This window comes from Coptis chinensis, chromosome 2 (genome assembly GCF_015680905.1).
Source record: "Coptis chinensis isolate HL-2020 chromosome 2, ASM1568090v1, whole genome shotgun sequence".
Lineage (NCBI taxonomy): Eukaryota > Viridiplantae > Streptophyta > Magnoliopsida > Ranunculales > Ranunculaceae > Coptis > Coptis chinensis.
In genome coordinates this window covers 19,640,016-19,712,104 of record NC_141457.1, presented here as the reverse complement: position 1 = coordinate 19,712,104, position 72,089 = coordinate 19,640,016, and the positions used below count along the sequence as shown (strand labels likewise).

At 35.7% G+C, this 72,089-nt stretch overlaps 2 protein-coding genes, 1 long non-coding RNA gene and 1 pseudogene across 3 annotated transcripts; 1 reads left to right on the top strand and 3 right to left on the bottom strand.

Moving 5' to 3' along the window:
- Positions 1-17,487: 17,487 nt before the first annotated feature.
- LOC147515263 (uncharacterized) lies at positions 17,488-21,135 on the top strand. Its single transcript, XR_015210035.1, has 2 exons — positions 17,488-20,140; positions 20,502-21,135. It is a non-coding gene; the product is annotated as an uncharacterized LOC147515263 (long non-coding RNA).
- An 8,873-nt stretch (positions 21,136-30,008) lies between these two features.
- On the bottom strand, positions 30,009-33,391 carry LOC147515261 (uncharacterized). The gene is made up of 4 exons (XM_086586399.1): positions 30,971-33,391; positions 30,768-30,850; positions 30,586-30,660; positions 30,009-30,497 (listed from the first exon to the last, which is right to left on the bottom strand). The coding sequence occupies exons 1-4, from the start codon at positions 31,641-31,643 to the stop codon at positions 30,204-30,206; spliced, it is 1,125 nt and encodes a 374-aa protein (XP_086442525.1). The 5' UTR covers positions 31,644-33,391; the 3' UTR covers positions 30,009-30,203.
- On the bottom strand, positions 31,819-32,664 carry LOC147515262 (protein FAR-RED IMPAIRED RESPONSE 1-like). Its single transcript, XM_086592851.1, has one exon. The coding sequence runs from the start codon at positions 32,662-32,664 to the stop codon at positions 31,819-31,821; it is 846 nt and encodes a 281-aa protein (XP_086448977.1).
- A 492-nt stretch (positions 33,392-33,883) lies between the features above and the next one.
- On the bottom strand, positions 33,884-35,636 carry LOC147515260 (E3 ubiquitin ligase PARAQUAT TOLERANCE 3 pseudogene; annotated as a pseudogene).
- Between the last annotated feature and the right edge of the window lie 36,453 nt (positions 35,637-72,089).

Below are 72,089 nucleotides of genomic sequence, written 5' to 3'. Positions count from 1 at the left end.
TCAATTCTCAACATCCAACTGCAGCAGCACCACCGCCGCCGCCGCTACCGCAAACGGCGGTACAAACGCCTCCGAAAGAAGTCGTCATGAAAGAAAGTATAAGAAAAACCTTCATCCCAGACTGGACCGACCTGACAGGGAAGGCCGACCTCGCAGATTTGAAGAAAATCGCCATCCTAGATAGGTCCAACCAGACAGGGAAAGAAGGCGTCACGGAAGAAAGTATAAGGAAAACATTCATCCTAGACTGGACCGACCTGACAGGGAAGGCCGACCTCGCAGATTTGAGAAAAATTGCCATCCCAGACAGGAAAAGAAGGCGTCACAGAAGAAAGTATAAGGAATAGCAATATCCCAAACGAGACTGACCTGACAGGGAAGGCCAACCTGAGGAAAATCGTCGTCCTAGACAGGTCTGATTCGATAAGGAAGGAAGGTGTCACAGAAGCAACTAGAGGGAAGACCACAATCCCAGACAAACTACCGACCTAGATAGGCTGGTTACACGCAAAGCAAAAGACAATCTCCAGTCGGACCCGAAAGTGTGTACCGCCTAAAATCTATAACTCTTGTAAGAGGTAATGGCAGGAGTCATCTTACACATAGGCTCGACCCGGGGCGTCTATCTATTTAAATCTTCTAGATGAAATGGATTTCACCTCACTTAACACGAAGTCCCTTGGATGTAACTTCCCACTCATCATAAAGTTCATCTGAACCTTAACGAACCTTGTCTGATTCATCCGTATTTGTTGCCACGAATTTCCGAACTGGTGGACGCCATTTCGGGCTTCCAACGCATATCTGTCATGGATGCTTCTTCAGGGTACTACCAGATATTTTTGAATGTGGATGACCAAGAGTTCACCGCCTTCATCACCGACCAAGGCATTTTCTGCTACAGTGTTATGCCTTTTGGTCTGAAAAATGCCGGTGCAACCTACCAAAAGCTTGTCAATACAATTTTTTTCGATCTGCTGGGAAAAATAATGGAGGCTTATATCGATGATATAGTCATTAAATCGAAGCATACTGGTGATCATCTTTCCGATCTTCAACTTATTTTTTATAGGCTTAACAAGTATAACATGAGACTCAATCCCGCCAAATGTTCTTTTGGCCTCTCTTCTGGAAAATTTATGGGATACCTCATGGCTCATAGAGGTATTAAGGCTAATCCTGATCAGATACGCGCCGTTATTGATATGCCATCACCAAAAAATAAGAAGGAAATTCAACGACTTATTGGTCGGCTTGCTGCTCTTCATAGATTTATTTCTAAATATTCCGATCGTTGTCATCCCTGCTTCCAGACTTTAAAGGGGGTGGCAACTTGGAACGTTGATTGTGAGATGGCATTGCAACAACTGAAGAAATACTTGGTCAGTCCTCCTATATTGACAAGTCCTTCAACAGGTCAACCTATTGGCATATACCTGGCAGCTACAACTCAAGCTGTTAGTGCTGTTCTTTTTGTTGATGATGGTAGACCCATCTTTTTTATCAGTAAGACTTTAACTGGAGCTGAGTCTGGTTATTCAAAAATGGAAAAAATTGCACTTGCATTGGTTCATGCCGCTCACCGATTGAAACCATACTTCCAGGGGAGGTTGGTCAGAGTTTATACTGAATATCCCTTACGCAAGATCTTTCGTAATGCACAGGAATCAAGTAGATTAGCCGAATTGGAAAGTTATCTTAGTGCATATAGCATTGTTTTTGAAATTCGTACTGCTGAAAAAGGACATGATCTGGCTTCTTTGATAGCTGATTTTCCGATTGATGATTCTCCTATTGACGATTTCTTGCGCCAGGAAGAATCTATGGAAGATATTCTGCCGCCAATAACTGGGGGCGACGAAGACCAACATGAAAACGCAATTCCTAATCCCATTGACCTATAGATTGTTTACTCAGATGGCTCCCATAATAAATCTGGGTCTGGAATTGGATGCGTTTTTTGTTAAACCCGGCAGAGAAAATATTGAGAAATCTGTGCGACTTGGCTTCGCCGCTTCAAATAACGAAGCCAAATATGAGGCTGTCATTTGTGCCTTGAGAACAGCTTTGACACTGGGGGCGCGAAAGCTCCAGTTATACACGGATTCTCGCCTTGTTGCCAATCAGTTTGGTGGGTCTTTTGAAGAAAGAGATGAGCGTATGGCGGTTATCTTAGTTTGATACATAGCCTTGCTCGACAATTTGATAGCATCTCTATCACTTAAAGCCCCAAAATGGCATACGTCATGCAGATTCATTGGCTTATCTCTCCGCCACCATTAGAAGCGAAGGGTCAAGACACATCACTGTGGAGTTCCAGAAAGAGCCAAGCATTGTCTTTACTGAAAAAGAATTGCATGCCTTGTGTGTACATGAAAGCAATTTCTTGTTTTGCTTATACGCAACAGCAAAATACGACCCACGTATAATCGCACCAGTCATGACTTGGAAGCGGAAAAAGGAGATGGAAAATTCACAACATGACCATACTTTGGATCTTCTATTATAATATATAGATCCATTTGTTCCTCCTGAATTCGCTCCCGAAATAGATAGTGAGTTGGTACATGAAGTAGATGATAGTCCTGAAGTTCTCGATATGATACTATCAGAGCCAGTGATGATCTCCGATGAGCAAGATTGGTGTCTTCCTTATATCCATTACTTGCAAGTTTCTTCACTTCCGCCAGAACCAAAATTTGCTTTTACGCTCGCTTGTTTCGTTACTATCGCTACGACAAAATCTGACGAAGTTATCACGTTTAATTTCGTCAGTCTAAGTTTGAATGCTTTTACGCTTGCTTAGTTCATTACTATCGCTACGACAAAATCTGACGGAGTTACCACGTTTAGCTTCATCAGTCTAAGTTTGAATGCTTTTATGCTCGCTTGTTTCGTTACTATCGCTACGACAAAATCTGACGAAGTTACCACGTTTAATTTCGTCAGTCTAAGTTTGAACGTTTTTACGCTTGCTTCATCCGTTACTATTGCTACGACAAAATCTAACGAAGTTACCACGTTTAGCTTCGTCAGTCTAAGTTTGAACGCTTTTACGCTCGCTTAATCTGTTACTATCACTACGACAATATCTGACTAAGTCACCGCACTTCTTTTCGTCAGTCTAAGTTTGAATGTTTTTACACTCGCTTAGTTTACTTTTGCCAAGTTAAGTTAGCATTGGGGGAGTTTTGCTTTACATGGGGGCGTATCATTCTATTTCATTTCAACTACATAAATCAACAATATTGTCAATTTTCTGCAGGTATGTTATCTGACATCACAACAATATTCAATTACCAACACATACTTTATTTTTATTTTCATCAAAAGAATTTTTGGCTTTATGGTATTACATTCACACAATCACATAATAATTGGTTTGGAAAAATCAAATGGTTCCTTACTAATTTTCCGCTTATACAACTCGTACAAATCTTTGTAATTCATCTTTTCACGTTCTAGTTGATCTCCCGTGTCTGTTAACGTCTCTGTCAATTGTCTTACGGTCGCTCGATTAAATCTTTGTTTTCTTCTTCGAAATATGCATTCGCTTCGCTAGCGCTTTCGGTTACCTATCTTTCGACTTCATTATTTTTTAAACATTGTGCCGATCTTTCTATGAGAAACTTGCTGAGTGAAAAATTTCGACAGCTTTGTTATTCTTTCTAAAGCATTGTGCCGATCTTTTTCCGAGAAATTTTCCTAGCAAAAATTTACGTCAACTTCATTATTTTTTCTAAGGCATTGTACCGATCTTTCAACGATAAATTTTCCTAGCGATAATTTTAGTCACCTTCATCATTTTTTCTAAGGCATTGTGCCGATCTTTCTACAAGAACCTTGTCGAGCGAAAATTTTCGACAGCTTCGTTATTTTTTCTAAGGCATTCTGCTGATCTTTCTACGAGAAATTTTCCGAGTGAAAATTTTCGACAGGTTCGTTATTTTTTCTAAGGCATTCTGCCGATCTTTCTACGAGAAATTTTCCAAGTGAATTTTTTTGATAGTTTCATTATTTTTTTTCTAAGGTATTGCGTTGCTCTTTTTCAACGAAACTTCTGTCAGCTTCTTTAATTCTTCTTCGGCATTAATTGACATCTTTCTGTGCGAAACTTTTCTCCGTCGACTCTTTGTGAATATAATTTGCTCGTAATACCGCCGTTTCTTCGTGCAACGAAAATTCACATTACGTCAACTTTCTTAGCGAAAACTTTCCGACGGCTTTATTATTTTTTCTAAGGCATTAAGCCGATCTTTCTGAGCGAAACTTTCCGAGTTGAAATTTCCGACAGCTTTATTATTTTTTCTAAGGCATTCAACCGATCTTTCTGAGTGAACTTTCCGAGTACGTGAAACTTTCCGTCCGCTTCATTATTTTTTCTAAGACATTGGGCCGATATTTCTGAGAGACACTTTTCGTCGGTTTTTCTGAGCGAATATTTTCTCCGGCTTCTTTATTTCTTCTACGGCATTGTAGTGCGATCACCCTGAACATAACCTTATTTTTTATAAGGCATTGAGATCTTTCTGCTTGAAATTTTTCGTCAATATCTTTTACTCGTAATTCCTCCATTTCAACCTGCGACAATACAAAATATTTTCATCAGTCTTTCTGACTTAACCAAAATTTTAAGATAACTGATAAAAAATACTAACATACCTGTTTCATGCTGTCGAAAATCTTTGACACCGCTTTGTCATATTTTCCGCACTTTTTTCCGTCTTCTTCAGCAACACAAATTCAATTTTGATCGAAACCCTGTCATCTTATGACAGTTTCCTTAGCAATGATACTAGTCGTGGTGACGAGGATGCGATCGAATTTCTTCCAAGTCAAGATGATTTGTAGGTTCATTAAGGAGAAGTATGGTCGGATTCATGAACAAGGCACGTGCCAATGCAATTCTCATTCGCCTTCCACCAGAGAAATCCTGAGTTTTTTTTAGCTTGCATCTTCTTGTTGAACCCAAGTCCAAACAAAATCTCACCCGCCAGCTTCTCGGCCCGGTGCGCCGCACCTTCTTTCTACTGCTAGTATGGTAACTTGAATTCCTTCAGTTCGGGATCTTCCACTTGTAAATTGATGAAGAGGTAACACTGATTTTTGGCAGATCGTCTGTGGACCGTGGTTCAGATGAAGGATAACACATTCTTCTTGTGAATTATTCCAACGCTTGAAATATGCATGCGTAAAGTAAGGATAAGATATCAAGTTGGACCAGAGTTTGCATACGTACTTCAGTTTGATGATGGCCTTTGGGGGAACTCTTTGTAATACGGTTGAGACGATCTCTTCTGGTATGCCTTGCATATCATCTGCCATTAGATTAACTTCCTCCAAGGTTTTAGGATAAACAAACATGGTCGATGGTAAACTTCAAGGATTGTAAAGATTTTAGGAAACTGCTACTAATAAACAAGGTTCCAGTAATTAAGTACTCTAACTGAATTAGGAAACTAATATTTAATTTAAAGAAATAAAGTTGCATGTCGAAACCAACTCAAAAGCCTTGAGCCCTGGACAGCTAGACTATGTATGCAGACGAGTATTGGACTTATTGACCTCATCAACATGTTTGTGAGCCAGCACAACGTTTGGCTTATAGTCTCGTAAGTTCTTGCTACCATGTGCGCTCCAAGTCAATTTGCTTATATAACACTCCTCCTGCATGTGCGCTCCAAGTCAATTTGCTATTAAGTATTTTGTTCCCTTATTTACTTATGAGGACTCTTTACTTATTTATTTGTCACTTCATCCTTCATAATTCATTTGCTTAGTTATTTCTTTTTTATTCTTTTCTCATTATTTTTTTTCGTTGATTTTCTTTTCTTTTCTTTGCCATATGAACTTTGTTCACATGGCATAGTCCCGATAATTCACGAATTTTTCCCGATTGTCCATTTTCCTATCATTTACGGTCACGCGACATTTTGTTATACATTCCGCTTACTCTTTTCTTATTCCATTTTTTCCTTGCTTTTTCTTCTCTTCTTTGCCATGTGAACTTTGTTCGCATGACAAAGAGGGGGCGGTGTTTCGACCCCCACATACGTGGCAAACGTCCATTATTAGGGGTCTCCATTTTATTCGTTTAATCAACAGGGCTAAAGCCCAATTTGCAATATCATTGATCAATGTACAGGCTCATTAACTCATGTGTCTAAGGCTGAACTTTAGCCACATGGCTTGCCACTAATGTACATTAATTTATGTCCAGATTCGTTTCTTATCAAAGGGATAATTATCAGTTGAGAGTTATATTCTATCACAATTACTCAAGCTACAAGATTACTTGAGCTACAAGGACTCTCTACTTTACCTATATAAATACCAAACTATTTTTCATAAGAAACTATGTTGAAACTTGATCCCTAGATAATAGATCTTGGGTACGTAAGCAGCCATTATTTGGTTCAGTTTCATCTCCCCCAACATCAAATTCCTCTGTTTCTTAGTGCGTTCTTTACCATTGCTCTCGTTGTATTGAAGCAGTTTACTGCCGAAACAGCTTGCATGTAGGCATCGAAACGATTCGGTTGTGAAAGTGTAGTGGCCACAGGTGGTGTGACAGAAACTATCTCACATTGATTATTAACGGGTGAGTTGTGATAGTTGTTATTAACCAGGATGATACCTCTATTATTATTATTATTATTATTATTATTATTATTATTATTATTATTATTATTATAATTACCTTGTCCTTGTACTTGTCATGGTGGAGCTGGATTGTAGTTGTTTACTGGCCTAACATTTTGATTATTAAACCCTGGAGGTATAACTGGTTGATTATTACGCCAACTGAAGTTGGGGTTTTGTCTCAAAGGTGTGTTAGGAAGGCTATTTACGGAGCAAACATTGTCTGGCTATGCGGGTGGTTATTCATAGACGAGAGGACAATAGGAATCGGTATGCTCAAGACTAAAACAGAAATTACATGGAAGAGAGTTGATGTTCATGACAGGAGTAGGCTTATGTTGAACAGAAATGGCTTCTACCTTTTTTGTGAGGGATTCGATTAGAGTTCTAAGCTCAGGATCAAGTTTAACCTCAAACATACTGGCATCCTTGGCTGTGGAAAAAGAAGTAGCGGAGTGGGGAATATCGTTACCCCCCCCCCCCAGTTATTATTACGATTGGATTGATCTTCGAAAAACCTATAAGCCTCTGAGGCTCCTTTACTAAGGATACTACCCCCATTCATTATATCAAGAACCTCCTTATGATGATGTGAAAGCCCCTTGAAAAAGGCACGAACAAGCGTGTCTTTCACAAGGTTATGATGTGGACACTCTATAAGAAGATAAGTGTACCAGTTCCAGGCTTTTGAAAAGGATTCATGAGGGTTCTAGCAGAAGAAATAAATCTTTTGAATCATTTCATCTGTCTTCCGAGGTGGGTAAAACTGTTCCATGAACAATTGAACAAGTTTGGCCTATGAGTCCACGGAATTAGGCGTTTGGGCAGTTAACCAAGACGCCGCCTTATTGGCTAGGGTGAAAGGAAACACCCTCAATTTAATTTGTTCAGAACTTACATTAGAATGATGGAATGTAGTGAGAACTTGTTCTATCCTACACATATGCTGATGAGGCTTTTCGTGGTCTAAACCATGAAAAACGGGTAACAAATTAAAAATATTCGGGGGAATTAGAAAATCCCCCACTGGGTCTACAAGAACGATGCAAGACTTAGGGCCATTATTTAGGGCTTTGTAAAAATCAGAAAGAGGAGTCTCTGCTTCTTCAACCATTGATGAAGGTGTAGTGTGTGATATTCTAGATAGGCATGTGCATTGACGTTTACGATAGATAACGTTAGATGGTTTTCTCTTACCATACCTTAATCTGATGCAAGGCTAAGTCCAATATGAAAGAAACACTAACAGCAGTCAAACAACAACCTGATATACTAAAATTTAAACTCCTCTGACAGAAGAAATGAGGAGTGAAAGAAAGAGAACATAAATGCCTCCTTGCTACGCTTATGAATAACGTCTTTAATACGAACCTCAGTATCCTGTGGAAGCTTGGAACACTTAATCAACAATTATATCCAACGAAACGATGTTCTGTAACTAATCTGTGTATATCAGGCTTCCTTCAAAAGGGCGCTGGCTCACTCAAATATAAAGCAACAAGGGCACGTGCGCGCTCTGTGATTTTTTTAGAAACAGACTTTCGCGCGGTTTCTTAATGGGCTGGGCCTGAAAATTAGAAAGAAAACACGAAATTAGCTTACTGGAAGGAAGGGCGCGTGTGCGCTCAAATATAGTGTAAATAAGGGCGAGGGCGCACTCCGAGTACAACTTCGAAAACATTCTAGGAGCAAAATCCTGTTTTCAAGAAATAGAAAACACAGTCAGAACACAACACTTTCGAACAATAGGTTGGGTGGGTGAATTGGGTTATTTGTATAATTGAAAAAACTAAGAGAATTAAATTCTAATGACAACTAAGACAACAGCGACACCATTTGATAAGATGAAAATTCCCTTTTACTCCTACTTAGCTAATTACACTAGGAAGAAGTAAAATATACTTTCATTCTTTTGATCAAAGTTTTACTCTCAATTATCATGCAATAAAACTAGAGTAAGAATTCGTTCCACTCCTAGTTGCTTAGAAAATAACTAATTCACTTAATGATTAACAATTAACAACATGAGAGTAATGATTCTAATATGGTGAAAATTAATATTGAATATATTCTAAATTAAACCATGACAATTAAATAATAAGATGTGAATATGAAGAAGGAATTAGGGAGATTTGAGATCCATCTTGATTAATCCCTAATATGCTAGTATAGAGTTTGTTGCAATCCTAATCTTTATGTTTTCACACAAGATTCAACATAAATGTTAGGTCTTTTTATCCCTAATTATTCATGGTATCTCTAGCCAACTAATAATTTGTATGAGAGGAAGTTAAAACCCATTCTCATGGTGAATGAACTACCCTCTAGACTTGAAGCTCTTAAACACAACTATTCTATATTAACACATCAAGTCTTCATCAAAGCTTCAATCAAACCACTCTAATGGAGGTTTAGCTATGGTTCATTAGACTATCATGGAATAAATAATAAGAAGAAGAAGACATAATTAAAAGAATACTTGTATTGAAAATAACTTGAATTGTATTAATGGTGGCTAGACTAATAAAACATAAACTAGGTTTAGACTAAAGAGAAGAGATAGGAGAGAGTTAGAGTTTTGTCTTAGTCATCTTTATATAGGAGAGGGCTAGGTTTAAAATTTCGTGTATGGGCTTTGGAACTATATTTTGGGCTACTAAATCAAGCCCAAAACCTAATTACTTAAGTCAAAAAAGGGTTTCTTCGCTGAAAATTACTACAACAGCTTTTTCGTCCACTTTTACTCCTCTGATTGGATCAACGCCTGAACCATTATAAAGCTCTTTCCGATCCGGTTGCTTTGACATATAAGAGGCTCAATTCCGAGGTCTAAGTCAAAAGATACGGTCTGCAGAAGTTATGTTGACTTTTATTCTCTATTTCTGCCCGCGTTGACTTTGACTTTTCAGCTTTAAAAATGTTTTTTCTCCTTGAAACTTAGGCTTTAACCATAGAACTTCTTAGCAACCAACCTTTGCTTCTTTCTCTTACAAAAGTGACATATTTATTCACATAGTTGACTCCAAGACCTGAAATACACAAAAATACGTAAACAATACTAACTTTTATTTACTATAAACATAATTGGTCTAAATGTAATATTATCAATGGGGTTAAAACTATAGTTTTGGGCTCTTATCAATACCCCTATTAGCTAGTGCATGAGCAACACAATTAGAATCCATACGAATAAAATGAAAAGTACATACATCCAACAGTAACGTACAAGCATAAATATCATGTGCTATTGAGATAGCTCCCCAAGTTAAACTTTTTCCCCAGTGTTGATACAACTTATTGCTATACTGATACAATTTGATTGCGTATAATTTACTAAGAAATTGTATTAGAAAAAAGATAATTAGCTCGATTAGATGTTGCGGCTTAGGAGTAGGTTTAATTAGGTTGAAAGAGAGAGAGAGAGAGAGAGAGAGAGAGAGAGAGAGAGAGAGAGAGAGAGAGAGAGAGAGAGAGAGAGAGAGAGAGAGAGAGAGAGAGAGAGTTGGTGTGGAATTAGAAGTTTATTCAATTTAGAAGACATTAGGAAGGAAACGTATGCGTTTACAAATTTTGATGTTCGATTCAATTATAAGTAATGTGGGTGTTTGCAATTTCTAATTTCGATATCGATTATGTTAATCTAAAACATAATAATAAAAGTTTGAATATTTAGTGAGGTAGTTCTAAAAGTTTGAGTCTTTAGGGAGGTAATTATAAAATCTTTTGGTTTGTCAATCTAGTATAACTAATGTTGGGAGGTGGTACTAAATAATTCAAATGGGGAGATTAAAAAATAATTCAAATGGGGAGATTAAAAATACATTGATCAAATTAAATTAAGTGGAGGAGGGGATCAGAGAAGGTCAGCAATCTAATAGTGCAGAGATTCAGTTGCCTAGAACCAAAGCAATAAAGACGTCGACTTGGGTTTTGTGATTTGCAATTTTTGGTCCACCATCTCTTTTGTGTGAATTCTTTATGCCACCCATAGAATTTTACACTTTCATATTCCCCCCTCCACTGAAATATATATATATATAGCCCGGCTCCTAAAAGGACCTTAAATAAGTACCAAATCTAAAACACTTACAACTTTACCTACAAAATGATTAAAATCCTAATCTTTTGTGCATATGATCTACTAACCATAAAGAACATCTCTACCAAAATTCAACTCGTTTGATATCCTCTAACTTAGATAAAATTGTTTTCAACTTTTGAATATATATATATAAAGGTCCAGAAATGTCTAGTTTTTGCAATCATCTTTTGCCAGTGTTAAAAATTGTCAAACGAGTTGAATTTTTGTAGAGATGTTCTTTATAGTTAGTAGATCATATGCACAAAATATTAGGGTTTAAATCATTTTGTAGGTGAAGTTGTGGGTGTTTTAGATTTGATACTTATTTAAGGTCCTTTTAAGAGTCGGCTATATATATATATATATATATATATATATATATATATATATATATATATATATATATATATATATAGTAATTCTCTAGAAAGTAGCTACTTAAGTTAATTTAAAATAAGTGCGTACGTAAAACTTCACCTACAAAATGAATTCAAACCTAATTTTTTGTGGTTATGAAGAACTCACCATAATGATTATCTTCCCAAAATTTCAGCTCATTTGGAAACCTCTAACATAGATAAAAATTGTTGTGATCTTTAAAAAGAAATCTAACGGTCCAGAAATATTGAATATTTGTAATTGTTTTTTATCAATGTTAGAGGTTTCCAAATAAGCTAAAATTTTATAGAGATGATCTTAATATTGAGTATATCACATCCACAAAATAATAGATTTAAATTTATTTTGTAGGTGACGTTTTACTTACGTACTTATTTTAAAGTTAACTTAAGTAGCTACTTTTAAGAGAAGGACTGTATGTATGTATATATATATATAGGCCTTGGCTAGAGTGACATCCTTATAATGACATCCTTATTGTACATCCTATCAAAAAGTGCATTTCAACAATGAATTAGTGGCTGATTTTTTGTAGATATATTCTACCCACCATAGATTATATCTCTACAAAAAATTAGCTCAATTCGATATTTCTAGCCTTGTCAAACTTAAAATTATTTCTAGACCATTAGATAAAATTGCACACTTAAAACACTATTTTTGACAAAGTTCCACATATTGGATTGAGCTAATTTTTTGTAGGGATATAATCCATGGTGGGTAGAATATATCTACAAAAAATCAGCCACTAATTCATTGTTGAAATGCACTTTTTAATAGGATATACAATAAGGATGTCATCATAAGGATGTCACTCTAGCCAAGGCGATATATATATGGCTCCAATGGAAACATATACATATAGATAAAATTAGAACCCCTTCCATACTTTTTGGTTTCGAATATATATTTTATATTTCAACATCAAAACAGATACATAATTCGATCACATCAATCTATTTTCAATATGTTGAACTCTAACGCACTTTTATAATATCTTCCCATCTTGTTTGTTTGAAGAATTATATTACTAATACATGCAGAAAACAAAATATGAAGTGAGGGAAGGGTATATATAAGAATTGAAGTTAGAAAATTTACAAGTTTGATTACGAATCCAATTTAGAAGGTTGTTTTGTGTGGGACCAAAACTATAAGCCCGACCGTCACGGGTTGGGTTTTGCGGGCCCAAAATCTCTTTTGTGTGAATTTTAAGCCAGTGGAGAATTCTTCCAGTGGACTCTTATCATTTTTCTTCTTGCCCTACATATATAGGTGCCATAAGGATTTTACACCCCCCTCACTACATTTTGATGTATTCCATAAAAATATATGCTACTTAAAAGTCTCTACGTGAGAAAATTAGGTCAATGTGTATTCTACATCATGGATGTCAATCAAACCCACTTCTAGTGTGAGAAACTTGGGGCAAGAAGACGAATTTGTCGCTTATACACATAATGAAAAAGACATTCGAACCCACTATTTTCTAGCAGCATGTATCAATCCATAACAAAATCCACCACTAATTCGAAGTCAAAATAAGGCCAATCTTGGCTATTTGTTTTTCAAGTGCTCTCCACAATTGCCTCCCTCTTTCCAATTTTCTAAATAATTCTAGCCATATGTGCACGCTCCATGAGCGTGATTCAATTTTATTTATTTATAACATAAAAGAAAATTCCATAATGTTTCCAATTAGTAGATGATTTTTTCTTTTAAGTTCAATTTTATTTTATTTTTATGTATAGGGATTCTTAGGGATTTTTTTTATGTATATATAAAAGATTTTTTTTTAATGAAACACCGTAAAAAGGACATACTACTGAGGTGACCAATAAAACCCTAGAAGTCAAGTGAAAACCATGGATGTTCCTAATTAAGTCTAAAGATTCTTACACGAATTGCCCGAGTAGACCAATTACAATTTGTTATAAAAGGAAAATTTGTGAGGGAGGGGGTATGTATACATATATATGAAATTCCAGTGAAGGTTTTTGTAAGATTTGGAAACGAATTTGGAAGGTTTCTATAAATAATTTTGGAAACGAACTTTGAAGCTTCTGATTTAGTGAAACCCAAGATAAAGCCTGTCATAGTGCGATTAGGGCCCATTATCTATAAAACTTTCTCATTCCTAATGTTTTCCTAGCTTGGACCTTTCTCATCCACAACTAAATTTGTCGGTTCCCTAAATCAAACAATCGAAAAAAAATTTGGATGAGATTCAATTAGCAAGTTGACTGACAATTTTTTATTTTTTTTTATTTTTTTTTTTATTCTGAGTTTTTTGAAAAAGAAAATGTTACTTACCATATATTGCTTCAGTCATAATAAGCAACAAACCTCAATGTGTAGAGAGATTTTATTTTCATTTATTTTGAAGAAAATAACCTGGCAAACAACAACTATGGGAAAAAAGAGAAAAACAAAGAGAACCTTTAAAATATTTATTGCCATAACAGAAAAATGGATGTCTATGGATTAATGGACAGTAATCAATACGTGAGGTAAGATGAAATTATCGATACTAATTTAACGACCAATAACTTATTATATGTTTTAGACCAAGACATTAACTAATTTTAGTAGCCATAAAGCCTAATCAACAAAACATTGGATAATTCTTAGAACTACTTATGTAAGGAAAATGCCTTTGTGACGACATGAAAGTCATTACTCAGTTAGTATTTAGCTAGTGATTTTCTTAAAACAATAAGATGTTTTTTTCCTTTTTAGTGTCATTCCATAAGATATATATGTTGCATTGTCAACAATCATAATATGCATTATAATACATGCCTTCATTCATGATCATTATATATGCCCAAGAACATGAATACTATGACAACATGCGGAAGACTTAACAATATGCCACCTTGACTGCAGTACTCCAAACGCCTTTTCAACATATTTAATTTTCTTACAACTTCTTGACGTTGAGCAAAAACATTTTGCTCATCTGTTGTTGGGCGACGAATTGATTGAACCAACGTGCCCCATTTAGGGTAAATATCATCAACCAGATAATACCCCATACCATAATCATTACCATTCACAATAAAATTAACAGCAGGAGAGACACCACCCTCTAAGGATTCGAAAACATGAGAATGATGAAGAATATGCGAACTTGATAAGCCAAAAAAGCAATGCCATATCCAACAGTCTATGTCTGCAACCACTTCAAGTATAATAGTTGGTTCCTTCTAGCATATACCCTACATGTTGCCCAACCCATCCAGTTGGGCAATTCTTCTACACCCAATGCATATATAGTCAATTGAACGAAACATTCCTAGAAAACCACGTTCAATATTTTCAGCTAATAGCATAGTCGTGTCTTCCTCAGTTGGTCTTCTCAAATACTGATGCAGAACTAAAAGAGATTTAGAAGAAAAAATGCGGAGATCTTCAAAATAGGGAATTGAATAGATTTACCTATTTAAGGAGGAAGAAGATTAAGTAAAAGAATTGTAGAAGTTAAGAGAGAAAAGTATAATAGGTTTTGGAGATTTGATAATTGAATACCTTAACTAAACTACATTAATGGCCTCATTAAGCCATACTTGATAACCAAGAAACCAAAACTTCTAAATCTAACCTACACTTCTAAATCTAATTAAACTCTAAATAGAAAATATCAAATATTCTAAATTCCTAATGAGTAATAATTATAATTTGAAAATAATAATCTAACCTACACAAGCAAAAGAAATTCTGGCAAGAAAGAGGGGCTAGTAATCCTACATCATTCTTCCCTTCTTTTGAAAAACTTGACCTTGAGTTGATGAGATGAAATATATATATATATATATATATATATATATATTCTTATTTTGTCAAATACAATATTTTCACAATCTTTCCAACGCTTCTTTTGACTTTTTGGATGAAATTTTCGTTGTGTTTTGATTGAAATAAACACATGTCCAAAAAAAGCTTCAAACGAACTTTCAACGAATTTCTTTCGACGACACTTCTTATGATATTTCTTGCGCTTCTTCGAATAACATGTAACCATTGGGGAAGAGAACAATGCAAACAAATCTTCATAAGTTGGAAAGATAAAAGTTGGTGTGCACTCCCTTTCAATAAAAGTTGAAAAATCTCACTTTTTTGTCTAAGTTGTAGACTTCAAAAGTTGGGATCTTCATACATAATATGTGGAGCATTTTTGGTAACCTATAATGGAGAATTAACATACAAAACAACATTTTCTTCTCTCACAATTTCAACTTCTTGAGGATTATAGGTGAGTGTTGGTGGAAGTTGGGTTGGACCTGTAATTGTGGTTTTCAAGTTTGAAATTTTGGGAAGTGGTGTAGATGATATAGTGGTTAATATTGGGTTTGGGAGGAAATCTTTTGCCGTAGATTTAGGGTCGACGATAGATCTCATGGCTTGCAGAGATGTTATGGTTTGTCTAAGTTGTGGTGGAGATTACGAAAGTGGCTTTAGTATTTCTGAAAGTGGTGGTGTTAGGGTTTGTGATGGCGCTAGGGTCGGGTTATTTTAATTTGCAAAAGCGTTAGAGTTAGGGAATACTTCTTTGAACATAATCATGAATCTCGTCTCCAAAGCTTCAAACTTTGAATCAAGGTTTAATTCGAACTTGTTGAATTCTTCCTTTATAACAAATTTAGCCATTGAGAGATTGAGAAAAAAATAATTTGGGTGGTTTACGGAAGTGGTGGTGGTGGTAGATCGCTTTATAGACGAGAATCTAAAAAGTGGGGCTCTTGATACCAATTGATGCAGAACTAAAAGAGATTTAGATGAAAAGATTCGAAAATCCTCAAAAGAGGGAATATATTTAAGGAAGAAGAAGATTGAATAGAAGAATTGTATAAGTTGAGAGAGAAAAGTATAATAGGTTTTGGAGATTTGATAATTGATAATTGAATACCTGAACTAAACTACAATGACCTCCTTATATAGATAAGCCATACTTGATAACCAAGAAACCTAAACTTCTAAATCTAACCTACACTTCTAAATCTAATTAAACTCGATCTAAATAGAAAATATCAAATATTCCAAATTCCTAATAAGTAATAATTATAATTTGAAAATAATAATCTTAGCACAAGCAGAAGGAATTCTGGCAAGAAAGAGGGGCTAGCTAGTAATCCTACATCAAGTACTCTTCCTAAAAAAACCTTGATTATTGCAAGACATCACTTCTTCATAGATTCTACTGCTGTAGAATCTTCAAGATGCAAATACTGATCAGTAGAGTCAGATGAACTATCAGTTGCTAATTGTTCAACTGTAGATCATAACTGTAGATGAACTATCTTTTGAAACCCATAAACGCCTCACCGACCAAATCCATCCTTCTTGTCTTGAAAGTAGTTATCAATATTTTGCTACAAAATCCAACATATACAGGAAAAAAACTTTCTACACATTCTATACCTTCACCGAAACTTATGATGAGGCTATCACGAAGGTGTGTTAAAGTAATTAATATCTCATTATTAGTTCTTCACGTTCATCACGATCTCTAAAGGTATATGTTATATCCATAACCGATCTACCTCGCTTGTCCATATCAACATCTTCAATTATTACTTGAGATACTAATGGCACCACCCTAAGTAATAAATTCTTCCTCCTTCGTCTTACTATTGCATTATGTTCTTCTCTTGCTTTTCAAAAATGCGGTTCTTCTATTTCAACACCAGAATGAACTACTAGAAGCATTATTATTCTCAAATAAGCTCTGATTGAATGCAATTTTTATTTGTTCTCTATTATTATTTTTGGAAAGTTTTCTTATTTGTTTATGGCTTGAGAAGATATATAGTTTTATTTGTTAATAAGAAAATATGTGATCATATGTGATATGGCTAGATTTCGGACCAATATCAAAGTGACAACTTAACACATTCGATGGATAAGCTCACATGTGATTGCAAAAGTACCATTAATAATGCTAGATTTCAGACCACTCTACAAGTGAACAACACATTCTTTTAAAAGTACCATGAATAATGCATGATCAATGGGCACATGGAAGGTCACCTCTTATTGGGACAGATCTCGTATTGCTAATTTTTTCGCCAGACGGGATTTTACGTTCCGTTCGGATTTTAAAGTGATATTTGCATTGGACAACCCCTGGTAGCTTTGCCAGTACTATGTAATATAACTTTGAAGGTAACTTGTTCCATGTGGCGCCTATGTGGAGGTAACAAAGTCACCTTTTCTATTAGGTTTGGTGAAAGATTGGGTGACTCGAAATTATCAGATTCCAGAATAATATGAACTACTCCACTGAACTTTTAATAACTCCAAGCCCCAAGCCCAAGCCCCACTCAGAAAAAGAAGATGACTATGGAGAAGTTGCGCCTACAATTGGATAAACCAGTGGTGTAAGCTTTTACCTTAACTCTTTAAATTCTCAATAAATTGAAAAGTTTTGCACAGGGACTCTCTTAGAAACGGTTGTGGCTTGGATACATACTTCATGGGTCATTCTCAGCAAAATAATTATAAATTTACACATGTGATGTTAGTTTAATTACATAAAAAGTTTCTGTACTTTGTAGTGTGATTATATAGATGATATGAATGTTCCCAGAAAGTTTGTCTACCATATAGAGATGCCTTTTCAACTCGGAAGTGTAGTATAGATTGATTTTGATTATCGAAAAATAAAAAAATAAAATTTATTGATTTTGGTCTGCCGGTAGCTAATATAGAAAGATAGAAATGGAAGATGTAGGTGAACATTGCTTGAGTTGCAAATACAATTGGACTCAATGGAAAGAGTGATGTATGTATCAAGATAAGCTGTATGTTTGTTGGGAATAAGGAAATTATCGGTCGTGTTGATAGAAAAAGGGGAATCTTCTTAAAGATATAAGGGTACTTGAATGAAATGAAGAAAAACATTGTTTATCTTCTCTTGAGAGGCTTAGAAGGATTGAATCACTCTCGAAATTTGATGTAGTGGTGAGAAGAGGAGATTTTTCACAAGTTACATTGACACGGATAGGTGTGTCCATATCCGACACGGATACAAAGTGTCTGACACGGCAAAAAATTGAGGTATATTACATACGATATGTGTCCGACACGAACACGTAGGTACGTATCCGACACAGATTATTTTTGATATATGACTTGTCCATGTTACATAGGATTTTTCAGATAGGAAAGCAAGACTAAGTTAGTACTTGAGGGTGATCAAAATACAATTTATTTTTTCCTCCCCCATCAAATGGCCAGAATTGTTTGGGTTGCCTCCGTATTAAGGTATTGAGGGTTAGAGGTGAGGATCGTCTTAGAGAGGAAATTGTGAATTTATACTCGGAGCTTTATTCATAGCCCTACCTTTAGGCTGTATTTGTGTGCAGGATGTAAAAGACCTTGAGAGGGACATTGATGAGCAGCTTAGAAGGATTGAGTTACTCTCGGAATTCAATGTAGTGGTAAAGAGGGAGGAGATTTTTATGGTGATGGTAGAGCAAGACTAAGTTAGTACTTGAGGGTGATCAAAATACAAGTTTTTTTCCATCAAATGGAAAAGTCAGGAATAAGATTAGCTGTTTGGATTGCCTCCATATTAAGGGTGTTGAGGGTTAAAGGTCAGGATTGTGTGTAGGATGTAGAGGCCCTTGAGAGAGACATTTATGAGGAGGAAGTCTGGTCTTCCATTTGTAGTATAGGGTGCGACCGATCTCTTGGCCCTGATGGTTTTCCTAAGAGTCCTGTAAAAGTATTAGGAGATCATTAGAGTGGGTTTTATGAGGATGGAGTAGGATTGTAGTAGGGCTTGCTTTCATGCTCATACTTTTAATAATACTTTATGTGTGAATAGCGCAAGAGAACACTCGGAACAAAATTGAAAACACGAGCAAACCTTCTTTTCTACTTCTTCTTTCTCTCCTCTTTCTCTTTTTATTCTTTCTAGGTTTCAAGTTTTCAAATGGAGAAGTTCGTTTTTGTGACTAGCAAATAAAATAAAAGCGGTCTAATATACTCTTCTTGGGATATAGAGAGTTAAAGATAAGCCCAAGCCCGTCTACAACCACAGGTAGCTATTTTAAAGCCCAAACCCCTAAATACCCAATATAAACCACCAATTGTGCCCAATCATTTTTTCAAAAGATACAAAGATAGTATACAGTAACTATTATCACATAATTAAATTATTTTGTTAAGAAAAGGAGGTGTTTCATTCATATACTCGTGGGTGCGGGGTTTGGAAGGGCATTATGAATGTCCTCACCACCTTCAAGAAAGGGATTAGGGATCACAATTGTTTTCGGGTCGATCCTTGGCTGTGGGATAGACCTTTTAGGGAAGACCTGGAACTTTGTACAACATGTCTTAGCTAAAAGAATGTAAATTTAGTGAGTGCGTGAACTTTTATTGGAATTGACTGGCTTTTGATGATTGGGTCATTGATGGATTAACCTCCCTTATAGCTAGACTCAATATTGTTAACATGAACTGACCAGATCCTGATTGGATGATATGGATCTCTAGTAAGATTTGTAGTTTATCACTCAAATCTCTCTATTTTTCTCTTCATTCTTGGTTTCCGCCCACTAGTGGCATTGCTCCAATCCTTTGTTTTGTAGGATCTATTATCCTGGGTCTAAGGTTCCTCTTATAGTTGCTTTCTCTGTATGGTGTGCTTCTTTGGAGAAGATTCTTTCCGTTAATAATCTTAGAAGAAGAAACTTTAGGGCAAACCTTGGATACTGTCCTTTGTCTTACAGAGTTGAGGAGTCAGCGAATCAGTCCTATTTTTATTAGATATGTGGATCATTTTGGGCTAGTCCTTATGCGGTGGTGGATCTCCTTACTCAGTGGTATATAGGGTCATTCTCTTACAGAGCGCAGCCTATTTGGAATATGGAGCCATTTGCGATCATGTGGCGGATATGGTTGGACTGGAACAGACGACATTTTGAGGGTAAAGCAATGGATTCGCAGAAGGTCATGTTAACCATAGAGGGTACATGTGATGAAGGTCACTTCACATAGTTTGTGATTCATGTAAGGCTTTTATTTCTATCCCTTTTATGTAGTTTGGTTGAAAAATGGCTATATGTATCTTGAGAAGATGTCTCACCTTTGGAATTTCACAATAATGGCTTAAAGCTTCTTGTTATACAGCCTGAAGTTTCACAATAGAAATTATACACATCTAGCTTCACATACACACGTAAGATTTTTATGACTAGCTTCGTAGTTACGGGTTTCAGGAAATTAATATTTTTTTATTCCCTGTAGCCTTCTGAAAGCTTTTCAGCTGAAACACAGGTGTTACAGTTTGTTTATAATGCTTTTCTACGATCTAAACCAATACAGCAATACCTTTTCTAATGTTTCTGCTGTATGCTTTATATGTACACAGATATATGAAGAAGCATTGAAATACGTGCCTTCTGCCAAGATGCTTTCCCAGTTTCCCTATATGCAAAGTTTTGGATGGATGTTATATCTCTTGAAGGAAACAATACCAAGATTTCAGGGTCTGCTCCTTCTAACTTTTCTGTAGAATTCTTATCCGACCTATTGAAGGTGTATGAGAAAGCTGAATCCATGGGATGCATGACTGAAGATCTTGCTTACCAATATATTTCACTTTACGTGCTAGTGGGGAGATTAAAGGAAGCCAGGACCATGGCCGAAAGGCTCTGCGAATGAAAAATTTCCGGAGCAGTGAAGTTATGGATTTTAAGGATTTCAATAGAGATGAAATGGATTACCAGTAAATCTTCTTCATTGGCTAAGGACAAGCTGCCCTCTCTACCTTCGAGGTTTTTCGCAATGCCCTGGAAAAAGTGTCGGTTTCAGAAGCTGACAACTTATGGCATAGGGTACGCAATCAGTTTGTATTCTTTTCACGTAAAACAACATTATTTGGTGCATTTAATTTTTCCAGTAGTTTTTATTGATATTCTAATTAAACAGTTTCCTTTCTAAATTCTGCAAATATCAGGTTGTCTTTCGGGATTATTATTAAAATTAATCATGCTTGAGAGTTATGTTTCATTTCCTTCATAGATGAAACTCTGAACCTTTTAACCTAACGTGTATTTACCATCTTTTAGATTCTGATGGTGCAAGCTTAACGTGTATTTACTATCTTTTAGATTTTAATGATGCATGCTTACCATGAATCTCCTCTAGTTTTTATGTTTGATGTGAAGCTTGCAAATGCAAATTGATGCTGTACTTGTTTCTCAAATTCAATGTTATGATAAAAATATGATCCACTTTCGGAATAGCAAGCATTGCATAAAGGCCAATTGCAGACTTATGTCAATTTTTGAAATGTTCAGAACCTCAGTAGTCAGTACTTCACGGGCAATCTCTAGGTTGCCAAAAAGTATCTATAAGGAACTAACATTAGGTCAGTTAATTCTAGATTTGGATTCCTGAGACATACATTTATCATAATTTATACCAATTAAACAAAAAAATCCTGATGTACAGTATGTGACATCTTGTAACATGGTTCCTTGATCATTGCATTGCTTTAGCAGGGATGCATCTGCCGCATATCAGATAATTCATGCACATGAACACATATTTACTTTCATGAGGAAGCACTCAGAGTTAGGTATGCTAGGACAGACTGCGGGTTCATGCACGGTAGAGAGTAATATTTTGGTTTCATACCAAGTTTGGGTGAAGTGTGAACTAAATATTTAAGAAGTTTTTATCATAATGCTAGGGGGACTATCATGGTCAGTTGCAGATATTACTATTTAGGCTTTAGGAAAAGAACATTATGTTAAAGAATAGATTGTCGTCCCTTAGCAGAGATAATAGTAATTGCCTTTTTCTTTCCATGTTACATCAACACGTGGTTCAAGTATAATCTGTGTCGGATACGTATCCATGTGTCCGTGTTGGACACAACACGGACACATATTGTATGTGATATACCTAAATTTTTTATATTTCGCCGTGTCTCCATGTCGGATACGGACACATGTATCCGTGTCAATGTAACTTTTTTTTTCCTTCTGCTAGTTTGAATTTTATTTACTTGCCCCTTAAATCCTTTTATCCTCGATTAAGGTGGGAATCGAACCCAAGACCTTGGCCCAAACTCCCAGGCTTGAGCAGTAGGCCACTCGAATAGGGACTGCTATAATGCTATAACTTGGTGCACTGATCAACCAGTCTATCCTGATGTAGTGGGCGAGGTTAAATTGTCTGACATTGTCAGGTTATCACAGTTAGTTCTCTCTGGCTGGCAATGAATGTCAGCCTCTCAACTGTTGTATTTATCATTCGTGTATCTAATATGCATTTACATCAATCTCTAGTGTTTAAACCAGTTTTTGTATGGCATTTATGATTTATTTGTTTGTGTGCATTATATTAAAGTATATTATGGTCATTGTCATTGTATTAGCTAACTGGCTTATGTATCCTTCATTGGACTGGACATAAATTCATTGTTTTGGTATTACCTATATCTTTGTCCTATTTCCATGTGTACAACTATCACATAATATGGTGCTTAACAATTTTCAAGACACCTTTACTCTGTGTAACGAACCTTTGTATATTTTGTTCAAGGGCAGCAGACAATCCAGTTCGGACACTCAAAAGGGTTAAATAGTACTGTTTGATGCTTTCAATAGTAGCCGCACTTTTAAGAATCTCTTTCTCTGTACTGTTTTTTGTTAGGAGATCAAGTTTTTCTCAAATCACAGAGCTTATATGGATAAGCTGGTTTAGATTTTTACGGCTCTTATAGCTAAAGACACTGAAGGTGGGATTTTCAGTTTCTTTTGTGAATGTAATTTTCACTCTTCAAAGGGGGATGGTATTCAGCGTGCTAGAGAAATGTATGAGCAGTAAGTGGCATTTCTGTTACTAATAAAGCTTCATTTTTATGAACCTATATAAGCTAGCTCTTCTGGAATTGTAAGCTTATTTTTTAAAAAAAGAAAAAGAAAAAGAAACGTTAAATGGCGCAACAGCGAGGACATGCATACAGTTTAAAAGTTTCAAACCAGCAAAAGGGATTGCCAAATATAATATGATTTGAGCTAGGCAGCTAGCAAATATAGTGATAAAAGATGTAGAGAATTTGGCGTCAATAGTATTTAGACTGGTGTATTATGATGCCAATCAGTCAATCCTGATTAGTTGGAATATTGGCGTTGTTTGTGTTGTTTGTATCACTGCAAATTTGGTGTTGTTTGTATTATGTGTTGATACTGTATTTGTGTTGCAAAATATCTGAAAAGAGAATTCACTTTTGTGCAATTACTTAGTTATGATTTTTTTTTTTTTTTTTTTTTTCCATTTCTTTAAAATCTCATAAGAAGAGCTACAGACTCAAAAACCCAATTTGGAGGAGGTCCAATTCCTATATATCTTGTTGCCCACTTGGCCAGTTCATAGGCATCTCCATTGGTGTTACGGCTTATCCCAAAGAACTCAGAATTGGACTCATTATTTATATTACAAACTTGAAATAAATCTAAGATTTTCTTCACATGTTCCTCTACTTGCCAACCTAAGCTGTCCTCATTCCCTGCAAGCACGTCCATCAACTGACGATTATCTCCCAAGACTATAGAGGGCCCTAGCTTTAGCTTCTGAATTAGAGCAGTTGTGACTTTTGCTCCATAACATTATGCTTGTATAGCTGTTTGACAACTGAATTTCATGTATGCTACCCCAAGTAATTTACCATCTGGACTTTTGCATATTGTGCCCGACGCCCCCTTATTCTCACATCTGTTAAAAGCACCATCAAAGGAGATGAGGTTCCTGTTGCTGTATAACTCCCTATGGCGCACGCTAAAATCTAAAGTTTTGTTTTTGACATGATGTAGATCCTGGCCATTAGGGGATGGATTGTTCTCTGCAGTATAGGCTTCTGTGATTCTCTTGACTGTTTGATTCACAATTGTGTAGAGCTCCTGAAAACTGCTGCTCTTTCTTTCGAACTTGAGTTTGTTTCTTGCTTTCCAGATTTCATGCATCATACATAAACCATAGGTACTGGAAGCCTGTAGATCCTTGTCTCTCTCCCAGCTAATTAAATCATCAAGCCAACATCTGATATCTTTTTCTTCTTTTGCATCTGCCCTCTAACTTATGTTTGATCCATATCATAGTGTTCTACTCCACTCACAACCAAAGAAAATGTGATAATCAGTTTCAACATGCCTTTCACAGAAAACACAACTTACATCACCCTTAAATTTCTTCTACATCAATACTGCTCCAGTGGGTAGACCTCCCATGTAAGCTTTCCATGTAAAGAGTTGAGTGGCTGCATCAGTTTTTATTTTCTAGATCCTCCTTATACTTTTTTTATTCATTCTAGAACTCTCACCCTCCTCATATTCTTTGGCAAGTAACTTGTAAGCAGACCTGACTGTATGAACTCCCTTCTTATCTTTCCACCAAATGATTTTATCAATGACATTTTCAATGTGTATTCTACAACATGGACGTCAGTTGAATGCACTTCTAGTATAAGAAACTTGGGGCAAGAAGACGAATTTGTCACTTAAACACAAAATGAAAAAGACATTCGATCCCACTATTTTCTAGCAACATGTATCAATCCATAACAACATCCACCACTAATTCGAAGTCAAAATAAGGCCAGTCTTGGTTATTTACTTTTCAAGTGCTCTCCACAATTGTTTCCCTCTTTTTCTAAATAATTCTAGCCGTATGTGCACGCTCCATGAGCGTGATTTAATTTTATATATTTATAACATAAAAGAAAATTCCATAATGTTTCTGATTAATAGATGATTTTTTCTTTTAAGTTCATTTTTATGTATAGGGATTCTTAGGAATTTTTTTATGTATATATAGAAGTTTTTTTTTTAAATGAAACACCATAAAATGGACATACTACTCAGGTTACCAATAAAACCCCTAGAAGTCAAGTGAAAACCATGGATGTTCCTAACTCTAAAGATTCTTATACGAAATGCCCGAGTAGGCCAATTACAATTTGTTATCAAAGGAAATTTTGTTAGGGAGGGGGTATATATACATATATATGAAATTCCAATGAGGGTTTTTGTAAGATTTGGAAACGAATTTGGAAGGTTTCTATAAATAAATTTGGAAACGAACTTTGAAACTTCTGATTCGGTGAAACCCAAACTAAAGCCTGTCACGGTGTGAGTAGGGCCCATTATCTATAAAACTTTCTCATCCCTAATGTTTTCCAGGCTTGGACCTTTCTCATCCACAAATAAATTTTTCAGTTCCCTAAATCAAACAATAAAAAAAAAATTGAATGAGATTCAATTAGCAAGTTAACTGACATTATATATTGCTTACTATATATTGCTTCGTTCATAAGCAATAAACCTCAATGTGTAGAGAGATTTTATTTTCATTTTTGAATAAAATAACCTGACGAACAACAACTATGGGAAAAAAAATAAAAACAAAAAGACCCTTCAAAATATTTATTGCCATGACAAATCTTTTAGTATTTATGATGAGATGAACGCACAATTTTATAACCAAACACAGAAACACAAAACCATAATCAACCAAGAGAATATAATGATATTGAACTTTAACTAATACAAACAAATTGTTACAATTTCTCTACTAATTTCTATCTCAATTACACTTTGTTATATCCTCGCACCAGCTTGGACCAACAATCTTCATGTACCTATCTCGTACGGTTGGTGGTAGAATCTTGAAACGAAATAGGCTAAGAGAAACTTCGGAACTGAGTAGAAAGAAAATTGTAAGGGTGGGTTTTAGATTTGTAAGGAAAACGTGTTTTTGTTGTTTCGATTATCACACGAATTTGGAAGGTTTCTAAAAATAGAATTTGGAAGGTTCTGAATCAGTGGCTTGAGTTTCGTTTTTTATTAGGTTCATGGGGGTGACTTCACGGTCCCTCCCCCCTACCCACCACAAAAAAAGAAAAGAAAAAGAAAAGAATTCAAGAAATTAGTTTAGTGTTCAAGGGGAAGTCGGGCACCCTCTGTTTTTGTTTGGATCATGCCTTGGTAAAATCAGTAACTTATAAACGTGCAATTGTTGCAAAATAAAGATATTACTCAACAGTCTTGGATTTTACATCAATACCAAATGTAGAAATGGACGTGGAGTGAACTTAATTATCATGAAAGTACAATAAGAATAATAGTGTCCGTTGTAAGTACTTTCATGAATCCACCCAAGCGGGGAAGGAGATTGTTTATCTTGAACATCAAAAATTTCCTCTTTATTTGTTACCTGACACCAATAAAAAAACAATTGTAGATCAAAAACCATAGTAAAAGGTATACTAAAGAAATCAAAACTTTAAAAGAGGAACCATAACTTAATAGGCAAGGGCGTTTGAAGGTATTCATAGATTTTTTTTTTTGGTATTGGGGTTCTCACAGAGGGTTTCGTTTTTTTTTATGAAGGTCCTTTTTTTTCGGGCATAGAATACAAAAAGGGAGGGCGTGGATTTCCTTTTTTGATGTTGAATGATTCTATCTCAACAACTCTTTCTCTTAAAGCCCATTTTTCGTGGCAGATTTATCTGAGGTGGGACAGTAGTCAGAGTCCGAATTTGTTCACCAGCAATTTTGCTGATGGAATTCACCAGCGCCACAAACTCCCCACGTGTCCAACAAATAGTTACAAATAAAAGAGACTATTTTTTTTTTTTTTTTTTTTTCCATTGATTTTAAACTAAAAAATATATTTTAACAAACTAATATGGAAATAACGATTTTTTCCACGATTTGTCTAGTTGTCTTGCTTCTCTCCAAAACTCTCTTATCTTCTTTCCCAAACTGAAAACTCCCCTCTCTCATCCGTAATTCCTCTCTCTCAATAACTACTGGTGGTGGAGATCAGAAGGGGAAGAAAAAGGGGCCTCCTGCTATGAATCTGATGGCTGAAAGACGCGGCAGGGAGTTGCTTAATGATAGACTTTACATGCTGTGGTCTGTTGTTCCCAAGATCAGAGGTGAGTTTCTCTATGTTTGTACTCTTGTCATCGTGAATTTAATATTTTTTTGTTAATCTTAGCGTTGCTGTTTACGTATTTGGCTTTCAAATTATATTTTAATTATTGTTTCCCATTAGTTTATTCGCTATGTTGATCCTTTGGAGTTGAGGATGCTAGTGGATTGTAGTGGTTCGTAGGTTTTCTGTATTCCATTTCAAACTTGTTTTGGTGTTTATAACAGTTTTCCACCTACTTTACCCTGCCGTGTCATTGTGTCAAGGAGGAACTTTGCTCAAGCTCAGTCCCGAGCCCGAATAATCATCCTGCAAGGGTAAAATTTTGATCATGTAGTGAAATCACTCAGTTGCCTTCTTTTAGTGGAAGTCCCGGTTCTTAATTTAAATAAGTCTGCCAAGCACTTATGCAAGTGGAAATGACAAATGGGTGAATGCCTGCTTTAGTTAGCTTCATTGATCCATCTTATTACATTTTACTTCTGTCTTTAGATGATTAAGATAATTTAGTTGAGTTTGAAACTCATAACTAGGATCCGTGAATATTATTCCTCATAGTACACCATGTGAAGTAAACTTTCTGTTTTATGTGGTTATTTATTTTCTTACTCATATATGAGAATTTCATTGCTATAAAATCATCAATATTACAGCAATAAGTGCAATTTGTTAGGTTCCCCTCTTTCTTTGTTTCGGTTGATTTTCATCCGTTTTTCTTGCCAATAAAATTTTCTTTTTGCATCACTTGCTGAAACCTCACTGATCACTCGTTATTAATCAATTATACGAGAGAAATCTTAGTCGTAAATATTTACTTTCTTTGCACTTTTCAGGTGGAAGTTAGGATGAGAGAAGGGAGGGCTATCAACATCCACATGTTTTACTCCCGGAGGCCAGATCTCCTGATGTCCACCGTGAAAGCTCCCTATGATCTTGGGCTAGACATCCAGCAGTCTATCATCAGGTGTTTCAATGGATTTGCTCTAGTTGTTTTTCATGCTGAAGTAAGATTCCTACCTTCATCTTTTCTTGATTCTGCTAAGCATGCTAAATATGAGACCGCCTAGTTCATTCTTGTCTCTTAAGACCTGGCCAATAGTCCCAAAAGCCATCCTGAAATTTGGTCGTTAACTCCCGTTATTTTTGTCCTTATTTTAGAGGGAACCTAAGTTATCTTAGCCATTACAATCTATTTGCAAATTCATTGGCTGCACTCATGGTGCATAGTACACATTGACGACCCTGCTCACCCTTTTCTAAATGGATCTTTAGCTTAAAAGGCAAAGCACTTGGGATCAAAATGCGGCGCATACATATCCCAAGAGATGGTGGTTCGAATCCACTAAGATCCGTAGACTTCAAAATCGATGCCAAATTAGTATTGGTTTCTTGTGTCTTTTCCTCCAAGTCGTGCTGTAAATTTCTTGGGTGGAAGAAGGATCTAAGACTGAGCCTATGTATTGTTTGCTTCCACTACTCGAGGCTTCCTGTTTGGCTGCTGTACAGTTGTTGAAAAAATAGAGATTTCTTAGATATCAAATTAACTATACTTTACCAATCAAAAAATAAAATAGAGATTTCTTCCTTACTTCTCTCTAGTCCTGCTGTGGATTCCAAGCATCAACTATTACCTCTGAAGTTATTTTTGATTGTTTAGATATGCTGACATTGGTTGGCTTTATCCTAATGTGTGATACCATCATAACGTTTCAGTTTATGTATTTCGTTTGCTAAAGACATTTTTTTTCAACTTTACCGCTATTTCCAACAAAGGTCGCACTCACAATCTTCTCATATGGTGGTAGAGGAGATGAACATCCTAAATACCGTGTTCCCGAGATATGACAACCAAAAGATTTTTTTATTCAACAGGCTCTTGCTACCATGCCAATAAGTAATTTCTACCGAGTCCGGATATGGGTGATACAATTGAATTCTGCATTCATATATCAAGACCCACGTAAAAGATCGCAACAATGAAACAGAAAAAAATAACAGATGTGACGTAATCCCTTCCTTGGTTCTTTCATTTTCTCAAATACACCTGTAGCTTTCTTGAATCCATGAATCTGTATTTGATAATGAGAACTTTATGTCTCTTTTATTCCGTGTTTTCCTTTGCGGGTGTATTGAGAGCAAGAAAGAGCACCGCATGCAGCTCCATTTGTAGTAATCTTGAAAGAAGTTGAGGATATGAACAACCTTAAAATGGGCAAATCACGGGTGACACATACAATGAACCACCAAGACATGGGAGAACGGTGGGTAAGGAGAGCTCACCGACCGAGGAAATGGTCAAAACTTCAAGGAACTTGACATTGAGTTTCGCATGCTTCCCCTTGATGTTAATGTCCCAAACATGGCTCCTTTGTCTTCCACCGGGCTTCCTTCGAACCGATGCTTGTGCTTAAGTGTGCAGAAAGGACACACACACTTGAGGGGTACTTGTGGCTTCAAATGGATCCATGATGTGTAAGATCGAATAGATACAGTCGCATTCAAAGAGAGTGTTGATCCTAATGATGATCGGGAGAGTGATTTTGCTTTGTTCACTCTTCCTTCTGGAGAAATTTTGTCGAGCTTTAATAGTTTCAGTCCTTTATATGCAACATATATGATACCACCATATTGATTTCGGCAGTTAAAGCCCAAATCTCGATTATTCTCATTTTATATCACTTCCATTGGCCTTTCATCCTAAGTTGGTAAATAAGCTTATTAGTTTTCAGAACTCTATACTGGGAACCGGTGATTCTAGTAACCGCGACGACTTCCTATTTTACTGAAAATCATCTGATGCGTTTTGCGCTTGATCTTTCATTGTACTATGCATGTTTCCTATTGGTGACCAAGTAACATTAGTGCGTATAAGAAGTTGGGTGCTCAGTTACTAAAAGGATTTAAGAGCTGCCATTCAAGAGAGTAAGAACTGAGAAAGCATGTGCATATGAAATTAGGCATTGACTTAAAAACCAAAGTAATACATTAAAACATATGAAAGTATTCACTTGCTTAAAACCAGAGTAAACAAAAGTAAACATAACCCCTTCGAAGGAAAAAAAAAATAATGTCTGCGTAAAATTATTCTCTACTTCACATATATGCGTATTCCTGTGACGTCCGATTACTAAGCCCTTGAAGAGTCTTGAAAATCTAATCTACGGACCGGACCTCCTGGATTTGTTGGCATGTAAAACATTGGTACAGGACCTTCGCTTGGAATGTAGGATTGATTCGTATCCCGGTCAGTGGTTAAAAATAATGGTCTATCACTTTCTTGTTGACGATTCACTTGTGAAGCACCATCGGTGCCATACATCATTGGGTACCCCGTCATATAAGCTGGTGGATAAATTCCTTGCTGCATAAGTGACATCTGATTTGAGTTCCATAGTGTTTGGTGAGCAAAACCACTTGAATCCTGTATACAAACATTTGGATTACCACCTACCTAATATGTATCGTGCTGAAAAATCAAGAAAATTCAAGCTATACACACAAGTTTTAACCTGTGAAAATTGATGAACATTTGAAATACCACCGTCGTGGTTTGGTTTCATTGGTGGTTGGTGTGTCAAAGACTCCTGTACAGTTATGAATGTCAACAATATGTAGCCATCCAAGTGTTTACCTAACACAAATAAACACTAACAAGAAAAAAAAAATAGTTATATAATCTTTCATATCATACCTGAGTAGCATTTTGAACATCAAAATTGTTTAGGTTACTTTGCTCGTGTTCTTGTGTCATGGTTGCATTTTCTTCTTCAGTACCTGCAAAACTCACAATGTTAACGTGACTGGTGACTACTACCTATTCTTTTTTCTTTTTCCTGTGAACAATGTATAGGAAAAAAAATATTTAAAAAAAAATGAATTTATACTAATACAAACCTTTTTGCTTAGATTGGACGCTTTTCTTTCGTGTGTTCCTCTCGATAACACCTCTCTTTCTTTTTGACGAGCCTCGGTTCTGCTTCAGTTTTGGTGCTCTCAGCTGCACATCATCATATGAGTCTTGTGGTGGATCATCAATATCTAATGTGTTTTTTTGTGAAGCTCCCTGAGGATGTTTCTTCTCTAAAATATCTAAGGCTTCCAATTCCTTGTGGAGTTCTAGCATCTTTGACTTCCCATACGCACACAAAGAATCTGACTTTGCACCAATAGCAATAACATTCTGTGAAATATGTGACAACTCACTATAACGAGTTGTTGTTGATGGATCCAAGCCACCTTGAATAGCCTCCCCGTATGCATCGTAGATAATTTCATTTATGCAATCTTTTGACCATCTTTTCAAATAATAACAAGAATGCAGACTTGTGAAATCCAATTCATGAAACAACTTTAATGTGTGAGAGCAAAGGATACCTTGGAATTCGAATTTTCTACACGAACATTGCACGGTTTGTTCTGATTGCACATATGTCACTGTACGACAATGACCCTTTCTGTCATTTCCCCTCTCCTTGACATTGTAAATTTTAGTATTTCCATCGTCTGATTCCTGCACTAAACGAAGGTTAAGAAGTTTAGTATACTCTTGCTGGAAAATACTAAACATCTTTCTTGTATATTTTTTCGATGCCTCTCTCTCAACAGACCAAGTAGACAATAAGTTTGGTGCAATCTGTGTAGACTTAGTTTCTACTACTCGTTCGTTCTCACGAAGATGGTCCACAGCTTTTGAATATTGATCAACAAACAATCGAAGAATGAGAGTATTTCCTAAATATTGTTTAAGAAATGCATTGATGCTTTAAACTTCTTTGAGTTGTTGTCATCTTGGCAAAAAAAGCGTGTGCATATACTTGTGCCCACTTTTGGCGTGACTTGTACAAATTCAGCAACCAAAGATTTTCTTCCAACCCATATTCTTTAAGCATGGATGCCCAACTATCTTCAAATTCACTTATTGTCTCTGGTTCATAAATGCATTTTGTGAACTGCTTAATAATTTTCTTGAACTTACCAAGTTTTCCTAAATTCTTTAAAGCATTCATACGTAAGTGCCAAAGACAAAGCTGATGACTAGTTTCAGAGAATATCACCTCAATCGCATTAGAAATGGCCATAGCCTGATCAGTAAAAATAGTTTTTGGATGCTTCCCACCCATTGCTTCCAAGAATGTCTCAAACAACCAAATAAATGATTTTGTGGTTTCGTCACTTAATAATCCGCACCCAAAAATAACTGTCTGCCCATGACTGTTGATACCCACAAATGGCGCACACATCATATGATAATTATTTGTTTTAAAGGTTGTGTCGAAAGCAATTGCATCACCAAACAACCCGTAGTCTCGTCTTGCCTTTGCATCACAAAAGAAAAGTGTTGTTATTTCATTCTCTTCGTTGTAAATCAATAGAATAAAAAAGAATTTGTCTTCTTTCTTTTTCTCTCTGAAGTAGTTAAGAAGACATTGTGCGTCTCCTTTTTTCAGAAACTCTCTTCGCTCTTTCTGTAACAGATTATTCAAATCACTCCGAGTATAATCTAGATATTTAGCCCCTCCAGCTTCTGCAGAAGCATAAGCATGAATTTGACTTGGTTTTAATCCTGCTGAATGCATTTTCTTCACCATTTCTTCTTGAGAGCCGTATGATTTGTGAGACCTCAATAAATTAGAATTCATTGGGGGACACGAGATCGTGACTATGCTCACTAAAAAACTTAGTCAAAACATATTTTTCATTCTTCAGCCTAATCTCGAATTCCGCCAAACATCCAAATCGCCTTTCATCTCTTTTTTTTTCCAGGCGTTTTTATCTTTTTGTATACCCCTTCGCATGAACAACAAAAACAACACTTTATTATTTTTTTAGAATCTGAACGACCACTGTTTGATCTTTTAATCCTTACACTAAACCCAACAACTCTTGCATAACTGTTGTAGTAATCATTAGCCTCTTTTATACTCTCGAATGTCATTCCAAGTACAGGACTCACCTCGTATGATGGTCTATTTGATTGTTCTCTGGTTTCGTTTTCAGGTTCCATATTTAATTACTATTAGAGGAAAAATATAGAAAAGTATAGGAGTGGAGAAGATGAAGAATAAAAGAAGGGCGGGAGAGAGAACGGAAGTTGGAGGGAAGTAGGAGAGAGAGAGTACGCACTGATTTGAGGAGAAAATCGTGGAAAAAATTGTTATTTCTATATTGGTTTATTAGAATATTTTTTTTAGTTTAAAATAAATGGAAAAATATAAAAAGAGTCTTTTTTATTTGTAACTATTTGTTGGACACGTGGGGAATTTGTGGCGCTGGTGAATTCCACCAGCAAAATTGCTGGTGAACAAATTCGGACTCCAGTAGTCATAGGAAATCTTTGGCCCCAAAAGGATTTTGAGTGTAAGGCATTGCAATGGCGTAAAGAACCATATAACCATCCATACCAATTTGCATGCCACCCCAGTATGGGTCATATGGTGAATGAGCAGGAGGCATAATATAATATCCTGTAGCACAATCTTGAGACGCTCTCCAATGCAACTCAGCCGCATTTACGGGAAGAGGAGTTGTCTTCGTTTTCTTTTCATTTACTGCCTCACTAGTAGGTATCTTATGTTGCACTTCCTCTTCTTCACCGTGCAGAGCACTTCTTCGTAACTTTGGCTCCTTCTCGGGCATTAACTCAAAAGTTACTTAAGACATGTCTGCTTCTTCAGCAATGCCACCTCTATCAGTGAATGGAATTTTAGATTAGCCTGCTTCCTCTCAGGATTATCTTTCTTCAGACACGGTGGTGGTCCTCCACCCTTGGAGGCAACATAACGAGACGGTGAAACAACTTTTGGCTAATCACAACGAGGATCTTGAACCTGTATAACACTTCCAACACTTCTGACTGCTATCTGACTCCAAAATGCGGTTGATGGTATCCTTAACTGTCTTATTGGGCAAAAGATCATCTGCAAATACATTCGTCGCCCCACAAACACACGCTGCTTTTGAGATTATGTGGTTCCTGATACATTTATCACAAAAGCTATCAAAACAGCATTTGCTTGCCAGCATAGCATCTTTCATTACGTCTCTACACAATGGACAATGGAGCTCCGATGGAAGTACACACCTTAAGGACTGACTAGAAGAAGATATTTCTTCGACTTCTCTGTCAAAAGCAGTCTCATTCGGCTTAAACACAACAACTGCACCACCTCCCAAGGCATATGAGCCATATGTGGTCTCGATTAACATTGACTTAGGAATGCTAGTTGGCTTTTTCACCACTCTCCTATCATATATAATTAGGATCCCCATTAGTAGGGCAATGCTGAATAAAGTGTCCAGAAGTGTTACATGTGTGACAGACATAACCTTCAGGAGGAGTCTTCCTCTCATACCCACCACATTGCCCAATTGCCCGTCCTCCATTCGTTCGCCCTCCCATACATTGCCCAAATCCTTGCCCCCATTCATTCTCCCTACCATACCCCTTCCAAAGCCGCCTTGAGGCTGCATTTGCCATTCCAAGGTGGATGACTCGATCATTGCCTTAATCTTCCTATCCTCGTCGGCTTTCTCCAAAGCTAGGGTAACCACATAGTTGCATGGAACTGCAACAACTTCAGGGACAGTATACACATCATCCCCAAAGTCATCCCCTTCTACCACCTCAGGTAAACTAGGCTGTTGACACTCAACAATGGTTTTCTCAATAACTTTAGTCACTACGATCTGGTTATTAGCAACAAAGCGCAACCGAGGCTGCGAAGGAATTCTACGAACTAAAACAGAAGTATTATTTGGTATAATCATTTCTTCTTCGAGATACTCTTCATTAGTTTGAGCGTTAGAGAGGACAAAGTCAAAATCAGAACCCCTTCCATACTTCTAACGCACTTTTATATTTATAATAAATTTCCATCTTATCCTTTAGTATTTATGATGAGATGAACGCATAGTTTTATAACCAAACACAGAAACACAAAACCACAATCAACCAAGAGAATATAATGGTATTGAACTTTAACTAATACAAACAAATTGTTACAATTTCTCTACTATTTTCTATCTCAGTTACACTTTGTTATATCTTCGCACCAGCTTGGACCAACAATCTTCACGTACCAATCTCGTAAGGATGGTGATAGAATCTTGAAACGGAAATAGGCTAAAAGAAAACTTTGGAACTGAGTAGAAAGAAAATTGTAAGGGTGGGCAATTGGGCATATATATATATATATATATAGGTTTTAGATTTGTAAGGAAAACATGTTTTTGTTGTTTCGATTATCACACGAATTTGGAAGGTTTCTAAAAAGAGGGTTCGGAAGTTTCTGAATCGGTGGATTGATAGTTTCACTACTTAAGAAAAGGGGTTTTTATGACAATTTTTAGCTGAAATACATATCATGACACCTTCTGATTGAAAAACCGTCATTAAAGTTATGACAGTTCATAGAAAAAAGTCTTAAAAGTTCCTCCTATTATGACATATATTAGCCTTTAAAACGTCATAGTAGGTAAATTTGATTATGATGCCTCATATTAGCCTTTAAAACGTCATAGTAGGTAAATTTGATTATGACGCCTCATATGTAACCGTCATAATTATAGTTATAAAATAGTTTACACTATGACAGTTCTTCTAAAACCGTCATCTAATTTATTTATTTATTTTCAAAAAATATATATTATTATTATATTTTTCCTGCCAAAAATACTACATAACCTGCAATTCAATTCCTAACCTGTAAACTTATTTCACCAATAAAACAACTATAAAATTCTCAAAAATAAAATTAGAACATCCAGAGTAACTTCAACCCCATATATTTTCAAACCATTTGAAAATACTTATTCTTTATATCAATCTATTCAACAAGAAAAAATAGCAAGTTATTATCCTTTCAACGTCAGTGAAAAATACTAGATACATTTATTTGATAGTACATTCAACCAAACTAAAAATCATTCTAATCAATTCCATCATCAACAAATTAAGTATTATCCATCGATCGATTGAACGTTGTCAAACCTAAGAAACAAAGTAAAGAAACATAATTAGTAAATTTGTTACCAAAAGCTCAAGCCACTGACAAAAAACAAGCTATTTTATATATGGCATGAGAGGAACAATGCGATGGGACCTAGTTCTCACAACGGAAGGAAAAATAAATGAAAATACCTACAATGCAAATGGACTGTGGTTCAAGATATACACTACTACAATTATATATAGTACATGGTTGTCGGAGAGCTGAAAATAAAAAAAACACACAAATGCAAGGGTCATAGCACAAATCTTTACTAAAGCCATTCCATACCTCAAAGCAAACAAAAGAAAAACAAAATACCAATTTTGCAACACATACACATGCCTTTGGCTTGGCAAGATCAAAAGTAAATGGTAATCCACATAAATCACCTCCACAGAAATGGAACTAGATGAAATGGGAATTTTTTTTATTCTCCGATTGGTAGTTTGGCAAATGGTAAGAAAGAACCCAAAGACCCACCCTAACCAACCCCTAAGTGTAGAAACCACCTGGCTAGGCTACCCCACTATTCAAGACAAACAATATTGAAACTCACATTGTCTAGAACTATCATGCGGTCATGGTTTCATTACGCAATGCAACTGTATGAGATACCAATCATGCGAAGCAAACACAAAATATAAAGGAAGCAACACGACATCTGTCGTGATGGATGTTACATATTGTTAAATATTAGCAATGAAAAACAAACTGAATGAGATACTTACCTAGCAAAAAAAATGTTGAATGAGAGGCTTTACCTTTTTCAACAAGCGAAAAAGGTTATTGTAGCAACCAAAGATAACATCAAGTCCCTTCTCAATATGGTTTCCACATCTATCAACAAAAGAACCCACTTTCTCACCAATAAAAGGCCAACTTGCAGATTAAGTTAGAAAACAAAATTAATGCTGCCACCATGATTTAAAATACATAGATTATACAAACCATAATTAATCAAACTATGTTGAGATTCATATAATTCAAACATAGCTACGTAGTGATGTGCAACCCGTTCTCTAAAGATAAACCAAGAAACACCTATATTGCATTATAGGGGTGAGATGGAGAAAAGTGAAAACGTCAATTTTATATAAACAACTGACATTGATTAGAATTCCCAACCAGACAAATATATCAGTATGGATGTCACTTACGTCATAAAGGTAGTCTCCAAGCTTCAGTATAGTCATGCCACACACTCTTGTAAACTAGCAGTTTACCCATTAAGCCAGGTGGCAATTCTTCCAAAGTGTAGCCTTTCTCTGAATGCCATGCAACCTTGGATGGCTTTGAGTTGTTAGCCATCTCATTGCCCTCAGCAAAAGATGATCGCTTTACAAAAGGAAGAGATGCTGGGAGTTGAAGGAATAATATCCTTTCTTCTGCAACCCCATCCTGAGAATCGCCAGCCGAAAATCAATATATAGGTTTAAACATCAATATTTATGGTACAATTCCAATTTTTCTCAATCATCTAATTACCATCAAACCAAGCTCTTCAGCTAGATTCATATAACTCTCATTATAGTCAAATGTTGCTGAAGCCTTTTCAAATTCCTCCTTGTCAAGAAGAACTGAAAACCCAATGGACGAGTCATCACTTAATCGTATAGGAAAGCGAGATGCTTTAAACTTCATGAAATGAAACAAAGAAAAAAAAGAGCTTTACAAGTACAGCACAAGTGTTTGGACAAACCCTGCCCTTTCTCTCATGATGTGCAAAGACATCAATTGTGCTGCACATCCTAGATGTTGACTAAAAAACAATATTCCTTCTCTAATGCTTTAACACCCTGTAAATCTCTTTGTAGCACTAGTACTTAGTTCGTGCTTGCACTTTAAACTCACAGAGCACATATGTACAACCACAAGAAATGCACCCCCTTCCTTTCTAATATCAAAAATAGTCTCATGCCTTTATAACAAGAATAGTCTCGGTGCTAATAGTATAATCTAAGACAAAGTTCTTCATACAACAAGAGTGCTATTGTGCTACCAAATTTTCAGTCTCCTCTCATCTCCCCACAAAAAAAATGCAAGGACTCTTAGAGTACTTAAATTATTTCAAAATCTCACATAGAAAACCCTATCAATTCCTAATCCTTGCCAAAAGCGTAAGGAAGTAAAAACTACCATAACACAATTTTTAGATAAGGAATGAAAAGGACCAAACATTAACCTATAATAGCAATGCTATCCATAGTATATAGCAAGCAACATATGTGACATCAGATACTGACTTCAATCATATTTTTAGTATGAAAAAATAATTCAAATCACAATAGTACTTATAAGAAACAAAGGCACAACACGGTTCATTAGCATAAAACTATTAAATATTTGCACCCATTCCAATATTTGTTAGTCCATTTCATTAGTTATTTTTATTTAATATAAGTGTGTTTTTAGTGACAAAAGTGGGAAAACTTGGAGCATTTGTGCAACATCTAATGGGAAGATGTCACTGGAAGCTTCCATTTGGGCTGAGTGAACAGGTCATGGAAATCATATAAGGTTATAGGTGATAATATAAGACCAGATTGTTATGAAAGCTTGTTAGCTTCAATAATTGAATGGGCATCATTTACACTTGAACCAACACCACTAGATCAGCACCCATTTGACCCACTTCTTTTCTAATTGTGTTCTTTACGTACATGACCCTATTTCCCATCTTCACCTCACTAGCAACTCACCAAATACACACCACCAGTACCAAACTTTCAATCACTACCCAACCTAGTCATGTAATCAAACAATAATTTGAACCACCTGAATGTTTAATATAATTAAATATAAACTACATTAGTGCAGTGTGCAAAGTACCTTTGCTATAGCTTTAGCTTTCTAGTTTGATCCAATTGAGAACTTGGTTACTTCCATTGCCATTAGATTTCTTTGGACTTAATAACCTGGCAAGACCAATTCAGCAATCATTCCACATCATATACACAATTCAATAGTAAAAGAACAATGATATATAATGTAACATTGAGTAGTACTAGCTAGTCTAATGTGAATTATAATTAGAATATGAGAGGACAAGACCCCAGGCATATTTCTATTACAAGTTTATTCAAACAGTTCATATGCACTTGCGTAGAGACCCCAAGCAGGGTAAAAAACAAACTATTCATTGCAATATAATAGTTATCAGAAAGAAAACTAGATTGAGGGATTTAATCACTAGTTGATAGGATAAGTAATATCACTGCTGCTCCCTTGTCAAGTTACTATTCTTTCTCCTGAAAAAAAGAAAACCAACGAATTCAGAACAGGGGATGCCGATTTTTTTTTCTTCTTGTTCATGCAGGCCCAGTGAAATTAAAGGTGTTAACATAGTTGGTCAGAATTGAAGATAATAAACAGGGGAAGTTTAATACACAATAGAGACAAAAATAATAGATTAGAAAAAACAATAAGAACAAAAAAGGCACCTTTTTTCTCGAATCTACAGAGGAGTTTGGTTCAGCGAATAGACGATTACGAAGAAGATGGTGTATTCTCTACGTTTCACGAGGATATACTTCTCAACTTCACCAGTGGTCGATTGCGATATCATCAATTCAAGTTCAGAACCAAATGAGCAAATGAAGGAAACGATCAGATGGATGGAATTAGGATTTCACGTACTTGAGACTTTGAGAGGAAAATGAAAAAAAAAAAGGTTTCAGGAAGAGGTCGAGTGGCATGTTGTTTTTTTACAGGAGTTTGGATTAAGAAATACTCTCGCTTAAACTTTTCTTACTGCCCTAGTAGAACAGAGGTCCATGATTTACTTTGGATAAAACTTTATTAATCTCTTTCACTTTATCAAAGAGATTATCCGAACTGTTCTGGGTCTTGACGCTTTAGTAAGTCCCAAAAATGAAAAATTCTGTAAAGAGAGGAAATATATATTGACACTTCTTCTGGACTGGTCAAAAATTAGAAAATAAATAAAGACGCTTCACACAGAAGAGTCATAAAAAAATTTTAAGGAGCTTTTCTTGACGGTTTAGTATATAGCGAACTTGACATTTTTCAGAAAATCCGTCAGAAAAGCTTAATATTTTTATGACGTCTGTCTTACACTCATAACTATTTAGCAACAACCGCCATAAAAATATCACCAAGACACTTATCTTGATGGTTGTAGACAAAACCGTCAAGATAGAAAAAAAAATAGCCGTCCTAATAGGTCCTTTTTTTAGTAGTGTTTGATACCTTAAACGTTAAACGTTAAGGAAATACTGAAATAGTCAAAATAAGGCATACTTCTATGGTATGGACGTATGGCGTCAACGTTACACAAGTGCATTCCGCTCCACAATGGATACATGTCAACCTATACAACAAGGACAACTTTTGGAATAAAATAAAAATAAAAGTACACACACGAATTTCTATTGCTTGGGTATACCACAAATAGTCTTCTAAACTGGTAAGACTTGTAATAAAAAGAAAATATATAAAAAAATTAGGGTGGCCCCCCAAAAACAACCCCTAACTTTTGGATCTACTTATGACGTGGTGGATCTAAACGTTTATAGGGTGTGGACATGATAATAAGGGGCAACAAGAGTAGTGGATCATTACTAAAGTCAACAAAGACTGCCTGATTTTCTAGTCTATCTAATAAAAAGGCTTGGTGTGGGACCCGTAGGTCCCCATCTGTCGGCTACAAATGTTTCTCACAAGTTATGACATGTCAGATCCAAAGTCTTATAGGATATGTGCAGTTTAAAATATTAATTTGAAAGAGTACTAGATCATTGTTGATTTGGTCAACAATGGCTACTTTGTGGGTTGGGCTTTTATCAATCGGTTGGTTGGGGTTCTTTTTGGCGTAATTTGAAACAGTGTTGTGGGCACGGGCTATATACTAGTATAGAATAAGAGAGCCATAATATTAAAGGACAATAAGTAATCTTATTAATGTGTGGAATAATGGGAGGTTACAACCGTTTATATAGAGGAATTACTTCCAAAATAAGTATCGTCCTGAAACCCTAATGGGCTCATCATGGTGGGCATCCACATAAGGCACATACCTTTATAACACTCCGAGTAATGCTATACGGGCCTACTTTTTAGACCTACTATTGCGACTCACTATTTGGATAACGTTGGTTTGCATTTGCAATACACACGGACACGAATCTTTATGTAAATCAATGATTAGGACTTTTGACACATCAGTAGGTTCAAATAGTAGGTCAAATAAGTGGGTTGGTGTAGCATTACTGATAACACTCCCCTTGGATGACCACCATTCAGTGATGACTGTTGTCTCATTAAAACCTTACTAAGGAAAACCAAAGCTAAGGAAAAAGAGTACAACGCTCAAAAGTCATTGACTATGTTATCTCGTTAAAACCTTCGTTAGGACAGAACCTCGTGGGAAAATCCTAGTCAAAGGAAAAAGAGTGCAACTTACAAAAAACATGAATGCTCCCCCTTAATAGAACTCCCCCTAAATATAGCTTCCACCAATATCTACTCTGTCTGGTGATTGAGTCTTTGCATGCTTATCCCATGCACCATCTTCTTAAATGTTGACTTTGGTAGTGCATTAGTAAATAAGTCGGCTAAGTTGTTACTAGATCGAACTTGTTTGACTAGGATCATTTTTTTTCTTTGAAGCTCATATGTACAGAACAACCTTGGTAGAAAATTCTTGGTTCGATCTCTCTTACTAAATCCTTCTTGTGTAGGCAACATTGTCTTCATATATTGTTGTCACACTTTCTCTAGTTGCTTCAAGTTGTGCAATTAACTCTGTGAACTTGAAGGAAGCCACTAATAGACCTCGCTTTGTTGATTGCCAAGACATAGCTGCATAGTTATTAATAAAAACTTAACCTGTTTGATAATGACCATTATGAGGGTCAGAGAGATAACCTAAGACTGCATAACCAACTAGATTATAGTCGTTAGTGGAATCACAAGAATAACATAGTTTCATATCAATTATTGCATAAAATAATATCTCAATATGTGTTTGCCATTATTCCAGTGTCTAATAAGTGTATGTGCACAATTATATCTTTATAAGAAACTAATAGAAAATACAATGTCTGATCTTGTGCACGTAATGTGTTAGATACAGAAATGCTCCAATATCACTCAAGTAGAGTATTTCAAGACCAAGAACTTCCTAATGTTAGCCAGATTTTGTAGTTAAGCAACACTTAAGATTTTAATGGGGAGTTTGTTGGCACTTTCTAAAAGATTAGACTTTGGGAGTTTGTTGGCACTTTCTAGAAGATTAGACTTGTTTGTGATTCTTTTCCAGTGAAAAGTTTGTAATAAAGTAGTTTTTTTACTTTTTCAAAAAAAAAAAAAAACTTCCTAATGTTCTTTCTTTGGTCGAAATGGATCTTTATCCAAATCGAAGTTCATCACAATCATGTTTTGTCCATTTTTAAGCCATACTAAAACCGACCCTTTCAGTATATTAGTATTGATGAACTAGAATCCCACTAGAACTCTGTTAGTTATATTTTAATACCAAGACAAAGTTTCGTCTTTCATTTCAAATTCTTTCTTCATATAGTCAGCAGTTTTCTCCAATTCAGTACGAGTCCCAATCAAGTTTATACCATCCACATATACTAGCTACTATATTGAATCCAACCTCGGATTTTACTATAGGGCCACACCACATTTATTAAAGAGTTTGATTATGCTTGAATAGCAAATTCCAGATTAGCCAATCTTTCCTTTGTCGACAAAATACGTGGTCCATTTATTATCATCGTTGTACTTTGATATTCTAATATCTATAACATAGGTAAATCTGTCATCCATGACAAGTGATTTCCTATCCCACAATTCACCTGAACATGCATGGAATATTGAGATCGATCTCTTTATTTTCAGATACATGTGCCTCTCCATAAGCAACCATAGGCATTTCAGTGAATTTGGGTATTTGCACATTTTAATTATTTGTTTATGGAGCTCTAGCCATTACCAAGCTATTATCTGGACAAGATGTTTCCTGAATTCTCCTCTTCCTAGGAGTACTCTCTTTGGATCATATATGTCTACCAAATGGAACATCAATTATGGCTAGCATATTCATGGTTAAATTGACCATATCATTAAATGCTTAGGCATTTTCTCTGTAACCTCTTACAAGTGTATCATTCTCCTTATCTCATAGTCACATTTATTGTTTGGACCCTTAATGAGACAGTGGACGTGATCCTCATTACTTCACGTCATTCCTTAGAGCAACCATTGCTTTTCTCCCCCTAACAATAGGAAGACCGTCTCATTAAATTGACAATCATTTAATACAAACCAACAAAAATACAGGAGAATTCATCTAATTGAGCTTCTTGCTCCCAACGTTAGATGTGATACACAATTTCTCTCCCATTTATGGACATAGTATACCAGACATATATCCATAATATAACATGAAGCAAAATAAATTTGTAAAGATTGATACTACCACAAGTATAATAGGAAAAAAAATGAATTGAGTTTCATAATATAATATGAAAAAATAAAACGACACTCATGGCCTAGACTTTCCTTGAGGAGAACACAATATTAACGGTAAAAGTTTCATAAACTAGTAATAAAAGCATAAGTAACTGAATAAATCATATCATTCCAAAGATGAAAGCTTGCTTATCAAACTTGCTCATTGCTATATGGATTCTCATACTGAACCTCAAAGAAATCGGAACAATCCAAATGAGTATCATCATTAAAGTGGTCGCTCTTCCAATCCTCTATCACATTTGTTTCCATTTTTCTAGAGGCTTTATATATTTTTCAACCTCTTCTATAGGAGCTCGGTAGTATTTTGCCCAATGTCCATCATTTCCACCACATCTGTAGCAAATATCACTGCTCATCTCTTTTTGTTTGTTATGAGGATTTGGAGTCCCCTTTGTGGGGTGGAGCTGTCCACTTGTTCCAATTACCCTTTTGTTGCTCATCAATATCCTAATGTACCTATTTTTTTTTTTATATTACCATTGCCATCTCCATAAAGATGATAACCGCGACAACCTTTCCCATTATTTTTGCCTCTTCCACGCCCTCTCCCATGTCCTCTACCATGATTTCCATTAGCTCGAAAGCTGGCATTCGCTTTCAGAATTGCCATTGACCTAGTTGGTTTGAAGTTATGGTTTTTCATGAGAACATTATAGTTTACCTCTAATACAAGGAGGCAAGTCACAAGTTGAGAATATTTCTCAAACTTTCTTTCACGATATTGTTGTTGCAAAAGTACATTATTTGTGTGAAAGGTGGAGAGAGTTTTCTCAATTATTTGTGCCTTTGTTACTTTTTCACCACACAATCTAAGGCGAGAAACAATATTGAACAAAGCAGAATTATATCCTTTCACAGTTTTATGATCTTGATATCTCAACTTCAACCATTCGCTTTGGGCAGTTGGGAGGATAACCATCCTTTGGTGGTCAAATCTATCCATTAAGGATGTCCACAAGCTCAAAGGATCATCCACACATAGGTACTCTACCTTAATATCATCATGAATATGATGACGCAGCTCATCTTGAATATGATGATGTTGGAATATCAAAGCATTAGCCTTCTTTTCAGTGGTTGCAATGTTATCTTCCTTAATAGCATCACCTAGCACCTAGGTCATTGGACTACAAGTGTAACTTTGCATCCAATTGCCATAACAAGTAGTTATCCCCACTCACATCAAGAGCTTTGAATTCAAGTTTGGCAAGGTTTGACATCTTTACTCCAAAGCTAGAAACGATCATGCTGATAACATGTTATACAATATAGAATAAGAGAGCCAGAATATTAGAGGAGAACAAGTAGTCTTACTTATGTGTGGAATAATGGGAGATTACAAACGTTTATATAGAGGAGTTACTTCCAAGATAAGTAACCTCTTGAAACCCTAATGGGCTCATCATGGTGGGCATCTACATAAGGCCCATGCCTTTATAACATTATAGACACTATTTACGACAATTCAATTTATAGATCGAGTTTCAATTGAGAAACAAAAATTTCATGGCAATAACTTTAAGACAATCATTTAACAATGTGAAATCATAGGTTTAGAACTAAAACAAAGAAAATTATTTCATGAATTTCTTTTCATACTTACTTGCAAGCATGACAGGAGAGAGATAGAGAATACCAAATCCACCATTTCAAACAATTAACAAATATATACTTCGATCTACAAATAATATTTTGTGCAGTGATACAACTTGTCATGACATTTAAACCAATCTGGTCATTGACTCTTGGTGGATTGTTGAAATTTCATTTCCGTGTAAGTTTCGTATAAGGCAGGCTCTTGTGGCAATAAAAAATCAATCTGGTAATTGACATTCACTTCTTTCCATATATGCATTTCTCTCCATTTTTGTAGTCTTGACATGCTCTATATATGTCATATGAAGATTCCAACTTATGAAAACCTCGTAAGTATAAATAATGGCTAATAATATTGATAATTGGTAAGCACCCAAAACTATAATATTAAACCCAGTAGAGACATAGCAAATTGGTTGATTATGTGTTTAATAATCATGAAATAATTATATTTTTGTACTTTTGTAGGTTTTTGCAGTTAATGTAAAAAATGATGATAAAACCTGTATTAAAGCACTGGAATAGTGTATATATCTGAAGTCTTCCTACCAAGCCCATGTGAAGCCCAACAAAGGCAGACTAAAGCCCGGAGACTCAAACAGGGATGATTCCAAGTCAGAACGGGATTACGTACAGAAAATCATCAACCTTCCGAAGCTCATACCTCTTGAACCTGGACTCTGATTTCGGCAAGTAAGCTGCCCAGACAATCAATGCGACAAGCTCTACTTCATGCCAAATTTTGCAGAAATCGACTTGCAGACCCGCCACTGGACGCAGCACATGGACCCACGTTGTGAGCCCACAAGAGAGGATGAATCATCAATCATGGAGCAAGTCAAGACAAAAGTGCCAAATTATTGGCAAAAATTGACACCTTGCATGTATTTATTACCTTGGTTAGACTTTTTGGTGTCAAATAATGTTTAATTTTGGCTTTGTTTGATTTGGAGATAAGATGGAATTAAATGTGAGTAATGGTAGGAAGTGAATCACGTGGGAGAAGGAAAGAAAGCTCTTGAAAGGGGCTAATTTTGTAACCACTCTCATTCATTCTTATTCATGCATGCATATTTCATTTTCTTTGCTTAAGTTAAGTTCTTGTAATATCTTTAATGGTGGAAAACTTGTGTTCTAAATAAAAATTAGCCTTTACTTTATGTAAAATCAGCACTTGTTATTATTATTATTCTTCTTTTTTTAATTTATAATAGCATAATTAAAATATCATATGAATCCAAGGATCATGAGCTAAAACCCTCCCAAGGGGAGGGTTAATAATGCTCATGTGAGGATCAGGTTACGAATTTAGGAATCCAGTATCACCAATTAGAGCCTCCCAAGGGGAGGGTTAATGATGCTCATGTGAGAATCATGTTACGAATTTAGGATTCCAATATTACTAATTAGAGGCTTAGGTTTGGTTTTTCATCCTACCCTAAAATGGCAGAGATTGACCGAGTTTAGAGTCTGGAACTTCAGAAAAGGTCGCGTGCACGAACCATTGACAATGGGTACACTCGCGCGCGCGAGTGCTGGGGAAAATAGATTGCGAAACTTGATCGACCGATGTAGAACGAAACCAGGAGTTGAAGGGATATTTCAGAGATGAAATATCTTGACAACTCCTCATGCTAGTAAGATGGACTCAGAGATGAGTACATTTTGCTAGGGATCGATACTCGAATCAGTTTTGGGTTTGTCTTTGAACCCACAGCTGATTAGAGATGTAGTGGTCTTGTTTCCTAAAAGCTATGTAGCTAATCTTTGCATGAGTAGGTTAATCCTCTCCTTATCTCTCTCTCTCTCTCTCTCTCTCTCTCTTTTTTTTTAAGAAACAAATTTGCAAATTTTAGATAACTTGTGTAGTAAGTACGTAATCATTAGGAAAAAGAAATCTTCAACAAAACAAAAATCCTTCTTACTAGTTCCCTTAAACATATTCTAGTTGTGACGTCAGCCTAGTATTTAGGTTGGAACGAAACCCTTATTCTAAACATACAAACGAAAATACGTGAGTAAGGTAAATCATTGAGTTTAATTTAGTACGTACAAGATTGTGAAACTTTCATATTCATAAGATACACCAAAGTGCTATCATTAATAATAGGTAACTCCATAACCATAAGCAAGAGTACTCCAACAATAGCAACATAGAAGTCTCTAAATAATATTCACACATCCCGTCTTGCACCATCAATTAATAACAATGTAAGAGGTTATATGTGAAGGCAATGTAAGTTGAATGTAAAAGGAAGCATGTCACTAAAACTACATAAACTTTGAAGAGATTAAAAAAAAATACCATCACTCTACTAAGTAACTGTATTCAAATTGTAGTGGTTGGTTTTGCAACAAAAATCAAACATTACCTTGTAATAAACAACCTCTAAAGTTGTTGTGGTTCGACGCGTCAAGTCCAATAAATATACTTGCTCCCACTTGTCCTGGCTTTGCTGGAATCTGTAAGGTCCAATTTTTGAAGAAAAGGGAGGAAAATGGTAAGTGCACCAATACATCGGAAGCTAAGTACCCAAGTATTCATCCTTTATCGTGCTAGCCATATCTACCTCACAGTCTCACACTATATCTGGCCCACAATAACTCATTCAAAACAGTGAAACAAATGTGGCGACATGAAGTCAGCTCAGAAAATTTAACCATTTAGCAGGCCTAGCTGCAAAAGTAGATCTATTGGTTGCAATTAGCTCGAAGCATTGTTACCAGGATAGCAAGACGGGTTCATGGTATAGTACGTGCTCAGGGCAATGTTTGATCCCAATCACTATTTGCTAAGAGCATCAAATATTCAAACAGTAATTTCTGAGACCATGTAAGGATTCCAATCGAGTTTGTATTCTTTATTTCTTCTCAGTTTATAGTTCACCATCCAGTAAAATTTCAGTTTATCATAACGCAACTAATCCAACAAAAACTAAAGCCGATGTTGCTTTTAACACATAAATTAAATAGGCTCTAATTGAATATTTACATTCAATACTGTACAACTGTTTTTTTAAACATGCTCCAAAATTCGTGATATACTAAAGCAATGTGCATCCAACTCTACCTGGTTACAAAGGATGAAAATTCAAAATCCATGTTTATTGCTTCTATCTTTCAGTTAAAACCATAAATTGGTTGTTCTTGCCCCAAAAGAGAAAGTTATAATTGATGTGAAAATATCATAGTATAATTTCCTGTATGTGTAGCGCATATCACCTTCTGTAAACGATGGCAAACATGTAGCTCGCCCGAATTCACATCCCTGATGGAAAACTTCTAGGCTATCTATTATTTGACTTGCACAAATTAGAAAAAATAGATCAAGAAGCAAACTTGGATACTGGAATTGATTAAGGGTAGTCTATTTAGATCATAAAATTTGGCACACATTTTAAAACTTTAGAATCTGTTTTCTGATCACCAAAACATGTATAATTTGAATTGGTTGAATCCATGATCAATATTAGAGCTTTTTGGGAACATAACCTATGTATGATGAAAGCCTTACACACTTAGGCATATGAACACTATATATCGAATTAAAATTGCACCCGATAGATTAGTAGGATTTATTTTTATAGAAATCTTATGTAGTAATAGTGTCTCTCTTTCCCAGCGCTTCTTGATAACCTACATTCTCAAATTAATATATATATTGATAACGGTGTTATGCACCAGTCCTTCTAATTTTTATTCTTGAAAAAGTAACATGTAACGGGATTTTCGATTATAATAGAATACATTTTAGAATTCCTTGACACGGTTGAACTAACATCATAGTACGTTCATCATATATATATAGCTCTCCCCTCTTCAATTGAGGAAGCGTTGTTAGAGTGTCCACGTGTCCAGACTAATTACGATAAATCAGGACGAAAAAACTGCGAAAACTAAGAAGAGTCGCACGAAATTAAAATGAAAACCCCAGAACCTCTTTCTTCTCCTCATTCAAAACCCCAAAACCTCATCAGATTTAAAAAAAAAAAATCGCATCTGCTAATTCTCGATGATCGCCCGAAGAGTTTCTTTCGTCGAATTCACCTCTCCCACCCAATCTTTACATCAGTGGACGGATCAAGATTCGGAAGAATAAACAGAGTCCAATTCTGATTAGCCTGATCCACCATCTCGACAGCATTGAAGGAACGAGAGGAACAGAATAATCGGAGCCATCATTCTCTCTTTAGATTGAGTTCTCTCATTGCAACAAATTCCACCCAATCAATTCAATCGAGGTAAAAAAAATGAATTTTCTCTTTATAACACTGTTATTCTTTTACCTTTTCTATGTTTAATGCAAACTCCATCTCAACTAATTTGCTATATGTTGTGGCAAGTTCTTCCCCTTTCGACAACGAGTTCATCAGGTTCAATATCATTGGTTCAATGAGAGAACTTCATCAGGTAGAAAATTCATTTTTAAGCTGAACCATGTTTCATAATACTGTTTGTAACTTACGGATCAAACATTAATGTAAGAATGCATTCAACAGATATGGTCTACTCTGCTACTGATGAGGATTCTGTTACATTGATAACATTGATACATAGTAGGGAAATGAAGGTATATGAGTTATCTACAGAAGATCCTTCGGATACTTGATCTTAGCTCCTTTTTATTCCTTCAATAATTTCCTTGAAAATCTTCCTTGCAGGAGAATTTTGATCCAAGCACCAAGAGGAAGAGCCACACTGACTTGAATTTGGAGGACGACCGCCCTATTGATCCTGTTCCCAGTTCAAAAGCCACCGTTAAGCCCAAACCAATTGCACATGGCTCTCCTCTTATGCCTTATATTACAGCTGCTAAATGGATTTGCATAGCCAACTGTCGAGAGTGTGTGTTCTTCTTGGGGGTAAATCAGCAACCATTCATTCTTGGCTATAATCATAAATTGCACGCGAGTGTTTTCTTTTTTTTTCTTTTTTTTACACTCTTTTTTGTCACTGCAGTGGCATTGTTTCCACACTCTTCTCCTTGAGACCTATATATTGAGGTCAAATAATCTTAATCCTGTTAGGGGAGTATTATTTAAACTGACAGCTTGCTTACCTCACTTTATACAAAGTATCGAGAACTTATGGTCATTTTTTCGTCAGGTTGCACCATACAATACATTTTATCCACAATTGGAGGAGGACATGAGTCAAGTTAGTGTTGATGCAACTATCAACAGGTGGAATGAACCTCTGGTTTTGGGAATGGTTGATCCACATGACTCATTGTCTCATCCTACTGGGGTCTCTGATGTTCAAGCTGAGTCTACTACATCTTTTGACCCTGACCAGTTCACAATTTTTTTGGTATGGTCTTACTTTTTGAGTATTAGGTTTCATTTTTAATTTTTATTTAATTTTTTTAAATTTCATTTATTTTTAAGTTTTTGTTCTTCACATTCTGGTTCAACTATATATGGAGTCGTTCATGGTGTTGTGGTTTTCCATAGTGGTCTACTGGAATTCAGTGTAATGTTCCTATATAGTCACTTAGCAATATAGAACCAGACCATTTAAAATGTCTAGATTGGGATGGGGAAAATGTCATCATCTGAAACATGACTCCTTGAGTTGCGCTTTTTCCAACGGGGACATTGTATAGAAATATCTAAGCACTTTATACTCTTATATTATTAATGTTATTAGTGTTTAAAAAAAAAAAAACATTTCTTTAATTTTCTTGGTATGCAGATTCCTAACCGGGTTTGGAGAAGAATCATCAACGTCCACAAAACAAAATCCTTTCCCATTACCCTCGAGGTTTACATGGCATCTCGCAGAAAAATGTATGTTTACTGAATTATGCTGATTCTTTGCGAGGTTCACCTCCCGCTCTTATCCACGACTTTTTCCTTCTAATGTGAAGACAATTACTTTACAAAGATCGAGTTTAGAAGAGATTAAGCAAGCCTTGCAGGATATTCCTCTTGAGGAGAATCGGAACCGGGAATTATCATGTGCCCTTCATGTGCACTTTAAAGATTGGTTGTATGGTAAAACATCTGGCCCCCTCCATATATACATTCATATATCCACTCTTTCATTGTCGTTCGCATAATTGCAATCTGGTCACATTTGGAAAAACCATCATATCAACGTCCTGGCTATATGGTCCATGTAAATTCATTTATCGACTATTTTATTGCATATGTATACTTTACTATTTGCCATGTTGATTTAATATACTCAAACACTGTTGCTTCCTAGAACATCATATAATTCATGGTTAATTCGTTTTCAACATTTCAATTTAGTTTGAGCTACATTACTCCTAACATGCTTTTATAGAATGTAATTGGAACATCTAATCAAGGAATGCTGCTGGGTTGGTACTTGGGCATTATTAGCATAATCAAGCTTCCACTCGATGTCATTCAACTGTAGCTGTCAGGGGAATAACTTATTTTACTAGGTTTGTTTACATTCTAAAACCATGTTTCTACTTTCTAGTCGTTAGTGAGTTCATTGACATATGTTGTTGATCTTTTTTTTTCCACAATAATATGTTTGCTTCCATCCAGATCTTTAGTTATTTCGTATGCTATTGTTAGATGGTTAAGCATTTTTCTTTTTTACTTTTTTAGGAGATATCAACATTGTTTGTCGATTATAAGCAGAAGTACATTGCTCAATAATACACTCAGTAGTCGTACATCCTTATCCCCAAGCATTACATATAGAGATAAAGTTCATAGATTACCCTGTTCTACAAGGTTAAAAGAACAATTTCTTTAGCCAGACATAGAAAACACTAGGCTTGAATCACTGAATTCACTTGAAATTAACCAATGGAGTACTACTGTATATAGGGTACTTCAGTACTACTAAAGCAGAGCAGATTCAGTGTCCATCCATCCTACACATACTTGATTGTGAAAAAGCTTTTGTGCATCACTTGGTGAAATGATTAGAAGCTGGCATTCCCCAAGTTTCGGTTAATATATGTTTTTGCCACCATGCAGTGGACGTAGAGATTATTAAACTTGCCGAGCCGAGTACTAGCTCTTCACTTATCTTTGAACTTCAAATTTCTCTCTTCAACCTCGTTAGACTCTAGGGGTTTGGCGAGGAATTTTTAAGGTGAGATCTTTTGCTCTTTTACAGTTTTATTGATTGCTTGAGAAACCTACACTACAAAAGTTTTCATCCATCGTGCCTCAACAATAATTCTTGAAGCTTAAAGCCATCAAACAATTTCAAACAACTATAATCATGCCTTTCGAAGCTAACACCAACATATATACAGATTTATTATTGTGAGTTCTTACATGATTCCTTGCATTCTCTTAAAAATATGATTTCTTCCTTCCTTTTACAAGTTTTTCCTTTGTTCATTGGTTAATTCCTTTGCTCTTTTGGCTTAAATTAAAGTTGGCAATTTGGCATTGTATGGAGTAGACATTACTGGATTCTACTTCAAGTTTCCTTTGCCTATGATGCATGTTTTATAAGAAGTTTGAATTGTATCCAGGCAACCAACTCGATCGACACATGAATTGGAGCCCAAAGAAATTAATTTTCAGAGTTAGAAGTGGTGACTTAATTGAGCAAGCACACTGGACTTTGCCTTTCTATCATGACAGAGAACTGGAAGTGACCATAAGATGTTTAAAGGTTTCCCAATGCTTATGTAAGTGCTCCATTACTATAATTAATAAAATAATGACATATTTTCGACATTAATTGCTTGAGTTTAACATGTTATAGCAACTGTGAATTTATCATTGAAAGTTTTGCCTGTGTTAAATACCATATAAAGTATTGTTGGTGCAATGTGACTATTATTTAATAGACCCTGAGGGCAATTTTAAGTTTGAATATATAGACTTTATAGTATGTTCTCAACTTAGAGTGTTCTCATTTCATTCATATCTCTTTCTCTCAATATTTGTCGCCTACTTCTGTAAGCTTGGTCACTGCATAACCGAATCAGACACCTAGAGAAGTCATTAATTTCTCTCTTCAACCTCATTAAACTTTTGGGGTGGGGGTTTGGCTAGGAATTTTTTCAGGTGAGATCTTTTTGCTTCAAACCCCACCCGGAACTCTATCGTCTCAAATCAAGATGTTGAGAAACCCTGAACACAACTTCCATAATCGCGAGGTAAAATCAAGCTATTTTATTATTAATATTATTTTGAAGTTGTTCTATTAGGAGTGTTGTTTTTTATTTTTTGGGTTTGGTTTTGAACTTCTGACTGTGAAGATTAGTTCCTCATATTCGTTATTTATTTCCAGAAACGAAATTTGAGATCTCTGCAATCGAAGGGTTTCCAACAATAATTTTATCGTGTTCAATCTTAGAAATATGGTAAGTTATCTTTTCTTTCGTGAACACCATGATTCAGCTATTATTAGAACTGCACTAGTTTATTTTCTTTACACTGATTTTAATTAATGCGTTCTACTTTCTTAAAGCAATTTATCGTTTGTTAATTCGCCACACTCAACCACTAGAGTCTATCATTCGAAATCTCGATTTGCAAGTATATTTAGTATTTTAAGTAAATTAATTTGACGAGTACGCTACCCCTTCCGTTTGCCATCAATCTACAGGTGTTGAAACTTTTGACCTGTTGGACAAAAATTTTGAGCTTTTTAGTATTTTGTTTTCCATTAAGTATGGTGTTGTAACGACATTAGTATTGAAATGAAGATTGATTTTATCAAGTTGGGTGTTAGTTGTTAGCTTAATTGTTTCTTCTAATACTTTCTATTTCAGTTTGACTTTGTGGGCTGTGTACTATCTGTGCTATTTTCTACGCACCTAGGATTTTTGGTGGTAGTGGTATGTTTGGAATTTTTGGACACTGAGTTAGGTGGTAGTGGAATGTTAAGATAGTCTGAGTCAGACGCCCTCTTTGGATCATTGAAATTTTGAAATGACAATTAACCACCATTGATCATGCTGTAGAAAGTGAGAAAGTGAGAAAGTGAGAAGATGATCCTCACAATATAACAAAACCCGAAGGGCATCCTAGATCGTTTTGATTGTGTCATTATTAATAGCCTATTAGAACATAGTACCCTGAATTAAATGTTGATAGTGTTGAGTGTAATATCTCAAATGCTCTATCCCAACTTCGTATTCTGTTTACTACTAGGTATTAACACAATATAGAAAGTTAAGAACACCGACCACTTATGAATTTAGAAGCGCAAAGAAGCAAGGGTAGTACAAATAAATCAGTGGAGATTAGAAATTTTTTGGGAAACTGCTAGGAAGGAAGCAAGAGGGGAAGGAGCTGAGTTATTGTGCATTCCAAACTTGAAAATTGTAAGAAAGCTTGCAACATACTCGGAGTTCACTTTGTGTTTTCGAACAATTGCATAAAACACCATTTGAAACCCGTTATCACATTGTCACAACAATTGCTTTCTTGCAGATAGACACCTAAGCAACTGACCAAATAGACATGAACTTCTTGCAACATCTGCATTACCAAGTTAGGTGTTGTCTTGAGTAATCCTGAGCATCTTAACATTGTTTGCAAGTCTGCAACAATGCCAATAACATATAAGCTTACATTAATCAGAACACACATGATCATATGGTACTACATAAGTAAAAATGATTAGGTTGCAGGTTATTTGTAGATGAGGCCTCTCACAAACTCGGCACAAATATTGCATAATTCCATCAATTTCAGATTGTGTTGGAATCAATGACCTTTTCTTTCCAGGGTATCCAACTGGTAGAAGCACTTGATTGGGTAACCAGGATATCGTTCTTCGAATTGTAAGTGTTACATCTGATTACAAGTATTTGGTTTCTTCTCATTATGTTCAATTTATAAAGTTTTGTTCCATTACGTGTATCCCCTTTTGAAAATCTAAAAGAAAGTAAGTCTTCTAACCTACCTATCTGGCATGATGCTATATTCATCAATTACAGCTTAGGATTTATCAAAAATAACAAATGTAAAAATGTGATTTATCAAAAATAACTATAATGGTTATAATATTGCTTTACCATACAGCTGTATGGATATTATATATTTAAATTTTGGCTAAGTGTCTTGGACATGACACTACGTCGCCTATTTTCCTTACACTTAGACATAACTATTGAATCAAAGATAGACTGATTTGTTGAAACGTCCTATTTTCCAATGTAGTTTTACTATGAACAGCATAACAATATCAATCCCATCACTTTGGAAATAATTCATCTTCCAATATTAGTAGATAATACATTTGATGTTGGTGATAGCTACTTGTACCAAAGATCTTGGTACAAGATCAACTGTACTACCTTACCTATGGATGTGATTCTTTTTGGAAGTTTGGAAAGCAAAATCCCCTAATATGATATTAGTCTCCAATGCTTGCCTTTGGTAATATAGGTCACACCATTAGCCAAATACACTTACATTGTGATTAGGTGTTGTTGGTTAGAGTATAAATGATGTGCTTGAAACTGTTTTGCATTTAAATTTAACTATTTGGTTGGGTTATTTGTTGTTAGTTGATTATCTATTTTGGGAATGGTCAATTATAATTGGAGAGGAATTTCAGACTTAAGTTAGCTTGCTACTAATATTATTGTTCATCATAGTAATGCACCTCCCAATTTAAGGAGGAATTTCGGGATTAAGTAAGCCTACTACATGTATACAGAATATTATGTACACTTAAGCAGTGAAGTAATGTTGTGGTAACTTTCTAATGTGGCCATTAAATTCTCTGATGAATTTTCTTTTGCAGTCTTGCTAATCACACACACACACACTTAGGCAGTGCATATCAGAGAGCAATCCAGAGATAGGAGCAATACTTGCAGATGCTACCCCCATAGGAATGCATCCAAATACAAATAGGATTCCTGTTGCTACGGTAAGTCCCTTCTTATTTTGTTGGAACCAACTGGAGCAATTCAATCACAATGGTTGGAGCTAAAATTTCCATATCTGTTTGTTCAGGAGACCTTGGGAGTTTACCATGTTGTGTTTGATTCAGTTTACACACCAAGAAAAATGCAACTCTTAAAAGAAGTAGAGCCTGCTGGAGCCATTGTTGTGAGTGGAGTTGAAATGTTCCTCCGCCAGGAAATGGGCCAGTTCAATCTTTTCACTGGGTGGAAAGGTGAGCTTAGAATCTGCCTCTAGCTATTTTAAAAGCACATAAATACTCTAGAGTTTAGATTGATACTTGATCATTAGCCAGTATTCCTAACTCAAGTTATTAGCAATATGTGCTGCACCAGGCCAAATAATTTCCAATAATTTTCTGATATATGTTCCTATTCAATATTGCATTATGTGAATGAATATCTAACATAATCTTATATCTGTGTTTGCAGCGCCAGAAGACTTTGTGCGGGAAATTATTCTTGCGAAGTTCTGATTTAATGAAACAAGAAAAATGTTGTTTCATTTATCTTAATCATTGTAAAACTGTTTACTGGTATGAAATTGGACCCTTAATTGAAATTGATTATTTTTATACAAAGTTTCCTTGGTTACATTTCATGTATATTTGCAAATCATATATTCTTTCTAAGAGGCGTGGGGAGCCGCCGTTTGAGCTTTTCTGCCCTTCATCCTCTATTTTGTCACCTTTTCTTTCCTAATATCTAGCTTGGCCCCACCGCCTCCACAAAACCTTCGCCACTGTTTTTCCTTTTGATTTTTTTAAATGTTATATATACGACAGGGAAAACATAAGTGGTGTTATTAATTATTGTCATTAGTTTTTCTTACCAATATTTGTTTTAATTAATTTTGAGACTGATGCATGTAAAATCAACTAAAAAATTGTTGATTCCTACCAAGACGTTTATAACTTGGGAAATGCTAGAATGTCACGAATTAAAATCACAAAACATACACAATTTGGAAAAAGAATCCCAAATTATAGTATGGCGCTATTACTTATCACATGTTATTATATCATTTCAAGGTATTTTTTGAGGATCCCACAAAGTTAGAAATCGGAAACTGGATGCAACTGCTAAACTACAAAAAAGAATAATTAACGGAAAATCGAAAACTGGATACAAATGTATTGAACTAACCTAAAAAAATAATAGCTTAATGGGAAATCAGAAATCAGATGCAAATCCATTGTACTAACCTCAAAGAATAAATAGCTGAAAATCGAAAATTGGATGCAAATGCATAATTAACGAGAAATCAGAAAATAGATGCAAATGTATTGAACTAACCTCAAAGAATAATTAACATAAAATCGGAAACTAGATGCAATTACATTGAACTAACATAAAAGAATAATTAACGTACGGAAAATAAAAAACTAGATGCAAATGTATTGAAATAACTTTTTTTTTAAAAAAAAATTAACAGGAAATCGAAAACTGGATGCAAATGCATTGAACTAACCTAAAAAAATAATAATTAACGGGAAATCAAAAACTTGATGCAAATGTACTGAAATAACATCAAAGAAGAATAATTAACGAGAAGTTGATAACTGGATGGAAATGTATTGAACTAACCTTAAAGAATAATAACTAATGAGAAATTAGAAACCGGATACAAAATGCATTGAACTAACCTTAAAGAATAATTAACTGAAAGTCGGAAACTAGATGCAAATATATTGAACTATCTAACCTCAAAGAATAATTAACGGGAAATCGAAAACTGGATTTGCAAATGCATTGAACCAACCTCAAAAAATAATTAACGAGAAATCAGAAACTGGATGCAAATGTATTGAACTAACCTCAAAAAATAATTAACATGAAATTGGAAACTGGATGGAAATGCATTAAACTAGCCTCAAAACATAGTTGTATTGGGAATGTCTCGACAAGTACAGTTTTACAGTTAAAATTTAGTTTATCATATCTATTTTTGTATGATTGAGAATGACTTGCTATTTAAATAGCTTCAATATGATCTTTGTTTCATTTGGGCATTTTTACAAAACTTTAATCAAACTTCTCTTATTAAACAACTATTAAATAACAAAAAGAAGTTGAAATGTTTTATCAAGGGTGGGCTCTTTCCTTTTTATTGAGAGTGGGGTTTTAACGTTACAAGAAATTTAGATGAGGAATTAATATAATATTCATATTTTATAATTCTGTATAGTTGAAAATATTTTTTAAAATAATTTAATATAACAATACCCGTTCGTAGGATGGGTTCGAAAACTAGATATATATATAGTTGTGTTCAAGCAAGGGGAGATTAGTTGTGTTCAAACAAGGGGAAGTCGGGCACCCCTTTTTTGTTTGGATCGTGCCTTGGTAAAATCAGTAACTTACAAACGTGTAATTGTTGCAAAATCAAGATATAACTCAACAATCTTGGATTTTACATCAATACCAAATGTAGAAATGGACGTGGAGTGAATCTTATCATGAAAGTACAATAAGAATAGTGTATGTTGTAAGCACTTTCATGAATCCACCCAAGTGGAAAAAGGCGATTGTTTATCTTGAACATCAAAATTTTCCTCTTTATTTTTTGGCTGACCACTGATAAAAAAAATTGTAGATCAAAAACGAGTAATACTAAATAAATTAAAACTTTAAAAGAGGAAACATAACTTTCTTGCAATAGACAAGGGCGTTTGAAGTTATTAATAGATTTTTTTTATTTTTTTTGGAGGGGAGGGGACATTGATGTTGCAGGGCCACGTCACTGTGTCAGTCAACTGTATCAGTGTAGAATTATTGGAAAAATTAAAAATGGTGATAACATGTCTCATTGGGAGCATTTTCTATGTCTTTGATAGATAAGAAGAGACGTATCTTTTTTTTTTTTTTTTTTTTTTTTTTTCGATGAACAGTAAGAGACGTACTCGATGTAGGCCCTACCTTAATTATACTTTACCTTATTACCCGAAAAAGGTCATGAATGGTGGAAATCTCCAATGGAGAGCGTAACACGTCTACATAGGTATCATTAGGATTTCACAACTCTCATTACACACAAATGTATAGACTATAAATATCCACACTTAATAGTTTCTAATGGAGAAATGTAAATAATTTGGATTTTGAAACTCATACGTCACTTACAAATGCCCACTTTTACAATTAAATCCGGATGTCAAGCCATAATTTAAACTCACACATCACTCCAAGTGATACTTGATTGAGTCTTTTACCAACTTGTATCCGGGTTGAGAAGTCTTCACCCCCTTAATTAGTTGTTAGCTATTACCTACATACGGTTTACAATCCCCATTAGAAGATTATTTTTTAGAATGGAGGTGAACTTTAAACCTTATACAGTTTACACCACCATTGGATATGGTACTCTTTTGAATTTGGAGGGGTACTCACCTATACTCTCCGACCCTTTCCAAATTAATAGAATGTTTTTTTTTTATGTTGCACATTTATGTCTATTTTCTTTTGTGAAAGATGGGGTACGTGTTTGTTTGGGTCCTCTTCCAACTCTTTACATTCCATTTAATCATGAATATGACCCTAGTCAACTGATTTAAAATTTTAGACTCTATAGGACCACAATATCACAGATAGCTAGTAATTGTTTCCAAATGTTTTTTATGGACATACTTTAATTTACTGAATTGGATGTTGTTTAACAATTGCAATTTAGACGGCTAAGCAACAACAAATGAAGTGGTCGAATGCTATAGAATGAGCTATATGCACTAATAGTAACAAATGGTGGGCCATAATAATTTGTTTTTCGAATTTAAAAATTAAATAAAAATACAAAAAATACCTCTGTCATTGACATGAAAGGCACTATTCATTTAGGGAGAGATTTTTTAAAAGCTAACAGTGATATTGATTGTAAGATATTGATTTTTTTTTTTGTTTTTTTCATCAAAAAATATATTTATTGATATGAAAAATAAATTAAACAAATGACTTAGAGATCAAACACGTTATAAATTGCGCCGCTAGCCCTTATAAGTATTTAAGTATTTATATGTTTATTTTTGTTTGGTGAAAGATGGGATATATATATATATATATATATATATATATATTTTTGAGTGACCACAATCAACTAAATAGGTCCTTCAAACAAAAACAAGGAGTCTTCACTACACAATCCATATACAAAAAGTTTTCATATGATCCTTTTTATGATCCTTTGGCCGTTCCCGAACAAGATACCACTTTGCCTGTCACAAGATTTGGCACATCCAGAGCTCCCCTACAACTCTTAACTTCACATGAAAATGCCATCACGACTTTGCACCTACGAGGGCAAAAAGCGGAACTCACATCACCATCACCTACGACTATGATTGCACAATTAAGGCCCAGAATATCGATATCGATTAATATATCGGTGTACCCAAAAACCGATATATATCGGATATATCCTTTTTTTGGTGACCATTCCAAACTATTTAAAATATCAGATATATTGGACATATAATATCGGAAATATCGGAAATATATTAGAAATATCGGATTTATATTAAAAAATGGTAAAAAAGTCAACCGATATATATCGTAAATATCGGATATATCAATTATATCGGCGATATAAAGTTTTATATCAGAAATTCCGATATATATCGGAAAAAAAAGAGTTTTATATTAAGTGGATATATGTCGAAAATATCGATGTCGGTGTACCAAAATACCGATATATATCGGCGATATATCGAATATATTGGCGATATTTTGGTCCATGTGCACAATTACTAATACAGAAAAATAATAAACCTACAATAAATAAAATATAAATAAAGAGATGGAAGGGATATATATAAAAATTGGATTTAGAAGTTTGATTAAGAAACCAATTTGGAAATAAAAATTGGAAACGGGTCAGTGTCTTATTGCCTTCGAGTTTCTTTTGGTTGCGTGGGACCAAAGCATATGCCTTTGAGTTTCTTTCGGTTGCGTGGGACCAAAGCATATGCCTTTGAGTTTCCTTTGGTTGCATGGGAGTATGGGACCAAAGCATAAATACGTCAAGTGTTGGGTTTTGCAATTTCGGTCCAAAATCTTTTTTGTGAAATTTGGCATGTGGAAAATACATAAATAGTGTCAAAATACGGTCATACTTAGCTATTTGTTTTGGGTGCTGTATTGGGCGCCACTCAAATTAGATCGGGCAGCTTCCAGCCCAAGCCCAAACAACAAAGCCCAATACACCCCCCCACCAAATCGAAATCGGGAAAACCTACCTTACCGGTCATCTCTTTCGCCCAAACCCTAACAAAAAAACCCCAAATTGAATTCGTGTGCAAACCTTCGAGTGCCCGATTGAATTACCACAAATTTCCAACAATTCGAGTTTCTCACCGTTAAAAAACCCCAAATTGAAAGTTGAAAGTTGCCATTGAAAACTAGATTCGATTCGTTGGGTAGACACATACAGGATCGGTTTTCAGTCTAACCAAATTAGATCGGTTTTCAATCTAATCGAATCTAATCAAAAAATTGGGTAGACAGATACAGGACACATACAAGCCTGTATTGCCATTGAAAAATTGGGTAGACACATATTGAAAATTGGGTAGACGAATTGGCTGTCAATGGAGTATTGAATTTCTTGAGCATCTACAACACGTTGCTGATTGTCAGGCTTGTTTTGACTTGGCTCCCTAACTCTCCAGCTGCCATTGTTAGCCCTCTGAGGTAGCCCTTTTGAATTTTGATCACAATATTTTAGTAGTTTTGAATTTCCTGAGCATCTACAACAGACTCGAAATCATGTTTGTTTTTGTGTTTTGTGTGTTTCTTTTTTAGATTAGTATGTTTGGAACTATCAAAAAATCTTGAGTTCTTAGTCTTTTAAGTTCTTGGTATATATCTGGAGTTGTTCATGTTCATGTTCTTAGTTGAAAATGCACTTGTGAGTATGTATTAAGTCATGAATACATATCGTTGAGTGTATTCTTGAAGTCATGATATGTATGCAAGTTGTGGGTGTGTTTGGGATTTGGTGAGAGTTTTTAATGGTACTGCGATGCCTGATTTGGTGTCTTGGAGCTCATTAATTGAGTCTTATCTAACCATATTAGAATTTTAAATTTTTGAAGCAAGATTTGGAACTCTTGTTTTCAAAGAGGCCCACGGTCAGCTCCCACTGGAAAGGTGTGGCAATCATTGAGGTATGTTAGTACTATTCAATTATACCTTCATGTATGCTTTGGATTGTAAAGTGGGGGTATATTTGTAGGAAAAAATGGGCAAGTGGGAGGATGTGTAAAGATTCCTCATCTTAATACTCAAATGGAGTTGGGTAAGCTCCAAGATCGAAGAGATATTAATAAACAGAAATGAATATGAAATGAAGGTTTAAGTAAGATAGATTCAATTTTATCTAATAATAAGAAACAAATAAGAGACAAAATGCAGAGGAAAGTGACTTTTGTTTTATAGGTGTATGAGTGTAGGAGTGTAACTGATGAAAATCTATTAATCTTTAGACTTTGAAGAGAATGGCGTGTGCCTAGTCTATTAGGTTGTGTACTGGAGACAAATCTGAACTCAGGTTTTGTGTTTTTATAAACTTCTACTTTAGCAACACGAAATAAATGTATCAGATATAAATTGTAGGTATGTGAAAAGAAATACTTGAAAGCTGAAAACCAAGTATCAGAAAGTTAATAGTGAGATCGGCTAAATTTACCCTAAAAAAACACCAAGTCTGCTCTATGTTTTCACTATACTTCATTCGAGCATTACACGAAGTTTGGATATTAGTTGCTATCATTCATTTAACACTAGATCTAGATACACATTCAAATGCATTAAACTATTCAATGGTGAGAAATTTTGAAAACATGCTAATACATGCATTCATTCATTGCCTGAGTGAATTTGTTTCTAAAGCAATGTCAGCAGGCACATTCAACTAATTCTAGGTAAATTGCGATTTTGAAAGATTGAGTTCAGATACTCTGTTTCTTTCTTGATTTTGAAAGATTGAATTTGTTTTATGGTTTGGCTTAATTCAAGTGTCACTTGGTAAAGTGGCCAATACACCTCCTACTTGGTGTTTACATAAGGCGGCTTATAGTTTTGATCGGGATAGAAGATCAAGCTACTAGCTAGGTGTCTCAAGAAGAGAGTTAGAAATACACCTCCTACTTGAAGTTAACGGGGGGATCATCTCATTTTCGGTTCTATCCCCTGAGATAGAGAATGACAGTATATATGGTAGGTCGAAGAATCACAATATAATTGGTTTGCTCGTATGTTACTCGGATGAGTTAGTAAAGCATATTTTATGATACAGAGCAAGAGCCTATTGACTAATTGTTCTCTTATAATCTGTAATGGACTTAGGAATATAAAGTAGAGAACCCTCTCTTGGTTAGATCAGTCACGGTTCACCCAAGTGTTGTATACCCAGAGGCTAAGGATGGAATTTAAGTGTGGGCTTGTATTGATCCATTTCATCATTGGTTAGATTTAAGGTCGCTTTCATGTTTTGAAATATTCAATACAGGTCGAGTCATTGAAGGTTATTGTAGCAACAATTCAAAAGGTGATGACCTCAGGTCGTTCACATCACCTTAATGTTTGAGTGTTATGTACAGTATGAGTTTTGGTGTGGTCCTTGATGCTAGCTATATATAGAAAACATTAGGTAGTAGTGTAGCACCCTTAGTTTTATCTCTCTTTCTATTCGTCACTGACTATTTCACTCGTTGCTATGTTTGTGTTGTTGTGTTTCACTCAGTTCTGCCTATTCACTTTCATTTTGTTTGAGTAGTTTTAACCCGCATGATTTGTGTAGGTGCTTTTTCTTTTTGAGGTTTTACATTCTTAGCTATACTTTCTTTATATCACTTTCTTGTCCCACTTCATTTACAGTATTTATAATTGTTTGCATGATTGTTATGCGTAATAATAACAAAAGCGATCAACTATCAAGTTATTATTTACTTTTCAACGGATAATGTAAATCTCGACTTGTCTAAAATTCTAACTACTCAATATAAAAAAGAACCATGGCTGTGAATCGAACGATGGGGAAGTTGAGGTAGCAGGTTTATCAATCCAGAGGGTATTCTCAACTCATTTGATAATAGGACTCTTTAGAATATGATGCTCCAGTGCTTCAAATAGAATATATATATATATTTTTTGCAAGCCATTGTGGTAGGGTAATCATATAGTTATGAGTGTTTATTTTGGTACATGTAACTTTGTTTTTTTGTTTTTTTTTGATAAATGTCATGTTGCAAACAGTAATAAGGACATGTAGAACGCACAGTGGGGGATGATTTGCTTTCTCTACACCTATTTATTTATTCGTTTTTCTTGGTTTGTTATTTTTATGGTTTTTGTGTTCTCACAAGTTTTCATTGCTTTCTGTTTCATTGATTCCTTGTTAATTGCTTCCTGTTTCATTGATTCCTTGTTTATACATCGAAAATTGGCCAAAATTTCGAAGTTTGAAGATATCAACCTTTTCCCTTTAAACTTCCCTTTGTACTTGGATCTCGCATTTAGAGTAGAAAAATCTTGATTAACTTTAGTTGTTAGTCTTTTGCTGCTGATACTTTCTGGTGTCCTGCACTCTAACTTTTATTCGATATTGTTATTGAAACTATTGTTTTATTATTATTACCCTTTGCAGGTTATAAATTCTCTGCTAGCACACACCAGCTCAACTGAGTGTGTTGGACTTTCTCAAAGACTTTCACAAAGGTACTTTAGATATCATATTATGTGCTTTTCGATACCACGACTACTATCTATACTTAGTATCTGGAGAAAAATATGCAATGTTCCTTTTAGTTTATAGTGAATATCTTACTATAAGAAGGGGTGAGTTCTCACTTCTCTCCATGTCTACGGACCATATCTAAATGACGTGGTCTACATCTAGCTTAAGATTTAGAATCTAGATTCAAAAACTTTTAGTTCTACTAGTACCAGGTACCAGTTTATGTAAAGTTTAGGATCATGAAAAGAACGCTGGATAGATTCAAAAACTTTTAGTTCTACTAGTACCGGGTACTAAGAAATTGTATTGTGGGTTGAATATTTTATAGGGTGTTATGTACATATGGTTGTTGGAAGGATGTCATTATTGATTTCCAGGTTATGACAGGTTTAAGTATACGAAATGTTGACTAAACAAAGGAAACTCTGCCCAAAATTCGATAGAATTTGGATAGTGTAACGTGTCATTCTATTTCTTCATATATACTTGGAGTTATCATAGCAAGCTTATAAGTATATTAGTTTTACGACTGGGATGATCTCTTTTTTCTAGTGGTTTTCTTTGTACATTGTTTATTTAAATATGGTTTACTAATACTTGTTTTATTTTTCTTTTGTGGCGACGGTCCTCGATCAAAGAATGTGAAGAATGTAGCGAAAACTACATTCAAGGGTGTTAAGAAATTGTTTGGTGGCGGTTCCTCTAGCGGTGACGCAGTTGGAAGAAAAAGACAAAGGGCAGACGGCTTAACGGCATCAGCGCGTAGAGGGGACCATTTGGAAAAAGAGGTTCCTGAGGTTGATTCGTCTAGTGAAGATAGTGTAGATAGTGATACTAATGTAGGTTTAGATGTAAATATGGACAGAGGGAAGAGTATAGTAGAAGAGGAGAGTGAGGAGAGTGAGGAGGAGGGTGAGGAGTAGGATGATGATGTGGAAGAATATGTGGTAGAAGACGTACCACCAGTGGAAGAAGCACCTCCGGTATTGGATTTCGTAAGAAAATCCAATGATGATTTGGAGTTTCAAAGAGGTGTGTATGGGGGAGGCCCGTATGAGTCAGAGTTGTTGTATGACTATGCGGTGCATGTCGCCATGCGATGTTTGGGGAGAGAAGGGGTAATATTTTGTTTTTCTTGTGTACTTTGATTTTCTTTTACAAAATCTTTTGTTTCTGTTCATATATATCTAATGCGTGCTCGGTTGTTTCAGGAGGATTGCAGAGCGTTGAAGTGTGTTTCACACTTAGCGAAGTTATCCCAATGGGATTTCAAAAATGAATGTGAAAGGTCTCCGAGATTTGTCGTGCAGTTGAGAAGGACTAGGTTGTTTGATCTCGTGGAAGGTTATCACGAGCATATGGATCCACCATTGATCTCTGCATTTGTGGAGAGATGGCATCCGGAGACTAACACCTTCCATATGCCTGTTGGGGAGATGACTGTGACTTTGGACGATGTTGTCCAAATCTGTGGAGTCATAGTTAGAGGAAGAGCGGTGCAGGGGACAGTGAGCTGAACTTACAACAATCGATAAATCTCCTACATCTTGGTCTGGGGCTCCCTATTGATTTGATTACGGCAGAGATGGAAGCTAGCAGGTTCACTTCAAAAGTAAGGCTAGAATTCATCCGGAAGCATTTTGCGAACAAATTTCATGATAGCCCTATATGTGACGCTGCTGGGAAGGTGGTGGAGAAGGCCTCGAGTTTCCAGGATGTTCAACGGACTGTTAGAGCTTTTATCCTGTTTTTCTTTGGATGTGCCGTTTTTACTGACAAGTCTGGGACTGGAGTGCCTATATATTATTTGAGGCCGTTGTTGAAATTCAGTGAGATAGAAGAGTATGCATGGGGTGCAGCAATTTTGGCATTTTTATATAGAGGTCTCAAGGCTGCCACATGTGCGAAGGTGAAAGGGGTTACAGGCTATATGACTCTTCTACTGGCAAAACTTGAGTATTTTAGAGTTTATTTTTTTTAATGTTAATTTTATTACTCTATCAATATGTTAACTATTTGTGTATATCTAGGCATGGATCTATGAGTATTTTCCGGTATTCATGACAGTCCCAAACTTCAATTATATCTCGTCTCAGCCGCGTGCTCATAGACACATCCCAGTCGCTCCACACTATTACGATACAACGTATGCATTGCAGTTTTATCGAGCGATAATTGATGATTTGAATGAGTTCAATGTAAGTATTAAATTCAATGACAATTTGGTATTTAAGTTTGTTTATATATTTTTTTAGTAATTGATCATTGGAGTTGTTAATGACACATTTGATTTTGTTTCAGGTTGTTTGGCATTTCTACAAAAATATCAGAGATACAAACCCGATCGATGACATTGCATTTTTTGAGGGATTGCTATGTTTTTTCAACATTGTCGAAGCTTTACTGTTGCGCAAAGGGTGGTGCGTCGGTTAGGTCACGTCGCAGCTTGTACCTAAAGATCCTCCAATACCAAATTGGAGAACAAGAACTGTGGCGGGGGCGGGTATGAGGTGAAATTTGGACCAATATTGGGCCACTTTACTGGGAGTCATGGCAGAATCACGTGATCCAACCCTACAACCGAGGACCTATTTCGTCTTATCCATGGGAGTGTCATCAAAACTACATGACTTGGTATGTGAGAAATTCTCATGTAGTTTTGGTAAACCCTGAGCTTCTTCCTATTCATCCCTCCCTGGAGACACTGCCTAACTGTTCACCGATTGTAAGTATTGTGATTTTTAATTAAGTTTCTCTAACTGTGATTTTTTGCATTCGATTGGTAACTTATCTTGATTTTCCTTTTTTTGACAGAACGACATCATCGATGAAACCAGTCGTTTGCTAGAGAGAGGTCTGCAATTGGTTGGGAATGATATGCCGAGGAGGAAGCAAGGTCCTCCTTCGAACAGCGCAAACTTGACTAGGTGCAAGTACATTGGTGGGCTTATAGTTGATTTGTTTTTGGTTTAGGGTTTGTAACTTTGTAATTTGTTTGATGGATGGATTATTTGAAACTTTGTTAACTTTGTTTCAGATTTTAGTTTGATGGATGTAATTTGTTTTGTTTAGGGTTTGTAATTTTGTTAACTTTGAATGAATGGATGGATATGATGTTTGAATGAATGTTGGATGTTTGAATGGATGAATGATGTTTAATGTTTGAATGGAATTTGATGAATATGAATAGATGAATTTGATGAATGAGTGTTTGATATTTGATGAATGAGTGTTTGATATTTGATGTTTGAATGGAAAAGTGGAATTTGATGAATATGAAAGTGTTGTAAAAACAAAATGAATTTTGAATTTTTTTTTTTCCAAACGGCCCAGCCGCATCGTTTGGCATAAAGGCCAAATGACCTCATCAGATCGTTTTCCCTTTATACCAAACGACTTCAGCAGATCGTTCTCTTTTAATCCCAAACGACCCATCCACATCGTTTGGCATTTATACCAAACGACATGGCCACATTGTTTGGTCTAAAGGCCAAACGACTTCGCCAGATCGTTTGACTTTTATACCAAACGACATGGTCACATCGTTTGGTATAAAATACAAACGACTTGTTCATGTCATTTTTCTTTAATCCCAAACGATGTGGCTGGGTCGTTTGGGATTAAAGCCAAACGACTTGACCGTGTAGTTTCGGTCATTATTGACAACATACGAACATTATTTCAAATCACTCGATTGCCGTCCGAATCAACTAGTCGATCACTCGATTGCCATCCGAATCAACTTAGTCGATCATTCGATTTCCAAATCACTCGATTGCCGTCTGAATCAACTTAGTCGATCGCTCTATTTCCAAATCACTCGATTGCCATCCGAATCAACTTAGTCGATCACTCGATTTCCAAATCAAATCAAATAAAAGCCCTAACATTATTTCCAAATAACATAAAAATAAAATAAAATTACACTTGTTCCAAATTACATCAAAATATCAAATTACATCAATATATCACTTAGTCGATCGCTCGATTTCCAAATCACTCGATTGCTGTCCGAATCAACTTAGTCGATTACTCGATTTCCAAATCAAATCAAATAAAAGCCCTAACATTGATAACATAAAAATCAAATCAAATTACACTTGTTCCAAATTACATCAAAATATCATATCGACAACATACAAACAACTTAGTCGATAACATGTACTGTTGGGTCTTCAACGAGCTCCTTTTCCCATATTAAATTGGGAATGTTCAATGCCATAAATTGCAATTGCCTTGCTATCAAGGCCAAATTCCAACTTTCAGCAATATCATATCGAGCTCTAAGCCATTGGCGCATTACTGGAGGAACCGGACAATCTTCAACAAGTTCAACATTGACAAAATGATTTCCACCAACATGTGCGCTACCCAACACTTGGGTCACTCTCTCAGGATTTGCTTGGGTTCTCAGTGGCATGAGAAGGAAGCACTGACGAGCTCCTACATGCATAAGAACAACATTAAATCTTGAAGCAAATAAGTATCCAGCAAAAGGCATGCTCATCCACTTATTTAAGGGTGCGTAACCTTCTTCATGTAGGATTTCCTTCATCGAATAAAAAACCTCACTTTGATTGTACAAAGTACAATAAAGGGGGAGGTTGTCAGTAAGCTCTTCGTACAACTCCCTTCTCATCTGTGGCCATTCTTCTTGACTTCTTCCTAATGCAATGCAGAAAGCTCTATAACCGCAGTTGCCATCGCCAACAGGGTCATGGACTCTAACAATGTATTTATGCATTTCTTCAGGAATATCCAACCCGTAATCCTTAGGACCCTCGTCTTTCCAAAGTCTAAGCCATCTCTCACATTTTGTGGTGTGACTGTTTTTGGAGAAGGCTTATTTCTTGGTGTGGTTGTTTTTGGTGTTTTTGGAGAAGGTTTATTTCTTGGTGTGGTTGTTTTTGGTGCTTTTGGAGAAGGCTTATTTGTTGGTGTGGTGTGGATATTTTGGGTTGGTAGTTTTGGAAAAGACTTCTTTCTTGGTGTGGTGTGGGTGTTTTGGGTGGGTAGTGTTTGGTTGTGGACGAGACCCACTCTTCATGGTCACGATGAGAATGTTCAAAATGAGATGGATCTCGCTTTGAAGAGTTATCATCTCCAGTTGGAAACTTTCTGCTGCAGCTACCTTTCGGCCGACCTTTGGTTTTTGCTTCCTCACGAGGCGGTACTAGCCATGTACTTTCTGGTACGGCAATCTCCATAAGCTTCCTAATCATAACCCTCTGCTTTTCTTCATAAACCATTGCAAACCTATTCATGAACAAGTCCATCGGAGGTGCAACATCGGGACCAACACCCACTGACACATTGGGAGAAGCAGACAATGTTTTCCAAAAGGGGTCGATAGCAGTCAAAGGGATGAACCGCTCTTGCTCTTCAAACTCAATTAATTCATGAGCACATGGCAGTCCATGGCTCATGCGAAAATAACACCAACACCTTATCTCTCCATCTTTAACACGCTTTACGCGGGTATCTATTTCTTTAAATAACAAGTCCAAACACTTGCGTGAGATAAGGCCTCTGAGTTCACGAAACAAAGGAATCCGGTGGTGGTGCTGAGTTACAATCATACTTCTCTCGAAGGTAGCTCTAATCTCGGACATCTGGATCTCTAGAATCGGGTGGATTAAGCTAAACATACTCAAAAAATCATAACAGTTTGCATTTCCTAGTACACGCTTCACCTGAGCATGAGACCTGATAAAACATAAAAATGATAGTTTACCTACGAAATGAACGATGAAACTCAAAACGTAAGTAAACTAAAACTTATTATGTTGCCTATATTTATCAAAGTTGTCTACTCTCAATTCTATCGAAATAGAGTGGAGTAACAAATTCGTTCCACTCCTAGTTCTCTAGCATGGAATGATTTCATAGTTAACTAATCGGTCTTAAGTCTAATGAGAGGTTTACGAGAGGAATTCTATACTACGATGCAACTACCCACAAGATGCAACTAGTCGACTATTAGAACAACTATGGGAATACTACGTTGATTCTATGATAAGGAGTTAGAGGGGGATTGATTCCACCTTAACTCGACTTAATCCAACTAACGACGAATCGTCGTAATCCGAATTGAACTGGTTCGCAGAACAACCTGGTTACTCCTAACCCCTAATTACATATGGCATTTCTACCAATTCATAACTAGCATGTGAACGATTACAACCATTCTCATGGTGAACTAATCATTTATAGAGTGGAAGGGAAATTACGACGACTCTACGATAATCGGAATCAAGCTTTCATCAAGGCTTTTCAACCCCCTCAAATGGAGGTTTAGCCGAGAATCATCACGCAATCCTTCCCAATGGAATTCGAACAAAACATGATATAAAGATTGAAACTTTGCTTATTTAAATTCGATTCCAAACTACTCATGCAATACTTGAATTAAACTAATAATGACAAATAATTGAATCTACGAATTGAACTAAACAATTAATGGAAATGAAACTAGATTATCAAGAACACGATTTTATTAATCTAATGAATAATAAAAAACATTGATTCAATACTCGAGAAATAAACTAATTAATTAATCTAAAACTAGATCTAGAACAAGATATGAAAAACTAATTAATTAACTAATTGAAATTCTAAAACTAAGTTCTAAAACTAATTAATGGAGGCTAACTAATCTAGGTCTAACCATCTACCCTTAACAAAGAGTCAAGCTCTTGTTTTTATACTTTCAGATCCAAAAATCGTGCATGGGCTTGGAGCCATATTTTGGGCCAGAGAATCAGGCCCAAAACCCAATTCTTTCAGTCCAAAAAGGCCTCTTCAACTGTAGTTGGCTTTAATAGACTTTTCATCTACTTCTACTCCTCTAATTGGGTCAAAGATTAGACCATTAGAAAGCTCTTTCCGAGCCGGTCGTTTTGACATAAGGTAGGCCCAATTCTGAGGTCTGAGTCCAAAGATAAGGCCTTCGGAAGTTCTGCTGACTTTGTGGGCTGTTTCTGCCCGCGTCGCCTTTTCAGCTTTTGACCGGGCTTTAGAAAGGCTTTGTCTTCTTGAATCTTGGCCTTTAATCACATAACTCCTTAGCAACTGACCTTTGCTCCTTTATCTCGCTAAAGTGGCACATTTCTGCACATAATGGACTTTGAAGCCTGAAATGCATAAAACACGCGTGTCGATATTAACTCTTAATTATTACTCACATAATTGGTCTAAAAGTATGATGGTTAAGGGGTTAAAACTACAGTTTTTGGCTCTTATCAAACCACCCCCAAACAGCATTTTGCTTGTCCTCAAGCAAAGATGAGAAATTAGAATAAGTGACCAAAAATGGAGTTCTAT

Bases quoted from the DNA above. Each gene is read 5' to 3' on its own strand.
- LOC147515261 (XM_086586399.1), bottom strand. From the start codon at position 31,643: ATGTTTAGTATTTTCCAGCAAGAGTATACTAAACTTCTTAACCTTCGT. The intron at 30,851-30,970 runs GTTTGTATTAGT...TGAGTTTTGCAG, and splicing joins CGTCCAATCTAAGCAAAAAG to GTACTGAAGAAGAAAATGCA. The intron at 30,498-30,585 runs GTTAAAACTTGT...GTTTGTATACAG, and splicing joins ATGTTCATCAATTTTCACAG to GATTCAAGTGGTTTTGCTCA.
- LOC147515262 (XM_086592851.1), bottom strand. From the start codon at position 32,664: ATGGTGAAGAAAATGCATTCAGCAGGATTAAAACCAAGTCAAATTCAT.